This window comes from Rattus norvegicus, chromosome 5 (assembly GCF_036323735.1).
Source record: "Rattus norvegicus strain BN/NHsdMcwi chromosome 5, GRCr8, whole genome shotgun sequence".
NCBI classification, from domain to species: Eukaryota; Metazoa; Chordata; class Mammalia; order Rodentia; family Muridae; genus Rattus; species Rattus norvegicus.
Window position 1 is genome coordinate 157,110,179 of NC_086023.1, and position 52,397 is coordinate 157,162,575.

A 52,397-nucleotide genomic window follows, 5' to 3' on the forward strand; every position below is an offset into this window, starting at 1 on the left:
GCCGTGAGCAGAGAGCTGAAGCCGTGTTGTAGCCTGGAGGTCCCAGGAAAGGTGAGGTTCATGCAACGTGCCACTGAGCCCAGATGAACTCAGCTCACCTTTTCTGCCAAGATTTTTTTTTTTTTTTTTGGTTGCTGTTGTTGGTATTGTTTCTTGGGGGGAGGGGAAGCCATGGGGGACATCTCAAGGACAGAGTCAGTGCAAGTTAGGGATACATTTTCATCTGGCACTGTGAGGACTCATGGCCACTCCCTCCCCAAGGGGACTTGGTACCATGATAGTTTGCTACACTCTTCCATTCCACCGGAGAAGAAACCTGATTAGAATGTTCTAGAAACTGAAGCCTGGAGGGATGAGAGGTAGTAGACTGAACTTAGTCAGCAGAGGGGGTGCTGGGCAGAGCTGAAGGAGATGCTTCTCAGTGCTTGGTGGGCTTTCCCTGTTTGCTTAAGCAAAGCGACCCCAAACCGGTGTGGAGTGACTAGAATACCAGTAGCCATTGCTTGTCAGGGTGGCCAGGAACTGTGGCTTCAGAAGCATCCTGCTCTTACGTGGGCTGCAGCGTGTGGCAGTTGATCTTGGGTCTGGGCACCGAACGTCTGCATCTAGGCAAACTAGAAGGCTGTTGGTCCCCTGCCTGGTGGGCACAAAGAGCAGGATACACATGGCTCATCGCTCGGTATCTATCACTCTGTGGAGAATGAGCGGCGTCCCAGCTCTGTGGTTTGTATGCATTCCGTCTGTATGTATGGCTCTGTTGGAGCCTGCCAACCTCGACTACTATTTCTGTGGTCTTCTTCAGATCTGGCCTCTACTCAGCAATCTCCTTCACACTCAGAAGCACCCCCTCCAACACCCTCCTCAGCTTCCACTCCGGCCCCTCCAACACCCTCCTCAGCTTCCACTCCGGGACTGTGCCCAAGCAGGAGTCCATCCAGGGTCGTGGGATGTCTAAGCTCCTCTGGGCTCAGGACAGAGCTGTCCCTTCCCAAGAGGGTTTTATACCCACAAGGGCAACTTGGTAAGATAGAGCTTTTCCCAGAAAAGCCGGTAGGAAGCCACTTTAGAGGTGTGGCTCCTTCCCTTCCAAGCCATGGGCTTCTCGGACGTCTCGTAAACACTATAGTGCACGCTCAACAAGACTTATGGGAATGCATCGTGAGGGCTGCAAATGGTGGTGCATGTCTTTAATTCCTGCATCCCAGATGCAGAACAGAGAAATCTCTGGGAATTCAAGGACAGCCTGGTCTATGTCTAGAGTTCCAAGACAGTCAGGTCTACATAGAGAGACGCTGCTGTGTCAACGAACACACAAAGGAATGTATTTTGAATGCCGCTGGAAGAGTGCTCACCTAACTTGCACAAGCGTTGATGCATAAACAATCCCAGATGTCCTGTGCGTGTAATCTCAGCACTTGGGAGGTGGAGGCTGGAAAACCACAAGTTCAAGGCCAGCCTAGGCTACGTAATGCCGTCCTGAAAAACGAACAAACAAAATGTACATCTTTTTGTTTTTTGTACTCGGACAAAGTTCATGCAGCGAAAACAGTTTAAAATGCAAGTCACCGAAGAACTGAAAAAGCAAATTTGTAGCATCGTGAGATTTCGTGATATCATTTCTTCATTGGCACATTAAATAACGGGCTTGGGAGATGGCTCAGTGGGTAAAGCCCTGATGCTCTGAGGTCCTGAGTTCAGATCCCCAGGACCCATGAAAGACTGAGTTCAGTGGCAAGCATCTGTAGTATTCCTCTAAGATAGGAGGAGACAGGAGAATCACCAGAACCTCCAGGGCCAGCTAGCCTGACATGCAGAGTATCTAACAAGAGGTCCTGTCTCAAGTAAGGCGGGAGGTGAGGACTGAGGTTGTGTGAGCATGTGTGCGCACACGTGTGCTTAAGTAGTCAAGGGCTTGCCGGACAATTGGGATGTCCTGCGTCCCATCCCAAACACTAAAACCAAGCAAACAGACAAAGCAGTAAGCCCAAGTCAACGTTCAGAATGTTGGGATCTTAGGTCTCAGGATATCTACAGCAACGATCATGACATGGGAATATCTGATTTCCGGGGGAGTGACAGGATCACAATGACTTCTTCATTCAGAATCAAAGGAGATGTTGACTAGCGTTCAAAGACCAGCAACCATAAGGGTGGAGAGTGGGTCCACCCCAGTGTCACAGCCCTCCCAAAATTCCATTCTCAGTCCATGTGGGAGCCCAAGAGCCACCACTTCAAGGCAAAGTGTTCTTGACTCTTGGGGGTGGGTAATGGCGGCATCAAAGACCGTGTGATCGAAAAGTTAAGAGCAGTGACCAGGTAGGCTTGGATTCAGAGGAGAAAGATCATCAGAAGGGAATGCCAGAGCACAGAGCTAAGTCCATTTGGCAGGGAGTGAGGGACAGCAACATGACCAAACCTGAAACACAGCAGTAACATCAGAAGACAGCACCACCCCAGGGCACCACACTCTTTCTCCTCTGTCACAAAGAACACCAAGGCATTGTCCTATGAGACAGGCAACCTTACATACAATCAGGCAAGACAGATACATAAGTTAGTGACAAGACAGAATGGCAGTGAGAAAAACAAAAGACGTGGTTGGAAGAATCTAGAACACACCACATATCTCGTTAAGAGCTGACAGTGTGAGCCACAGACATTCAAGGTGGGGCCTTCCTTTAGAAAGTCTGTGGCGAGGACCAAAGGCCAGCAGCTCGGAAGACTGGGTACAGTATGCTTTGAGATGGTGGTACTGCTCAGGTCTCACTGACCTGCTCTGTAAAATGAGGATAATACTAAAGTGGGTGCCTACTGTGTGCTAGTGCTTGTAGTGGGTGCAGGAGGCACTTGGAGATTGCAGGAAACACTTGCTTTAGGGTGGTAGGTGCGAAGACCACGTGATGGATGGATGGAGCATGGATGGAGAGGTGCATCCTCCAGATAGGTGGTGCTCCACACTGCAGCCAGGCGTTTGAGAGAAATAAGGAATAGGCCCTCTGCTCTGGGCTCAGCTACAGCGACACAGACTGTGACAGTGTTGATAGGAGAGGTGGTTAGTCAGAGTTGAGGACAGGAATGTTGGGAGGTTCATTGCTTGCTCTTCCCCAACCTCTCTCACATCCCTGCTTCCGTGGTCTGCCACGGACTAGCGGACTTAAAGGCTTCGAGAAGCCCTGGACCTGGCTGGTAGGGGACAGGAAGGCGACCAAGGCCTCTAGAGGCTGGAGTAAGGGAATGGTTTGCATGCATCTTCGCACACTGTGGTTGCCATACCTTTACAGGCCACAGTCACCCGCAGGCCTGAGAATCTGGGGCAGGGAAATTTGGGGCGCAGAGGGAGGGGAGGCAGGTAGTTAAGCCCGCCTGGCAGACTTGGTGGTGGAAGGCTCCCCAGGAAGGGAAGTGAACAGACCCAGGCCATCTGCCTTTTCAAGAGGCTGCAGCGCCCGGCTCTGCCGCGTTCTCGGGTGCAGTTTCGCATGCAGACTGCGTTAGATCATCTGAACCCCGCTAGGCCTGCAGCGCCGCACGCAGGCGAGGGTTTTCTGGGCCGTTGCTGGGCGGAGCCTGAACTGTGGACCAAAGGCGCCTCGCAGACGAGTGGCGCAGCTAGTGGGTGGGCGGAGTCCAAGGACCGATGGGCGTGGCCGTGGCTGGAGGCTTAGGAGCAGAGTCTCAGCGGGGGAAATCGCTGCAATGGGCGGGGGGCGTGGCCTATGTCCGCAGAGGGCGGTCCAGGCGAGGGGGCTAGGCCTTCGCCTATAGAAGGCGGGCTGGGCAGGGGCGTGGCCTTGGCCTACGGAGAATGGCTAGGCAGGGGGTGTGGTCTGCGTCTGCAGAGGGCGGGCCCTGGAGGCGTGGTCTTTGCCTGCAGAGGGCGGGGCTCGCCGCAGAGGGGGCAGCGCCGGCTGAGAGTCCTCTGCGAGCCGCTTCTGCGGCCGGTCCACAGCAGCTCTGACAGTCGCGGCGCAGGCACGGGACCCCTACCAGCCCCACGCAGCCACCGCAACGTCCGGCTCGTCCCACCATCTCTCCCGACCCTGCGGAACCACATCTGGACACTACCCCGGCCGCTCTGGAGCCCGCGCCCGCCCTGGCCCGGCCGCGCCGGGAGCCCGGCCCCGAGCTGGAGCCGCATCTGGAGCCGCGGGCCCGGGGCCCTGAGCCACGCAGCCGGCGCATGGTCAACTCGCTGCTGTTCGGGGAGATGGCCTTGGCCTTCGGCTGCCCGCCGGGGGGCGGCGGCTGCGCAAGCGGCGGCGGTGGTGGCGGGGCCGGGCCCGGGCCCTCGCCCGTAACGGCGGCACTGCGGGACGATCTGGGCTCTAACATCCACCTCCTCAAGGGGCTCAACGTGCGTTTCCGCTGCTTCTTGGCCAAGGTGCACGAGCTGGAGCGGCGCAATCGGCTCCTAGAGAAACAGCTGGAGCAGCAGCAGAGCGAGCGCGATCGGCGGCTGCGCTACAAGACCTTCTCCCGCGAGCAGGCCGTGCAGACCGGGCCGGAGCTGCTGCGGCCGCCGGCTGCGGGCGGCGGGCAGGCCCTCGGCGCGGCCACCGGCGTCAACGCCAACGCCGTGGCCCTGGGCGGCCTGCCTCCCGGTGGCGGCTCGCACCCGCAGCACTACGGTCGCCTGCCCGGGACCATCTGGAGCTACACTCAGGTGCGGCGCACGGGAGGCGGCGGCGTGGAAACGGTGCAGGGCCCCGGCGTGTCCTGGGTGCACCCGGACGGCGTAGGCGTGCAGATTGACACCATCACGCCAGAGATCCGCGCTCTCTACAACGTGCTGGCCAAGGTGAAGCGCGAGCGTGACGAGTACAAACGGAGGTGAGTGGACGCGCCCCTCCTCCGCCGCTCTCAGGACCGGCATCAGGGCCTGGAGTGTGGGCTGCGAACTGCGGGAGGACTAGGTTATCTAAATCCACAAGCTCAGGGCGCGCGGGATACCTGGACGCTGACCCCTGGGGCCAGGCACATTGTTTCCCAGGGACGTAATAACCAGCGGACTTGTGGTGATCTCATTTTGTCCACATGACAATGCGGTGTGAGGCAGCCTTGTCCCCATATTGCAGATGAGGAAACTGAGGCGAAGAGGTACCAACCAAGTGACTTGCCCAAGGCGTCTTGGCTAATCCGCGGTGAAAGTCAAGACTTGATCCCTTGATGGGAGTCATGGCTGGTGTCTCCTAGCTTAGGTATTCCCCGAGATGTAGGTGGTAGATTCCATTTCCCAAAGCAGGTATAGAAAGAGGGAAAAAAAAAACTCAACTAGCTCATTGTCTTTGTTTGTCCTTGAATTTAATAAGCTCACATTTGAAGATGAATGGATCTGTCTCTAGAGCCCCCAGGGTCGCCTAACTTGTTCCAGGTCTCTAAGGCCCAGATCTCTGGGCTGCAAAATCAAAATCAGACATCGGCCTTTTAGAAATTCATCCTCTTCTTCATACTTTACCAAGTCTCATGGTTTATTGAGTAGGTCCCATGAGTTCAGCCTAAGGGATCCCCTCAACCCCCCAGGGAAGAGGTACTCATGGGTATAATACTGGGTGAACCCAGATCATGGGGTCCGGCTGGAGGTCAGGAGCAGACTGCCTACAAGATTGCCAGTGTGTTCCTTGCAGTCCAGATTTCCTGGCTGCAAATACATGTTTTCTGCCCTCAGCCTCCTTGAAAGTATTGTCTGCTCAGCTTTCTGACACAAGGGGGGAAGGGGTCTGCGTAGAGGTCTCAGGTCTGTGTGGGGGAGGGGCCCTCTTGGTCTCAGGTTCCAATCTCAGACAGCGAGTGTAATTCTGGTTTTCTTGTCTTCACTCATGAGGGAGTGGGGTCATTCCTCTCTGAGAGCTGGGCCTGGGTCTTCATTCTTACCCTCTTCTGATGGGGAAGAAGTCAGATGTGGTTCTCATCGCCTGCCGGGGAGATTGTTAGCCACTTGGAAACCTATTTGCTCCTCAGGGAAATCTGGACTGCAAGGAGCAGCCAGTGTTCCAGGGAGGGGAGTGGGATGAAGCCCGTGTCCCAGGACGGTGTAAAGTCATCAAGCCGATGTTCTTACCTGTGGAAAGCAGGGAATAGAAATGGCTGGAGCCCCCAGTGCTGGTGCAGGGCCTGGATTGTTGGGGGAATACTTTTTCTTTCTGGCTTTGGGAATGTCCCCTGCCATTTCTAAAGAGGCCACTCTCTGCCCTTGGTGGTCATCCCCATCAGGGCAGTCTAGGGAAAGAGACACTTGCTTTAGATGGTGAAACTCCAGGAGGGTTGGGCTGGCCCTCCTGTCTGCCACCCTTGACTGTATAGTCATGACATAGGCTTGCGCCGCGTTTGTTTAATCATGTGTGTGCTTTTTGGTCCTGGCTACTAAGGTGACAGAAAGCTTGTGCCCAGGCTTCAAGGGGGATGGATTGCCATTGAGCAACGAGCCGTTCAGGTTGCACCCAGGGTGTGGGCTGTGATGTCAGCTTCTGGCACCATCCTGGAATGAGGCAGCCCTGCTGAGACAGGTGGAGTTCGGGCATCTCTCTTCCCGCCTTTCTGGGAGGTTCCTGGACACCCTCCTACCTTCTCTGAAGTTGATTCAAAGCTTTGGATTTTTCCAAAGTCAGTATTCTGTCTTGCCGAGGACTCAGTTTCCCTACCTGTAAAGCAAGGTGGTTGGACAACAGCTGTGTTCCTTGAAGCCCTGGGCTTTCTTGGTGATAGTTTAGGAAAAGCTCTTGGGTAATTAATAAAAATTATGAGGGCCTGTGAGACAACCCAGCGGGTAAAGGTGCTTGCCGCTAAGTCTAAAGACCATAGTTCTATCCCCGGGACCCACACTGTAGACAGGGAGACAGGGAGAGCCTCTCTTACAAGTCTCTGACCTCCACACATTTGCAGTGGCACAAACGCACACACAATATCCATGCACACACACACACACACACACAGACACACACACACACACACACGTGTAATTTTTCAAAAACACCCCAATACACCAAAATGTTAGTCCAGTCATGAAGGCGCTCCTGCTTTTACATTGATGCCAATGCACCTGGTCCCACCAGCATGCTAACTCTTAAATAGTTGGCTTGCAGTTAAAGCCTCTTTCTTTGGACACGATTGCCTGCTGATCAAGCAGGCCGCCGACACAGCTGTCCGCCCACCCGAATGTGACAAGGTACTCTTGACTTTTCTGCTGATGGCCTCATCGATTGCCTTCACTGAACCTAGAACAAGTTAACTTACATATTTGAGTCTGTAATATAAACACATACAGAAGAACCTTCTGTTCTCACTTGCTGCTGTATGGAGTTTCCCCTATGAGTATTCTTTCTGGAAGAAAGTAGGAAGGCAGTTAGCTTTTTTTTTTTTAAAAAAGAGTTAAAAAGAAAATCTCTGGGCTGCCAAGGCTTGTCAATATATGGCACTCCATGACAGAGCACTTGCCTAGTGTGCGGGGAGATTGGGTTGCAGTAAGTAACTATATCTGAGCTGCCAGTCTACCTCCGGCCCTTTGACTACTCAGAGGTCACAGTTCAAAAGATGAGACTAAGGCCTTTGACTGCCTGGTCTCTAGACTACCAAAGGCAACATAGCTTCCTGGGGTGTCTACTGTGGAACCCCGTGTTTAGCACTGGAGGGAAGGGCTCCAGGGTTCTCCACATTGATCCAGAGGACCTCAGAGGCTCCTGCTTGCTTCACTAAGTGGTAAACTAGTTGTATAGACGGGTCTAGAAGCTGCAGGTGTCTGTGGTTCTGTCTCATGACTCGTTCCTAGCCATGTGCACCTGAGTTTCCTGGTTTCGCCGAGGTAGAATCGGTCCATCTTAAAGCCACCCAATTTAAGTGTAGCAATGATTTTTAGAAAATATAGAGCAGTGTACCCTTCTCCGGGGTCTCGTTTTAGAACACTCACATCCCCCCCCAAATTCCTTCCTGTCCATTTGCAAACAGCTCCCCTCTGGAGCAGTCGCCAACCTGCCCGTGTCTCTGCCCATCTGATTTTTCTGGATGACTTAGAACTGAATCCCATGATATGTGGTCCTCCGTACCTGACTTCGTTCACAGAGGCTGTGTTTTAGGGGGTGGGTGGTTGTACTTGTGTATATCTGTAGAGTATCCCTCCTTATTTCTAAATCACGCATATGGATAGGTATGGGTCTGTCTGTTCCTTCACCTTACATAGTCTTGGGTTCCGAGTTTTAAGTCACCCGAGTGCTGTCTGACGTGGTCTTATCATCAGCAACACCCGGCTGGTTCTTTGTGTACACCACCCAGAGCAGAGCTTCTGGCCCCAGAGTGCCCCCGCCCTGGCTCTGCTCACCGCTTCTTTGGTTTCTCTTTGGCCCAACCTGCTCTTTACCTCGTGGGAAGTGTGGTCACCGAGATTGTATGGAGGGCAGAGTTGTGAAGCGTTGATCTGGAAACCAAAACAAACATTGCTTTCTGTCACCACCCAGTCCACCAAGATCTCTTGTTCTGAGTTTGCAAGTCGGGGGCTTTCCCTGGGGGAGAATCCTGTCGAAATATCTGAACTTTAAATACATGGGTTTTCTGAATTAGCCTCCGAGGGACCTGGACTCTCTGGGTGATCCCTGGGTCTGTGTCATGGCTGATCTTTCTGCTTTTTCTGATGACTTTGTGTTTATTGTGCCTTCTATAGGTTCTGGGCATCCTGTCTCTGCTTCCGATGACCAGAGTCTATTACCATGATCTGTTCCCATGACAGCCTCTTTCATTTATTGGAGAAGGAGGGTGGGTCACTTTATGGTTGTCAAGCAAAAGTTTTATGTAGGTCCCACTGGCTGTTGTGGGGAAGTTGTCACGGCTGTTCCAGGAAGTAACAATTACTGGTAGAGGCAGCCCAGCTGTGTACAGCGCATGGTGACTTTCTAGTGTCCCAGGTTCTAAGCCCCTAGCCCTGTAGGCCCTCTGTGATTATGGGCTGGCCGACTTTCTACCCTTCTGCAGATAGACAAGCAGACTGTATGTGCTTTTGGCTGGCTTTGTCCTTGGTGTTCGGGGGTATATGGAGGGCTGTCAGAGCATCTGAGGGACCTTGTGGTCTTTTATCTTGGTGGATTTCAAGTGGGCCCTTTAGATCCGCAGAATCCATAGTAAGGAGCCTCATGGGTGAGTCTGGGGACAGTGGGAGGCTGAGCCCTGGGCATTTAATCTGTGCCAACCGCAGGCTCTTTTTCCCATGATTCTAAAGGATAGCCTGTATGGAAACAGGTTTGCTATTGATAAAAGAAATTACAGAATTCAGCTGTGTACTTTCACATCAGAGGTGGGGAAACTGAGGCCTGGGGTGGGGTGGGGAGCTGCCATCCACTGCTGGCTTCTGGAAGCCCTTTTAACCGACACTGTTCTCATCCTAACTCTGATGTGATGCCTACATCTACCTCCAGCAGGGCCTCCTCAAAGGCTTTCTACCTTTTCCTTCTTCTGCTGCTGCTGTTCTCAGAATCTTTTTAAAAAGCTCGTTCCTAGGATGGGAGGGACTTCTGTCACAGCTATTTCTGACTGTGAGACGGAAGGGGCTGGGCTCTTAGCTAAAACGGAGGGCTCCAAAAAGGGATGTTAAGTGGGCAGCTGGAGTGTCCCTGCATTTCCCAGCATGCCCCAGGGAGGCCCTCCAGCAGGTGGGTACTGGCCACTTAGTGCCCCCAAGCCCCAAAGACTGTCTCAGAAGATTGTCTCCAGGTCTCGGAAGCTCCCAATAATAGGGTCCTTTAATAACAGGGGTCTTAATTTCCCAGTGAGGTGGCCTAGGGTGGTAAGAGAGTGTTTGAATCCTGACTCTGCCATTCTGTGTGACTATGGGCATATCTCTTGGCCTCTCTGAATGCATTAGTTCTTTGGTGAAGGCCTCCAGTCTGTGAAGGCCTAGGAATGTTCTTTATTGTAGCCCACAAAGTCTGTTCCCTTAATTTATAGGGCTCTCTGGGCACAGCCCTGGGCTGCCCAACAAATCCATTTCAGGACACGTTGCCTCTGTCTGTGTCCCCTGGAAGGCGCCAGAGATGGTGCTGGGGGTGGAGAGAAGCCTGGCCTCCTCTTTGTCCCGCCGAAGGGCAGTTTGGCCATCCTGGGAGTGATTTGTGCCTCCGGAACTCTCGATACCCAACCCCAGCCCTTTGTCTTAAAGGAACCCAACCCATGCTCCCTCCTTCTAGGACCTCGGTTCACTGGAGAACGGGGTTACTGAGTCTCTTGGCTGGCGAGGCATCTCCCTGGGGACAGATTTGGGAAGGACTCTCAGAGCCAGAGGGAGGGGAGGGGGGAAGGTCCCAGAAAAGAAGGGAAACCAGGGGACAGCTGACTCTGAAGATTCCTTCCCAGAGGAATGCAGGCGAGGCATTCGGCCGGCCCCACCGGATGCATGCCTACACATCCCCACCCCCACCCCCAGCCCCTGTACACAGTCACACGCACACGTGCACAAAAGGAACTCATACATGGTTGCAAGCACCCAGTCTCTGGCTTTGGGTCTGCAGCTTGTATCTCCACACGTGTCCTGTCATGTCGCTGTTGAAGGACGCAGGAGGGTAGAGCGGAATCTAGAAGACTCTCTTGCACGAATCCTTTGCTGCAACTGGACTCCGAGGCTCCCAGCAGAACTGATCGCAACCCTCCCTGCTGGGTATCAGATCCCGGAGGGTGGGACTTTTCGGTCCTGTCTTTTGTTGGCATTGGGGACATGAAGCCAGACTGGCATTCTGTGTAGTTTTGTGTCACAGATGGCTGGAGTCCCGAGACAGGACTACCCTTGGTCTTCCCTGCGCTCAGTAGTAAATGTGTGGACCCATAGTGTTCCTAAGGCTGCACCTCCTCCCACCCTGTAGCCCCCACACTCTGAACCCTAATAGGCCAGGATGTGTCTGCTCCCAGCTTTCTTGTGTTCACAATGCTCAGTCAGACCGACCAGAGTCCTCACTGAATAAATATTTGTGCAGCCTGGGAGGACTGCAATCTGGCTGCTGTGTGCTACTAGGCACCCGGGAGACAGGGAGGTCAGGTGACACAGACTGGGCATCTAGGGGCCTGGCATGCTGAGAGGTAGGGTCAGCATCTGGAGTCAGAAGGGCTGGCTTCAGTCCCAACACAGCAGCTCTGAGTTGGCGTGGTGCACAGGCATAGCACAGTAGTGAAAAGCTGTGTGAGTCTGGGCAAGGTGCTGAGCCTCTCCCAGTCTCAGTTTCCCCATCAATAGAGTGAGAAGGCTGCCCATTGTGGTGCCACACATCCGTCATCCCAGTGCTAGAGGAGCTGAGGCAGGAGGATCTACATGCGTTTGAGAACAGCGTGGGCTATATAGTGGGTTCCAGGACAGCCAGGACTCCAAGGTAAGCTTGCTTTAAAAAGCCAGAATCAATCAGTTGGATCAACAGGGGGGAGGGGGACAGAGCTAAGCTTGTGCCAGCATGTAGGAGGAGCCAATGGGATCACATGACTACAGAAGGGTACATACCTGAGGTAAAGAGCTATGTGGGAAGTTTGCAGGGTGGTGTGGGGGCTGGACTGGCCATGTGTAGGCTGAGTACTGAGTGCCTGCTTGGGAACTGGGCAGTAGTTTAGGGGGTCATGCGTACTTCTGGGTACACCATCCTAGGATGTTTTAGGGAAGGTCTGGGGCTATGCGGGAGCCTCGGCTGGTGAGCATTTGGTTAGCTATGTCAGAGACCGATGCTCGCAGGGTGTGGTTTCTTTCTTTTTTTTTTTTTTTGGTTCTTTTTTTCGGAGTTGGGGACCGAACCCAGGGCCTTGTGCTTCCTAGGCAAGCGCTCTACCATTGAGCTAAATCCCCAACCCCCAGGGTGTGGTTTCTTATCCAGTCCCTGGTACAAGAGAGGAACTGTCACCCAGCATAAAGTCAGCACAAGTACCTGGATGAGCCCCCTCCGTGGTGGTGTGGACCACTTGAGCCTGGTGAAGTCCAGGCCTTGCTCAGACCTGCCTGAGGGTGATAGGCCAACTTAGTCACTGGCAGCATCTGGCAGCTGAGACTCTGAGCTGTCCTACAGCGCATCCAGACCCCTTGCTCTTCAGAGAGGACCCTCATTTGGGGGAGGGGACCAGCTCCACATGAGGGGCTCATGGCTGAGTGAGCAGGGCTGTCTCTGGGTTACCTGTAAGATACTTGGTCGGTGCTCTTACTGCCTGGGCACACAGAAGGGCGTACCTGCTCAGGGCTCCCCGAATAGTCTTAGCCCCATGCAACAGTTTAGTGGGAAGGCACAGGGCTTCTCTGTGCAGGTTAAAGGCAGGCGGACGGTGTATCCCAGGCACTCAGTAAATACTCTTGTTCAAGGCCCTGGGTTCGGTCCCCAGCTCCTAAAAATAGAAAAAAGAAAAAAAAAAATTCCTGTTGTCTCTAAGCAACCAGGGGACCTGATAATGGCTTGAAAACTTCTTATGCATTCACATCAAGCAGGAAGGACATTTGAGGGCAACATGGGGCTGGGGACCCTCCCAACTTTTTGCTTCTGCTCACACTGTGAACTTTGCCGGGGCATCAAGAACTAGTCATCGGCTTCTCTTGTCTCTTTCTGGGGACCAAGAGCCTGGTAAGTGTGCTTGTCTGAGAAATTATTCTGTCATTCCACATGGCAGCTGCCGAGCATGTACCACACACTACATACCTGAGAACCAGGGAGCAGACAGCCTCTGCTCCTGGAGCTCGGTGTCTGGGGCTGACAGACGTGTCATATGATACTGCCATGTGCCTAGGGCCTGTCAAACAATGCCCATGCATAGGAACATGAGAAGCATTTCTTAGTTCACTTCATAAACAAATATTTATATGACATTCACCTGTGAGCTGACTGCCTTCAGAGAGGGTCACACGCATCTTATCACGAACCTCATTCCAACCGTGGGCGGGGGTGGGCGGATTGTGTGAGCGAAGTCTTCAGCCCGTTTTCGAGATGCCAAAACTGAGCCATTGAGGGAACCGGGCTAGGAGAGAGTTAACTCAGTGAGTCAGCCCTGAGGAGATCAGAGAAGGGAGCCCGCAGCAAACAGCTCTCCTGTTCCAAACCTCAGCTTTCGCTTCTGTGCAAGGGGTGAGCAATCTGACCTCAGGAGGCATGTGCAGATAGCCACAGTGATGCCTGGGGGTATGCCTGTGTGAATCACTCAGTGTTCGATCCTACATGGGGCCTCCTGACTTCAGTGCCCCCAGGATACTCCAACCTCACCCTTGACCTTGCCTTTGCCCCCACGCCTCCCCTGGACCTGACTCGAGTGCTGGATAGAAGCTGCAGAAGGAGCATGGAGCAGGGTGTTAGCAGAGCCCATCTGGGGAAGGAGAGCTGTGCATGTTTGCAGAGTCTTTGCCTCTCAGTCTCTGTTCCTTTACCTGTGACTGGTCATGCACACAGGGTAGACTGCGTGAGGCACTCAGGGCCTGAGTGCCATCATCCCCTGGAAGCTGCTCTGGAAAGTGGGGCCCAGAGTGACAGTTATGTCTTGTTCTCTGCACACTCACCCCATGGGCTCTAACTTTATGTTTGCCCAGCCTTTGCGCTGCCCACCTGTCGATTGGCGGGAAGAGGTTCCTGCAGTGGACGCACTGTCTTCTGCCTCTCTCAACGGGTTTTTACTTTTTCGGCTTATTTGAGGCAGTTCTTGGCTCCCTGCCACCTCTTGCCTGTCTTGGGGGAGAAGAAAGATCTGCTGGTCTTAGCAGACCTTGTGAAATCCCCTGGCAATCAGGCTTCTCTCTGAGCAGGGACAACATAGCTTTCCAGAGCCCATGGGAACCCCCTTTCTGCTCTGGCTCACTGCAGTACTGGGCTGAAGGCCATCTTGCCAGAGTTGGGGCAAAGTGGAAGTTTTGCAAAGTTGGGAGCAGAAGGCCCTGAAACTCTGCCTTGGGCACCGGCGGTGGGGTGGAGTGTCCCCAGGCCGGGGATCCCAGGAATTGCCCCAGAGGCAGCACTCCGGTTACATTTTGAAGGGGCAGTGGGAGAAACCGCAGAGAAAAGGGCTCTAGCTGAGGAGAGTAGCACTGCTGAGGCCTGGAAGGGAGGCTACTGCCAGGGCTGCAGGCTGGGACCAATCCTTGGTCTTTTATTTTTCCAAGCTCTTCTGGGTTTCGGTCCCCCTTGTGGTCTTCTGTTCACCTTTTCCCAAGTCTCCTCCAATCTTTTCATCTACTCTTTCTGGTTCTGGGTTCCTGTCTCCGTTCTTCATGGCTTGTGGTCCTGCTACTCATCCATCTGAGGTGAGGACGGGGCTTTGGTTCTGTACCCTTTAACCGGATGCCAGGCCTGATGGGCAGCTCTTGCTGCTAAGGAGTGTGTGTGTGTGTGTGTGTGTGTGTGTGTGTGTGTGTGTGTCTGTGTGTGTGTATCTGTATGTGTATCTGTGTGTCTCTGTGTCTGTGTGTGTGTGTGTCCGTGTGTGTGTCTGTGTGTGTCTGTGTGTGTGTGTATCTGTATGTGTATCTGTGTGTGTCTGTGTCTGTGTGTGTGTGTCTGTGTGTATGTGTGTGTGTGTCTGTGTGTCTGTGTGTATGTGTGTGTGTATGTGTCTGTGCACGTGTGCACATGCTTGTGAACGCAGGTGTGTAATGTGCCTGCTCCAGCTTGTGGTCAGAGCCTTTGTGTATGTCCTGAGCCCATGAGTTGTGGTGTTTACAGAGAGGTGGGATTGGGATGGAGGGGATTGGGATAGAGGATGTTGGCTGCTAGGTCTTAGAGGCCGTTGCTGGCCTTTGGGGGCCTAAGCTCAAATGCAGTGGGAGGGGGACCTAACTTTACCTCTCATGGTGCCCGTGTCTATCCCCACAGTCTGCGAGGCTCAGGCGCTCTTCATGACCTGTTATTCACCCCATTCCTCCCTCACCATCCCCATTATGGAGGGGCGATGCCTGCTGTCTTTTAAGTTAGGGTCTTTTGTAGCCCGTGGTGGCGACAACCAATGACCTTGAACTATTGGTCCTCCTGCGATCACCTCTCTGGCGCTGAGATTGCAGTCATGCACCACTGTACCTGGTTTATGGGCTGCTGGGGATGGAACTCTGGACCTTATGCATATTGGGCCACTGAGCCGTGTCCCTAGTGGGCCTTGGTACCCGCTGTCTTGTGAGAAAGACCAGGGAGCTATTTCTCAGGTTTCCTCTTTGCCCCGCTCATGTCCCTATGGAAGAACAGCTTCCTTGAGGTCACACAGGGAGGGGCTGGACCTGGGGCTCCCATGAAGTCCATGAGTTAAGGCGCTAATGAAAGGCTTGAAGTTGGGAGTTTGAAAAATACCCAGCAGATGGAGGCCTTCATGGGGTATGTGTGGATGAGGGTTGGGAATCGAGGCTGGGAATAAGAGGGGTAATGTGGCCTCCCTGGACCCCTGAGCCGATGTCCAGGTTGATAGCACTGCTGGTGGAACTTCATGGTTCCACAGAGAGACATTGAAGCTCACCTACAGGGCTCATCTGCTTATACCTAAGGGCACCAAACCGGACTCGGCCTCACTTTGGGGTCTTGGGTTATTGGCTGATCCCCCATCTTGATCTGCCAATCACATGCACGTGGCGTTGTTTTTTTCTGTGCCTCAGTTTCCTCTCGAATAAGTCAGGTAGAGAGACCAACAGGGTCCCGGGCCAGCATAGGCACCAGAGTTGTAGCTTGAGATGTTGGTTTGAACTTTGGACTCTACATTTTCCTGGAGCCCCCTCTTTCTGCCTGGGGTGCCCGATGGGGATGCTTTTGCATTCGTAATACCTCCTTCTCTCTGAATATCCTACTTTGCTTGGCAATTGGGCTACAGGTGTCTTTAAAGACAATGTACTGAAAGTGCCAGGACTTACCTGCCCAGGGACAGTGGAGGTCTGAGCTCTGCAGGCTGTGACTGGCAGAGTCCACATTCACCCGGTGCCAGGTTCAAGGCCCTCCAACTAGCAGATGGTTCCTTCCCTAGCCTTAAGGTACAATTAAACTGTGAGGACTTAGAGATACTATTTCATCTGTCTTCTTTGGTGGTCACATTATCCCGTGAGTTGGCCTTTCACACAGAGTGGGAGCCCCCACTTAGACTCTGGCCACTTGGGTTCACCTCACAGCCCCCTCACCCTGGCAGCCTCAGTCTTTCTGTCTGGGAAGTGGGCATATCCCCTTAGACATAGGTTGTCACAGGGTTCTGTGACAGAATGTGTTGTGACAGATGCTAAGGGGTGCTGGCCCTTAGCAGTACTCTGTCCTTGGCCCTCCCCAACCCCCACACAGTGGGAACTGGCCTACTTCCTCCTGCTCCCAAGGCAGAGCTGCCTTTTGTGTTCTGACATTTCCTCTCCTTAGCATGGCCAGTGAATAGGAAGTCATGTCCTTTCTCCTCTCCAGAACTCTGTCCTCAGGCTGACCAGGAGAGAGGGCATGGTGTGGCATTCGGGGCATAGGCTGTGGCTGCCAGGTGGCAGAAATTGGGGAGTGTCTCTGTCCCTGCCTCCCCTGGGATCTTGGAATGTCTCAGTCCCCTCTCTGTGTGTTGTGGAAGTGGCCCTGTTGGCTGCCGGAGGTCTGGCTCTGGGAGTGGGGGTGGGGGCGAGCTATTTACCCAGAGGACTTAGCTCATTCTACCAGACTGAGAAATGGGCTCATATTCCATGCCCTCTCCTTGGGATTGAGAGTCAGGAGTCAAATTACAGGGTTCTGTCTGGGCCCCAGGGGACAGGCGGGTGGCCTCCTGGGACCTCACAGAAGGCCTGTCCCAGGCCTTGGCAAAGGGGGTGACATTGAAGGTTGGCTCAGTGTTGTTTTCCAGTGCTGACGTCAGGGCTGGGGTTTAGAGTTTCCTCCTAGACAAAAGCTGCTTTGTAGCTTTGGGTGAGCTGAGCCCAGGAATCTCATTCCAGGTGGGAGGCTAGGTGGAGAAGAAGCAGGGCTGGCCACAGGAACCCTCAGAGGCCTGGCCACCCTCAGACCCAACACCACTTTGCTTCCGGGAGGCACCATGTGCCCCTTCAGATGAAGCCTCTTCATGCTACTAGGAGGGAGCTGGTCTCTCAACCCATTATACAGGTGGAAAAACTGAATCTTGGAAATGTAGCAACTGAGTATTTGTCTTAGCCAGAGAGTAGCAGAGCTGGCAGTGGGCCCGTGGGCCTGGGTGTCTTTAGCTTCCAGGATTCATCTCCCATCAAGCCACACCTCACCTCCAGCTTTGGCAGCATGTTTAAAAAAGTCAGGGCCCCCAGGAGAAGAACAGTGCAGGCAGAACTCAGCTTTCATCAGGGACAGGTCTGACTTCCCTCTCTGAGACTTTGGATCAGAGCGTGTGTGACATGTGTTTGTCTGTGTGTGCAGGTGTACCCACACGTGTGCACATGTTAGAGAGGGTCCCTCGACAGTCTGTCGTCACAGGAAATGATCCCAGGGAGGCCTGTGGATAGGTGTAAAGTAGCCATTCCAGGGGACACCTAGCACCTTTTTCTTCTCCTTTTCAGGATCCAGCCATCCACCCATTTTCCATCTATCTAACCATTCACTTTTCCACCCAACCTCCCACCTGTCCATCCACCCATCTATCATCCATCCATCCATCCATCCATTCACCCACCCACCCATCCATCTATCCACTCACCCATCCACCCATCCATCCACCCATCCATCCATCCATCCATCTACCCACCTACCCATCCATCCATCTATCCTCCCATCATCCATTTGTCTATCCATCCATCCACCCACCCATCCATCCATCCATCCACCCATCCATCCCCCTATTCATCCATCCACCCGTCCATCCGTCCATCCATCCATCCACTCTCTATCCATCCATCTGCTTATCATCCAACTGTCTGTCCATCCATCTGTCCATCTGTCTGTCCATCCATCCTTCCTTCTTCTGGACGCCAGTGCTTGTTCTTCAACTTGAGCTTTGGAAACGACTCTGTGTTTGGGGGTTTTCCCAGTCAAAGCAGAGCAAGAAGAAGCCTTACAAGTTCTCGGATCCCCACCCCCACCCCCTTCTCCCAGAGAGGGGCCAGTGACTGTCCAAGTTACACAGTAAGTTCCAGGCAGAGCCAGTATTCAAGCCAGTCCTGTGTCTCCCCTTTCTACCGGGGTGACAGACAGCTGTCACCCTTAGCTGGCAGCTGCCTTAACTTATCCCCTTCCCCCTCCACTCCTTTGGTGTTTGGTCTGTTATGAGACACATCTAGGGATAGTAGAATACAGCCTTGGGCTGGATCCCAGATTAGTTTACCAGCTCTGAGCTGCCGTCCTCAACCTGAGTATCAATTAGTAGAACTCCTGGGAGCCATCTTTTCCTTGCTGGACCAGTTTGAGTCCCCCAAGCTAGAAACATTGAAAATCCTGCTCTCAGTTCATACTGCTCCTCTGGGCCTGCCCCTACGGGTGCCTTCCAGCAGCCTTTTCCATTGGGACAAGCCTCCTGGCCTCTAGACATAGTCCTGAATGTGTCGTTCCGCTTTGTGGTTCTCTATAGAACAAGGAGAGAGGTCATTTGAGCATCACTGCCTGGGGTATGAGGCAGCTCCATGCCCTGTCCTGAGGGTTTACCTTGACCCAGACACAAGCTAGGGTATGCTCTGTAGGAGCGTCTGCCTGGGCTTCAGGATCCGGCTGGAGTCCTGGAAGGGAGACGTACACCCTTCTCTGGACTCATGAACCCCTCAAAAATAGAACTGGCATGTCTCTCTGGCCCAGGCCTACCCTTCTTGGTGGGGAAACTGAGGTCTGGAGAGGTTGAACCCTCTGTGTGGCTATGGCTACTCAGTCAACACAGCAGAGTTGAATGCCAGCATTCACCAGTGGCCATGTTTCTGTTCGGACAGAGCCTGGACCTCGGTAGGAAGGGGCTGTTCTGGACTGGTATTCCAAGAAGGAAGAAACCAGTGCCTTGTACCTCCATAGATCACCTTCTGTGTGTGTCAGGAGGCCCGAGATTCCACTCCAGACCCTCACTGGGCCCCGGGGAGGCCCCTTAGTTTTTCACCCCAGGTGGGTGGCCAGAAGGCCTGAAAGTGCACTAGTAAGTAGTCAGAAGATGTGCTCTGGTGGCAGGGCAGGAAGGGGTTAAGCAGTTCTGCCTGGGTTCCCAGCTGGTATCTTGGCCCCTCAGGTCAGCCAGGCCATCTGGCTGACAGATGCCTTCCTGTGTCCCATCTGTCCCAAGGCAAAGTCACCAGGAGGAGACCCGTCTGCTGCCTTTGTGAACCTGTGGGCAAGTCGACTTGCCTACTCTCTGTCCCTGTGAGTCTAGGCCACTTGGGAAGGGCCCACGGCCAGCAGGCTGGCCTCCAGCCACTCTCCCTGATGCCTGGGGTCTCTGCTTTATGGTGAGAGAATCTGATCTTTCAGTAAAGATAGGCTGAGAGAGGTGCAGGACCAGGCCCAGGGTCACACAGTGGGTCAGTGTGGACAAGGCAGGACATGCACGGCTCTTGATCATAAGCTTATTCACCTAGCAAACATCACTTGAGGGCCTACTGTGTGCCTGATAATTGGAACTCAGGGAGTAGGAACTATGAGAACAAAAGTTCCAAGGGAGGAAGGGCACACTGTACCCTAGCACACACTCAGGGCCTGGATGCTGTGACAGCTCTTTCAGAAGCCAGCAGCCGGCCCTGGGCACATCATCACAAGCCAGTGTTGTTACTCCATTTTACAGATAAAGCAACTGAGACTCAAAGAAATGAATTTAGGTTTGCTAGATTCACTGGCTGGGGGGTGGGGAGTGGTGGTGTCTGAGTTGGGTCACCCTTGCTGGTTTGTAATGTGCTTGCCATATGAATACAGTGACCAGAGTTCAAGTCCCAGAACCCACATAAAAAAGTGGAACACAGAGGTATGTGCATGTGATCCCAGAGCTAGAAAGCAGCAGATGAGGGGTCCTTAGAACTTGCTGTCTGGCCAGCTTACCCTAGATGGCCAGCTCCAGGTTCAGGGAGAGATGCTATCTCCAAAGAAAGACAATAGAGAAGAAAGAGGTGGGCAGGAAAGAATGACCTCAGGCTTCCACACACAGATGCACACATGTGCATGTGTTCCCTACAGATGGACATACACATACATACATACTCATACACACACACACACACACACACACACACACACACACACACACACACACGTGAATTGGGTGGTAAAGGGTCCTCTATCGTGCTGCACAGTGGGTTGGTACTCTTGTAGGCTTGCCATGGACAGCACATGGGGACTCTTTGGGCTGTGGAAGGAGCTACACAGCGCCACCCAGGCCTGGCAGTCCAGAGCGGGGCCCTTAGCACTCTGTATTTGGAACGTTAGTGAACCACCTGACGTCATTTCTGATCTTAGGGAAACTGAGGCACCCCCTCCTCATCCTTCTCCCTTCTAGTAAATCACCTGGCTTAAGAAAACTAGTCTGGGCCTTGGGGTCAGAGAGACCCAGGTTCAGATCCGGCCTCAGCCCTGTCACAGGACACAGAAGTAGAGGAATCTGCTGGCTGAGGACACGTGCCCGAGACCCAGTCACTTCCACTTCCAGTGCTGTGACCCCGGCAGTTGCTTTACTTCTTGGCCTTCGTGTTCTTGTCTTTAGAGCAAGCATAGTCGTAATTCCTGCCACATAAAGTACCTGTGAGCTCAGTTTCCCCAACAGCCCAAGGCGATAAAGACACAGGAGACTCCAAAAGGATACTGTGCCAGGGACCATGACATCACAGAAGTCTCTGCGACTCCTTGCTCCAGTTCATCCTCTCCATCCTGAGGGAAATGACTGCGTAAAGGAGACCTGGGTCTCAGACAGAGGTGGCAGTGACCCTGTGTGTTGAAGTGGGGTGCCTGTTACCCACCTCTGTCCTCCCCTCTGGTTCACCCCAAGTGCCGAGGTTACCATAGCAACCCAAGTTTGCTAATAAGAAACAAGTCTCCCTCCCCACTGAGCAGTGTTCAGTCTCTCAGCTCCTCCCCCTGCTTGGGCTAGCCCAGTCTAATTGCCAGTCCCAACACAGCCGGGAGCCTGCCTCTTCCCAGCCAATTAGACTGATGACGGGAGGGCGTGTGCAGGCACTCCCTGCTGCAAGCCTTCTGTGGTTGCGTCAACCCTCGGGTAATTGGTAGGTCCTCTCAGTCTTCGGCCTGCCTCCTGGAGAAGCCTCTGAAGTGTCTTCTTCCCCTTGTCAGTGGCATGGCCTGAAGCACAGCTAGCATGACATGTCCTGCCAACTTCTGCGCTTCCCCTTGAAGAACAACCTGGACACAGCGTCCATTCTGACATGATGGCATCCTGTGTTCCCGGCTTTTTTTCTGACCTGTCTGGAGAGCCACTATGTACTTGGCCATTGTAATTTAATCCAGGCAGGGTCTCTCCCACTTTATAGATCAGGAGACTGAGGCCTGGGCAAGGGACTGGCCCCGTGTGAACCTGTCCTTGCCTGGCTATGGACCTGTCATTTGTCCGGGCCTTAGATGATGATAAACTCAGGGTCTGAGGCAGTGGCATGACTCTGATGGGACATCACCGAGCTTCTGCCTCACACTCAACCTGCTGCCACTCAGCCACTGGCAATAAACAGTGAGACCTAAGGTGCATATTAACTTTCCAGACTAGCTTTAGGGCTTGCTTTTCTGAAGGCTATAAACATACCCTGGGTGGGGCCCACACCCTGCTGGGCACAGGCCCTTGGAGTCTCCTGCTTCTGGGCTCGGGGATCCAGAGACCGTGGTGCCCAGACCCACTGCTGGCTTCTGACACTGGGGACAGGGAAGTGGACAGTCACTGAGCGCTTGACCAGCATAGGCACTGAGGCATTGTCCCGCTGAAACCCTGCTGTAGCCCCAGCATTTCCAGAGCTGGTAGGCCCGGGTTTCAAGGTGGACAGGAGAGAGTGGCAGAGCTGTCCTGAATTGTGGAGCTGAGAGCTTATTTTTGATCTGAGACAGGCTGGATAGTTTAAACTCTGAGCTAAGGTGATCGGCAGGTAACAGAAATCCTATGAACCCAGTGACTCGGAACCATGTACGTAAGAAGGAATCTGGCCCTGACCTAGGGGGCAGAAGGGATTTCCAGAGAAGGCGGTGTATTAGATGAGTCCTGAGCTGGTATTAGATAAAACACAAAAATAACAAAGGTGTGTGTGTCTCTGTGTGTGTGTGTGTGTGTGTGTGTGTGTGTGTGAACTTCTAGACCTGAGCTGACATTAGATAAAAAACAGAAATAACAAAGGTGTCTCTGTGTGTGTGTGTGTGTGTGTGTGAACTTCTAGACCTGAGCTGACATTAGATAAAAAACAGAAATAACAAAGGTGTGTGTGTCTCTGTGTGTGTGTGTGTGTGTGTGTGTGTGTGTGAACTTCTAGACCTGAGCTGACATTAGATAAAAAACAGAAATAACAAAGGTGTGTGTGTGTGTGTGTGTGTGTGTGTGTGGTGTGTTTAAATTCTCCTAGACCAGTGGTTCTCAATTTGTGGCTCCTTTGGGGCTTGAATGACCCTTTCACGAATGTGGGTGGGTGGTAGGGTGGGGTGTGGGTTGCAATTAGATATTCTACATATTAGATACTTATGTTATGATTCATAACAGTAGCAAAATTACAAATACAAAGTAGCGACGAAATAATTTGTGGCTGGGGATCGCCACAGCTTGAGAAACTGTTATTAAAGGATTGCAGCCTTAGGAAGGTTGAGAACCACTGTTCTGGACAGAGACAAACTCACATGCAAAGGCCAGAGGTGAGTGGGGTCAGGGGTCAGCTGGAGCTGGAGACAGGAATGGGGATCCTGCTTTTTCCTAGCTTCCTGGGCATCCAGAAATCATGGGCGCCACACCCACCAGCCCACAGGTGTTTTTTTTTTTTTTTTTTTTCCTTCGGAGCTGGGGACTGAACCCAGGGCCTTGCGCTTGCTAGGCAAGTGCTCTACCACTGAGCTAAATCCCCAACCCCCAACCCACAGGTGTTAATAGACCCCATGACTTTAGGAAGGAGGATTTGGGTGGGGTTGTTGAATTAATATTTTCTGTTTGGCTCCGCTGATTTTTTGTTTTGTTTTGTTTTCCTCCCGTCCACTCTAAGTCACTGTAAAATACTCCTGCAGTTTCAAACAGTGAGTGTGTATGGGGTGGGGGGGGATGAGCAGGTGTTTTGTTTTGTTCTTTTCTTTACGGTTGAAGTGGTTCTGACTGAATATATGTGACATGGTTCTAAAGTAAAACCAGTCAGGCAGAGGGAGAGTGTGTCAGTCTGTTTTCCATTGCTAGAACAAAACACCCAAGACTGGGCAACTTAAAAAGTTTGGTTTGGCCTGCAGTTTTGGAGACTGAAAAGCCAAGTGGCACGGCTCTAGGCTGTTACACCGGGGTGGATGACATCGTGGTGGATGACATCTTGACGGGTGAGAGCGAACCATTGCCTGGTGAGCCAGGAAGCAGGAAGCAGGGAGCAGGGAGCAGGGAGGGGCCAGGTTTAACCTTCTGTAACAACCTCTTGAGAGAACCAACCCAGGCCCCTGAGAACCTTAATCCCTTTCAAGGTAGGCCTGGGAATAGGAAGGAAGTCATTAGCTTGGGAACCAGGTGACCTGGATTATTGAAGTTTGAATCCTGGTCTGTCCACTGAAGGCTAGTGTGTTTTGTCCCCTCACTGTTCCCTGCTGGTCCCTTTAGATAGACAGAAGAAATAGCAGTTGACTGGGGCATTGCTTGAGAAGGTTCTGGGCCCTGAGAAGTGAGTTCATGGGCAAAGAACATTCCCTGACTGAAGAGCTCTTCTTTAAGTCAGTGACCTTGACTTAGTGACCTTGACTCTGTGTGCACACCTCAGTCTCTGCCCCTCCCCCACCCCCCACCCTGGCTCTGCAACCCTAAACGTTTTCTGAGCAGTGTGCTAGAGCACAGGGGCAGGGGTTTGAGGAGCCTGGAGCAGTACTATCACTGAGGCTAAGGAGTTGCACGGCCCTGGGCACAATGTTAGCTAGTGCTTTGGCCCGAGCCTCAGTGTTCTCATCTGTAAAGTGGGGTGATGGTGTCTGGCTCAGTGGTGCGAGGAGAACATGAGTTGGTCAAAGACTCAATGAATGTTAAGGATTGTGTGGACAAAGCAAGTCTCTCCTGCCTCGTAGGAGCACAGTGTCTGACCACAGGGGTAGCCGATGGACATTTTGGATATAGCAGCAGCGTACGCAGGAGAAGGCAAGGAGACAGTGGGAAGATCCTAGCCCTGGAAGAGGCTCGAAGTGGTGCCCCAGAAGCCTCACAGTGGCCTGCTACTTGGGACCCAGATTTCTTGCCAGAGAACACCCTAGAGTCCTTCTCCTTTGTGGACTGGGGCAGCGTGCACTCACTCGTGGGCTCTGGTCAGAGGTGTTGGCAGCGGCATCGTTGGTCAGCATTGCTGTTTGGCGCTGTTTGCCCAGCACGTCGCTCAGGACTGTGGGACAGTGAGCATCCTGTAGCGGTCCCTACACTGGGAAGCAAGACAGACAAGGACACTGGACAACAGGACAGTGGCTTGTAAAACAGTCAGGTGACCCATGATCCTCTGGGGCCCACTTTGCCTGCAGATCCACCAGCTGGCCCAAAGGACACTCTCTCTTTGTTTGTTTGTGTTTTTTTTTTTTTCTTTCTTCTTCTTCTTCGAGACAAAGTCCTTTATGTAGCACTGGCTGACCTGGAGCTTTCTCTGTAGACCAGGCTGTCCTTAAACTCATAGAGATCCTCTTGCTTCTGCCTTGAGAGCTCTGGAAGTGAAGGTGAGTGCCACTATGTCCAGCCGTGATGACACCGTTAACGCCTTGTGCCCGACACCAGCAGGCACCTCCTCCTTGCATTTCACATGGCCATGGTGGCCCTGGTTGGGAGTGACCTCAAAGGACCAGGCAGAGCCCACTAATGCTTGGGGTGCGTTGTGGGTGTGGCAGGCCCATACAGATGTTTGTCCGCAGAACGCTGGGTGGCATTAGCACCTGGCTTCTGTCCCCCTGCTGCCCATCCTGTGTGCTTCTGGTCCCCCACCCAGGTGGGTGGCACTTCGCTCACTGTCATGGCAATCACCAGTGATTATAAGGTTGGGAGCTTGGGGGCCACATAGCCTGACGCCATCTGGCCTGTCACAGAGTTTGTGAGGTATGCTCTCCGACTGGCTGTCATGAGAGGGTCCTGAGGCAGAGGTGAGGAGTGGTCTGCATGCCATGGCACGCCTGTTCTGGGCTCCCTCCATACAGTATGTTCTGGCATGGTTGCCAGCAACCTGGACATCCAGCGAGGGTAGGTAGCTTGCTCACGCCCGCGTAGCTTCCTTAGGTTAGATCCATCCGGGACCTTCACACTCTAGAGCCCCTCCTCCTCTCTCCATTATTGATTTAACCTTCGGGGCTCACGTCCCAGCTGACTCAGACTTTGGTGCTCAGTATGGAACCATGCGGTTGCCCTAGCTGTTTGTCTAGGGACCGCAGGAATTGGTTGCTGCCTGCTCTGGTGGTTGGTGAGAATCAACCTAAGTTAGCCTCCTGCTGTGGCCGAGCGCTAAGATATTTTCCCCGTGATCACACAGCTGGATGGAGGCAGACCCAGGGCTTCCTGAACACTGCTGGCCACCTCGGGGCTCAAAGGAGTGGGAGCAGCTAGGGTTGTCATGCTCTGTCTCTGCCCCTCACACAGAGACCCGGTGGCTCCTCACACAGCCTGGAGCTGCCACTGGAGGCTGTTCTTGGTCGCTGGCAGACAGGCGCTGGCTGGACACAGTCTGTAGCAGCATGTGGCTAGGGGCGTTGGAACTGTTTGAGGGAGAAGGAGACAGGACTGAGCCTCCGCATGCTCCCATTCCTGCCCTCGCTTGCAACTAGGCAGAGGAAGTTCCGGGGCACTCTTCGATGAGGGTTGGCAGCTGAGCCGGGCACTATCCAGGACAGTACCGCTCATCATGTAGGGGCATAGCCAGAGTATGCAAAAAACACTGTGGTTGCAATTCCAGAGAGATCCCCACCCCCCTGCACCTGGTACTGGGTCCCATGTCGCATAGATTAGCTTTGCATTCCTTACAAATCCGAAGCTGCTTTTATTATTATTATTATTATTTATTTATTTATTTATTTATTTATATGAGTACATTGTCACTGTCTTCAGACACACCAGAAGAGGGCATCGGATCCCATTACAGATGGTCGTGAGCCACCATGTGGTGCTGGGAATTGAACTCAGGACCTCTTAACCACTGAGCCATCTCTCCAACCCCCCTGAGGCTGCTTTGAACTTCTGATCCCCCTGCCTCCACCCTGGAGTGCTGGAATTACAGGTGTGCACCACCATGCCTGGTTTACATGGGGTTCTAAGCAAGCATGCCGCCAATGGAGCTGTATCCCCAGACCCGGGAAGGATTCTCGTTGATGCTATCACAGGCGAGTGGGCTGAGGCCCAGGGTCGAGAAGAGACTTGCCCAGATTACGCAGTGAATTCGCTACAGCCAGTACTCAAGATCTCCTGACTCCTCACTCTCTACCCCCCTCCCCGCCCCTGTGGCTTGCAACCTAGCCTACCCTCTGCCCAGGAGCCTTGCAAGAGGGGTCAGATTGTGAATAGGCTTCTGTGTGTGTGGTGGCCCAGCAGTGTGCCGGTGCAGGACTGGAGGGTTCCTTAAAATCCAGCCCCATTACCAGCCTGCTGTCTGGGCTCTGGCCTGCTCCAGCTATTACCGCCTGTAATGGGATCGGCTGCCTGGGTTAAGTGTTCACATTAAATTAATACCTCCTCCGTGGAGACAATCAGCTGGCATTTAATTTGTGTTTCCTTCCGAGCTGCGGAGTGCAGCTGGGCAGCCCTAATGGGCATGTCTGTGTGGCAGCGTCCCAATGTGGTAAGGTGGGGTGGTGCCCGGAAGGCCAAGGCAGGTACAGGTGAGTGGGAGCATGGGAGCGAGGTCCCTGGCTGTCGCCTTCACAGCTGTATGTATGAGCTGTATGCTCATAGTCCAGGGAGGAAGAAACCAGGAGAAGAGGGAAGTGCTTCATGGGTTTGTGGCTCAGCCTTTAGCTTCCTGAGGCACGGGCTGGTGGTTGGTAGGGTGCCCCACCCACCTCTACCCTGCTTCATTTCTGTATTCTGTTGCAAACCCAGAGGGGCTGGAGTACAGAAGGGAGGTGGGGTACAGTGAAGATCTAGACGCAGTCAAGGTTACTGAGCCTGTTTGGAGGGTGCAGGGAAGCTGGTGAGGATCTGGGTCCTCCCAGAGGAACCAGCCCTGGGTTGTGTGGTCCAAGGTTGGTCTCTGCTGAAGCTCCTCACTCTGCTGGAAACCCCTTGTCCACCCATACCTGGCCCTGCCACAGGGCATAGGTAGTCCTGCCACAGGGTAGCGGGGCGATTTCCCCTTCATGAGTGGGGTGGAGCAGAGAAGGCCTAGGCAGACCATGGGGAAGGAAGCTGCTGCCCACCCCCACCCAGGGCCAGGCCCACGCTTGGCGTAGAATGAAGTTTTCCACTGAGGGCTCCAGCCCAGCCTCACCTGCGTCAGTTTCCTAGCACCTGAGTTGGCCTGGGTGTGCCTGCTGCCAGGCGGGACCATTCTTGTTGTCCCCCCTCCCCCTGCACCCCGAGGCTCCCACCCAGCAAGCACCCTTGCCTGCCTGGCCTGCTCCTGGAGCCAGACTGAGCTGAAATGCCGGATGTGATGCTCTGCCAAGTCCCGGGGCCTGGGGCTGGGAGTCTTGACCCCTCCTCGTCCTCTTCTTGCAGAGTGGTTCCCACAGCTCCCCTCAGAAATGGGGACATGTTTTCCACTTCGTTGGTAGGGAACCAACACTCACAAAGGGAGATGAACTTGCCCGGGATCTCACAGCTGGGCGATGTGGGAACAGGCGTTGGAATGTTACCAAATGTGGAATCTCGGTCTATAACCCAGAAGAAGCCAAGTTCATCCACCCATCCTTGAGAAGCTAATTAAAACAGCCAAATTAATACTGTGAAGAAGGAAGATGGATTCAGTGTGGACAGAGAGTGATCCCCGCCGCCCCCCACTCCAACCTATCACTGTCTGACTTCACTCTCATTGGTTAAAACTGTGTGGAATCCTTTTGCCAGGAGACGAGGTTCCCTTCTGGCTGTGGCCTTTCTCCTTGCGCCATTATGAGATTTCTGGGGTAAATTCCATTTCTTGAGGTCCATTGTTTCCGTGGTCTGATAGTCAAATCGAGGAAGCCTAAGCGCCTCCTTTTTAGAATGTCTTCATTTCTACCAGTGTCGCTTCCGTCGGTACAGTGTGGGGCCTCCAGGACGGACTCTCCCTTGGCCCTGGGTTGTCTACCATGCTTTAACTATTGCAAGGGCTGCACCCACTTTCTTCTTGGGCCTCTGAGCCTTTCTCTGACTGCACAGGATATGAGAGACCCATGAGTCAGCCCCTCTTTCAGCCGCCTCAGATTGGGTTTCCGTTTCTCCATAGCTAGGCTTCGTGGGCTTCTTCCTGCCTCTGTGTGTCATTTTGAGCTCATGCAGGAGGCAGAGCCACTGGCCTGGTTCAGGCAGCTAGGACTGGGCTGGCTTTCAAGCTGCCCCCTCCCCCCAGTGGTCAGCCGAGATTTCTCATATGTCACGTGGTCCCAGCACAGGCTCCTCAGGAATGCTGAGAGGCCACATCTGGCTGCGACGCGGCTGCCACCTCCCCCTCCAGCTGCCAGTCGCCCACATGTGTCTCTTCCGCTGAGGTGGTGGAGGGGCCTGGCTCTCGAGGCTGGCGGGGGCTCCTTTGTGCAGTCATTTCCTCTCACTGCATTGATTGTCTAACGTCTCTGCCTCTTCTCCTGGCCTTGAAGGGCTGTAAGTAGTGGGAGGGGAAGGCTTCTCTTCTCCTGCCAGCTTCCTGTCCTGGATGTGCTTTTGCCCCTCCCCCAGGAGGGACGCCTGAGCCTAGTAGAGAGAGCTTGGCTGTGCTGGGAATGTGGTTGTGATTCCCCAGACTGGGAAATTAGAAAAGACGTTGGGGCAAAGCTTAGACCGAAGGAAGGGGCCTGAGTGTGAATCATTTCATTCACCCATCCCCCCATTCATCCCCTCTCTCATTCATCCACTCTCCCATTCACCCATCCCCCATTCATCCACTCCCCCTATTCATCCCCTCTCCCATTCATTCACCCCCCCCATTCACCTTCCTACCCACCCACCCATCCAACCCATCCCCTTCCATCCAGTAAGGGTGAGCAAGATGGCTCAGCAGGGAGCCTGAGTTCAATCCCAGCACCCCACATGGTGGAAGGAGAGACCCATTCCCATTCTGTTCATTGAATAGCTCACTCCTACCAAGAAGGGATAGGGAGGTCGGCCTCCATCATGGACTCAGCTCTCCCTTTGAAAGGTCTCTCTCTCTCTCTTTTTTTTTTTTTCTAATCCCTCCTTGCTTCATTTAGCCAGGGCCCAGGCTGCTCAGAGCAAGGTGAGGCTGCCCTCAGACCCTGGCATGGTGATGAGGGTAGAGGTGACCTCACTTAGAGGCCCATCACTGTCCCAGGCTTCATGGAGACCCTTAGGTGTGAGCTCTGAGCCGCCTGGGAAGACACAGCCTAGTCCCTCAGGCTGCCTTAAATCTGTGGCATTCTGAGAAAGAGAAAAACCATTGTGGAGAGTGAAGCAGGTGCAGTAGAGCAAAGACCACCCCTCCGGTCGGCCTGGGAGAAGGGAGAAGGTTCCAGAAGGTGGAGGAGGAGGAGGAAGAAGGAGAGGAGGAAGAGGAGGAGGGAACAGGCTAACCCTTGCCAGGAGGCTAAGCAAAGCTTCCTCATCTTCAACATGGGAGCAGTCCTTGGGGGATTAAACACACCTGACAGGAATACACCCTCCTCTCTAGTTCTTGCACCTGTCACACCACACTTAGGAGAAGTTGGATGGATGGACGGAGTGTCGAGACAATGTAGAACCAACCACACTTCTGCTCCACAGATGGTCTCTTGAAGGAGACCACAGCCACCTGGCTTAGCTCAGAGCCACACCCTGGGAACAAAGGTTTTCAGGAAAGCGTGGCCCCAAAACTTTCAAGTGAGTGTCCCCTCCTGGTGGCGGGTGGTCCTGTGCCTTCCTGCTGCTCTGTTCCTCGAGTTTGCAGGCCCCCCTCCCCAGCTAAGCTTCCCTCTATGGGCAGCCCTGGACAAGGTCTGGATTGTTTCTGGGGAACTGGTGGTGAACCTCAGTCAGCCACTCTGTTGACAAGCTTTCGGTGGAGCAGGGTCCTGGAGAAGATATTCCACTTGCCTGTCCCCTGATAACCCAGGCAGCCAGTGTCTGAAGGGCAGAGATTTTCTGCACCGTCAACGCAGCAGCCAATTGTGCCAGGCTTTCCTGCTGCCACCCCTGGGAGGGACATCTCTTCGCGGCACCGGGCTCAACCTGTGCGGCCAGCTGCTGCCCACATTCAGGGTCCGTCTTTTGTCTCCTGAGGGGCAGAGAACCAGCTGCCCACCTACTTCAGCTTCGGAAATAAAAGGCCCATGAAATCATTCGTGCAAACTCATCCTTGGGGTGCAGCCTGGGAAACATGATGGAAGTGGGTGCAGGGTCTAGGGTGAGAGGGAGGGGAGCCGGGAGGTCGAAACACTGGAGTGTCTGTGGGCTGGCACCACCTGGGAGCTGTCTGCCTCGTGCAGACCTGCTGAGTTGGGTTTTATGTAGGGGCAAGATGGCCAGGTGCGGCCAGGCTGAGGGAGGTTCGAGTCCCAGCCCCCTATTATCAGCTGTGTGGCTTTAGGAAAGTTACATCATCTCTCTGAACCCCAGCTCCGTCATTGGCAAAGTAGTTCTGGATAAAAACCTGAAAGGCTTAATAATTCATGTGAAAGCCAGCGTGTGTCTGAGGGAATGCGTCTTGTATGTGAGACCCAGACAGAGACATGCCTAGGTGGATGGTAGGCTTGACCTCTGGCTAGATGGATAATCGGAGGAAAGGGGTGTCTGGAGTGGTGTACTGTTCTCTCTTCCTTAAGTTTTGCTTGGTTGCTTCTGTGGTTGGCATGAAAGGGCCTGGCTCCAGAAGCTGGGGTGCAGCCAGTACCACACACTTACTCTCATTTTTGGCTGCCCCTCCCTCCTCCACCAGAGCAGTGTGGCCAGGAGTGATGATTCAGCCTGGACGTGTGTCCTGGGCCTTCTCCCCTGAGGAAGCCCCAAATGTCCTAGGCTGCTACTAGGGGTGAGTGTAACCTGGCACCTCTTCCCTGCACAATGCTCCTACACTCCTGGATGAAAGATGGCCCAGGGTTCAGCCTCAACCCTGATGTACTGTGTAACCTTGAGCAAATGTAGCCTCTCAGTTTGCCTCTGTTTGGGGCTGGAGGGGGGGGTCATCTAGGGAGACAGCCCCATTCACTTGAAGCCCTGAGGTTCCCTCTGTGTCCTTTGTAGTTCCAGACTGGAGCTCAGGGCAGACATGGGCCCCGCTATGCCGTCAGTTAAGACAGAAGTGGACACATGTCCTCTGGGAGCCTGGCAGGGAAGGCTTGTGTGGGGAGAGGAGGAATTTTCCTCCTTGTGTGCAAACAGTATCCATTTTCTCTTGTTTCCAAAAGCTGATGATGTAACCAGCCCTTCATCCAGTCCTCCCCTCTGGCCTATTTTTAGCCTGGCCCACAGCATCTTAGACTTCAGACTTCCTTGCTCAGCGACCATGTAGGGAGGGTAGCATAGACTGAGGAAAGACAGAAGCCTGTCTGTTTGTCCCAAGGTGGAGGAGGGCAGGCTTAGGGAGGTGCTCTGGGCAGGGAGCAGACCTTAGCGAGGTGCTCAACCTCGGAGGCTGTATCCTGGCTCCCCCTGTCCGGGCTGCACATTGGTAAGGGTCTCTCAGCCATGCTTTGTTTGACTGGAGGAGGCATGGGGAAAATGGTGCTATGCGTCTCCACACTGCTAGAGGCCTGAGTTGCCTATGTAAACCTCTCTAGGGAGAAGCTGGGGCCTTGTCTTTGTTAGTATCCCAGATTGACCCAGCTTCCTGGAGCAGCCCCTCCCAATTGCACGGCTAATGTTGGGTGCCCAGATCCTGTGTGCTTAGTTCCTGTCTTTTCTTCTTTAGCTTCAACCGATGTCGGGGGTAACGTTCTCTACTTAGGGTCTGGTGTACGAGTAACACTGCAGTAGCGTTTCTTGCCTACGGGTTAGGTGTGTGTGCCTTTGTGCGGGGATATTTAACTGCTGAGCTCAGGCCCCACGTGTGTAAAAACTGTAATACCTGCACAGGCCTGTAGGGTGTGCTACAGAACACACAGCCGTCGTTATACAGTGTTTAGCATGGAGAGCTTGCTTCTTGGGGTGCAGAGGAGAGTCCTAAAGCCCAGCTTTGATATTCTTCTACCTTGCAGTAAACAGCTGAACCAGTAGTTGCATGGAGGAGGCATGTGTCCCCTACAGTACCGTGCTTGTGCCTCAAAGGTGTCCCTGTGACTAGCGACGGTCCACTGTCACATCACTCCTCCAATCTCTAGGCTGGGAGCTCCTTGAGGACAGACAAGGTTTTCCGAGGCATCTTTCTGCCCTGTGGGAATGATGGGGGGCTGGCTGGCAGCAGGAGGCTCTCTGACCATTTGTTCTTCTTGGCTGTTGCAGGTGGGAGGAAGAGCTGGCCAAATGTATGAACCTTCAGACCATGGTGGACACGCTGCAGGAGGTAAGGTTCTGGCGGGTTCCCAGCCAGAGCTAAGCTCACAGGCTAGCTGTGGGACCCTGATGGGGGCGCTGGAGAGATGGCTCAGTGGTTAAGAGCACTGGCTGCTCTTCCAGAGGTCCTGAGTTCAAATCCCAGCAACCACATGGTGGCTCACAACCATTTGTAATGGGATCTGATGCCCTCTTCTGGTGCGTCTGAAGACAGCTACAGTGTACTCACATACATTAAATAAATAAATCTTAAAAAAAAAAAATGAACCCTGATGGGAAAAGCTGGGCAGAGAGGCCCAGCTTAGCCTCTGCCCTGATCATAGGCACTGCAGGGCAGAAGAGCTAGGGGCTTGGCGAGGCTGGGTCTTACTAGGTGCCCAGGGCCACCTACTTCCCTCCTCAGCTTCTCAACTCCGCACATGCTGCTTGCGATAGGTGGTCCTCAGGTCCCTCTACCTTCCAACTGCAACTTCCTCAAGTTAGGACTGATGTCTTGGCGAGAGCGGGGGACACAGGGATCCCCCAACCCAAGATCAAAGGGCTCCCCTGTTGTTGCTCACTCTGGCTTCTCTGCATTCAGGGCTGCCCAACTCCTGCTCTTACATGGGGAACCGGAGCAGCACAACTTATTCTCAACCTGTTTTCCTTTCTTCTGTTTTCTGACACGTTGTCAAAACCAGCGACACCAAGACAAGGCAAAGCAGACACCATTTTTTTTTCAACTGGGTGTGGCAACTCTACCTGTAATTACTTGAGAGGTGGAGGCAGGAGGATGAGGGGTTCAAGGCCAGACCGGGATGCATAGTATGCTCCAGGCAGCTTGGGTTTATGAGACCCTAATGCAATAAAACAAAATCCTTTTTGAAGTTGGGCTGGAGGTGTGTCTTGGTGGCTAAGCACTTTTCCTATCTTGTGTGTGGCTCCAAGTTTAATCTCTAGCTCTGAGAAAAATTAAAAATTAGAATTAATTATAATTAAAAAAATTAAAATTACTAGCTAGGCCACGGTGGCACATACCTTTAGTCCTAGCTCTCGGGAGGCAGAAGCAGCTGTATGTCTGTGAGTTTGAAACCAGCCTGGTCTACAGAGCAAGTTCCAGGACAGCCTCTCGAAAACCAAACAACAACAGCAAAAGGAGTTTAAAGCCCTGCTCAGCTACCTAAGGAGTTTGGTCCCCCTGTCCCCAATTATTAGAAAGAGGCAAATGTCCTCTTTTCTTTTATAGTAAAGTTTTTTTTTTTTTAACATATTCACAGTCAGATGTTGGAAAAGTTCACGAAATCACAAAGGATCAAAATTGTCTGCAGTTCTGCTTTCTGGTGTATCCGTTTGACGTGTGACCTCCCCCACCCCCACCCCCTCCTGATCACACCTCACATCCTAACTCACACCTTGGGATGCAGGTGTTACACTGACAGACACAAAGTTTCAAGGCCAAGGCTGGCCAGACATTGGCACCTGGTGGGTTGGGGGTTGACCTTGTATTTTTTTTTTAAAGTCTGGTCTTAAGCTAATTCTCCTGCCCATTTTCCTTTGCCACAAGTGACCCCCTGAAGTGTCACCGGGGCTCAGCAGCCAGAAGGGCTGAGGCACACAGTTGCTTAGCTTCCAGGTAGACATCTAGTGTCCGTGGCTCTGGGCCCAGGTATCCATCCTCTCGTCCCTTTAAAGCCTGCCTATCTCCATCCACCCGCAGGCAGCACAAGAAGCCGAGGCCATCCAGGAGGAGATGAACGAGAAGATCGAACGGCTCAAGGCCGAGCTGGTGGTGTTCAAAGGTCTCATGAGTGACGTAAGTGGTGTGGCGGTCACCCTAGGGGTCATGACCTCCCTTTCCCCATCATGCTTCATCACTCCGAGGCTCGAGCTCGGCTTCTACTTACAGTCGTGGCTGGCTGGTTTGTTCTGATGAGGGGTGCATCGGGGACCAGGAGCCTCCCCGCCTTCCCGACATTGCTTCCCTGTGTCTGAATAGAGTCGCTTTAACCCGCTGCTTAACCCATTGCCGCCCTCGGGGCCTGACATCTGTACGTGTTGCTCGACTCTCCCCAACTCGCCACGTGGCGGCGACCTTGGTGTCTGCAGAACGTAGGTGACTGAATGGTCTTGGCTGTGCCAACCCAAGAGACTTCGGGCTCAGGGAACCCGTCCTCCTGTTCGGTGTCCTTGTTAAGTTGGGAAGGACTCGTACGTTTGTCTTCTTGGCCATCTGGGGGCCCCTCTGAGCGATCAACCATGGGTGGAAATGTATGTTGGCAGCGTAGGCTTCCTTGACTCTGGGGCCTGAGTTTCTTGCCATCTTCAGGAAGCGGGGTTTGCCAGGAGAGCCCACCGAAAGGAGAAGGAGCCTGAATTTGGTGACTCAGCCTGGCTTAGCACCTGGCTTTCTGGGATATGCAGTTGAGTGTGGTTGGAAGAAGCTATGAGGCCTAGGTGGAGGCCACCTGGCTTCCCTACACTTGGGTGCAGGGGGAACCCTTGCTTTTTCTGTGTGACCCCTGCTGTCTGTCTGTCACCTGTGGCAGGATGAGAGAGAGAGAGAGAGAGAGAGAGAGAGAGAGAGAGAGAGAGAGAGCGGCCGAGGCAGGTACTCTAAGGGGAAGAGTGGGGCATGAGGATGGGAAGACAAGGGGAATCTTTGTGTGTGTGTGTGCGTGTGTGCTCACGTGGGCACATGTGTGTGCTAGGGAACTAAACCCAAGGCCTTGGCCTACCAAGCAGCACCGCAGCCTTGAAAGGATGTTTTCCAACAGTCACAGGCTTTGCTTGTCCTTCACTCAAACTAAACCAACATTGTTGGGCCCTGCAGCTCTAAGCGGGACCAGCACACATGGCCTCACATCTTCCCTCCTGAAGTCCCCATGTCCTGTCCCACCCTGAGTTGTGCCCACCAACCTCCCACCCTCAGGAAAGGCTCAACACCCTCCTCAACCAACTCCAGCGCCTGCCTGACCTCTAGGGTTCTCGCCACTCCTCTGAAGGCCCCTCACGCTTGCTCTGTCCCTTGCTCATGTAACCCTGCTGTCCTACAGGGCCTGCCTGACCCCTAGGGTTCTCCCCACTCCTCTGAAGGCCCCTCACGCTTGCTCCGTCCCTCGCTCATGTAACCCTGCTGTCCTCCCTGCAGCCCATGACAGACCTGGACACAAAGATCCAAGAAAAGGCTATGAAGGTGGACATGGACATCTGCCGCCGGATCGATATCACGGCTAAGCTGTGCGATGTCGCACAGCAGCGGAACTCGGAAGACGTGTCCAAGATCTTCCAGGTGACCAGGGCTGGCCCCGCTCACCTGTCTCTACCCCAAACCTCTTAGAGCAGCCCTGAGCTCCACCACACCCTGTCAGCTCCTTTTCCCCTCCATATCTCACTCACCTGGATCCTGAGAGTCACCTGACCTCACCTAGGGAAACAGGACTTGGGGATTTGTAATTAGAGCCGAGGAGACTGAGGACAGGCTGAGAAGGCACATGGCAGATCTCCTGGTCTCCAGGACGTGTTCTCAGGTCTACCCTGTGCCCATTGCTTCTCATGCAGCCTCTTTGTCTGAGATTCCACATTGGCCCATGGTGGGGAAGCCCTGACAAGATTGGGTACCAATGGGCAGTTCTGGAGAGGGACGGGTGTGGTCCTGTTAACAGAGGGTGTGTGCCATTCTCAGAAGTCTTGGGTCATAGTTTGGCTTGTGCTTTAGCCCAGGGCAGTGCAGTGTGTTGTTGCTTTCTGTGTGTGACTCTGGACATAGTCGTGGGAGGCCCCCCAGGGCTTTCTCCATCTCCTGCTTTCTTGCTGGGGACTGATCCATCCGGGGAGCTACGCAGCCCTCATTTGCACTAGTGTTTTCTGCTTGGAGCAGAACTTGGTGAACCCTCCATGCCTCTGCACGTGAGAGGAAGGTTCTGGAAGCATGCAGCTCTTTTGGCCTTTGTCAGGGTTTCTTGGTCCTTCGGGCTGGCTTTGAGACATCTCAGGTGATGGTGCCCTCATCTGGCCTATCCTTGTTCCAAATCATGGGGCTGCTTTTCTGGTGATGGGTGAGCCGAGCTGGCCCAGTCACTAGGCAGGACTTGGTCCCTGTGTCTGCGTTCTCCACCCTGCATGCCTCACACCTCATGCTTTCTGCTAATGCTGCCTGCTTTGTAGAGGACCCATGCAACTCCCTGCAGTGGTGGCTGGTCCCAGCCATATCCCATCCACTCCTCGGGACAGTGGTTCCCTCCCAGACTTACCCCTATGCTTCACCCCAGCCAAGCACCCTTGTTACCATGGTCTCTTCCTTCCCTGACCAGGTGGTCCCCAAGAAGAAAGATCGTAAGGTGGCTTCAGATGATGACATCTCCGAGCAGGATGGGGAGGTGAATCGGTTCTCAGATGAGGAGGTCGGTTCCATGAATATCACGGATGAGATGAAACGCATGTTTAACCAGCTGTGAGTACCCAAGATGCCCAGCCAGGGTCACGTGTTCTGAAAGAGTTTGGATTCTGTGTGTGTGTGTGTGTATGCACACACATGCACAAAAGCCAGCAGCGGTCAGCTATGCATGTCATTTCTCGGGCACTACTCACCTTGTTTCTTGGAGTGTCTCATTGGCTTGGGGTTTCCTGGTTACGTAGGTGGCTGGCCAATCGCCCCAGAGGTCTCCCTGTATTCCTTCCCAGTGCTGGAGTTACAAGTGCACGTCACCAGACCAGGCTGTCCTTGAACCCACAGGTCCACCTGTGCCTCTGCCTCCTGAGTGCTGGAATTAAAGGCATGTGCCACCACCACCTGACTCCATGCCTGGCTAGTTAGCGTGTGTGCTGGGGATTGAACTCAGGTCCTCAGGCTTGCAAGGCAAGCATTTTGCTCACCAAGCCATACTTCCAGCCTCTGGATTCATTTTTTTTTTCTTTTCCTTAATGTATTTATTTATTTTAAAATTTCATATCTATTTTCATTGTATGAATGTTTTGCCTGCATGTATGTCTGTTTGCCACGTGTGAGAGCCTGCTTTCTGTGGAAGTCAAGTAAGACATCAGATCCCCTGGAACAGGAGTTACAGAAGGTTGTGAGCCACTGTGTGGGTGCTGGGAACCAAACCCAGGTCTTCTGCAAGGGCAGCCAGTGCTCTTAACTGCTGACTCATCTCTCCAGCCCCCATTTTATTATTCTTTTAATTTTATGTGTATGGGTGTTTTGCCTGCATGTATGTCTGTGGACCATGTGTGTTCCTTGTGCCTATGGAAGGCAGAAGAGGGCATTCGATCCCCAAGGACTGGAGTTAGAGTTATGAGCCACCATGTAGGGTCCCAGTTGAACTTGGATCCTCTAAAAAAGCAACCGATTCTCTTAAGCATTGAGCCATTTTTCCAACCATTGGATTTTTTTTTCCCTGAGCAGGGTTTCTCTGTGTAGTCCTGGCTGTCCTGGAACTCACTGTGTAGACCAGGCTGATCTCGAACTCAGAGAAACGCCTACCTCTGCCTCCTGAGTGCTGGGATTAAAGGTGTGCACTGCCAGCTGCCATCCTCCCCACAGGGCTGGATTCCGTGTAAACAGTTTGGGGTGCTTTCCTGTTTTAAACCTCTCTTTGGAGGCTCGAGACCAGATATATTTCATGGCACCATCCATAGCTGGGTATCCAGTGCCTGCTGTATGGAAATGTACCCATGATGTCACCTGCTATCCCCTTGGTCCTATGGAACACCCCCACCCAGACAGGTGTAGGGGGTGATCATTTCAACCAGGATTGTCCTTCCTTGCCCAAGAGATGAAAAGGTCAGGCTTCTCCTCCCTCTTTGTATGTAGAGTCTGCCTGATGAGTTCATGAATCCTGGAAGGGCCAGTGGCATGGTGTCACCTTGGTAGGCTTTCCCAGCCAAGGAGTACACACACCCATCTTCCAGTCTCAGTGGGCTGTTGAACTGACCCTCACATGGCTCATGGGAAGAGCCTTTTTTTTTTTAAGATTATTTATTATATATGAATACACTGTAGCTGTCTTCAGACACACCAGAAGAGGGTGCCAAGATCACATCACAGATGGTTGTGAGCCACCATGTGGTTGCTGGGATTTGAACTCAGGGATCTCTGGAAGAGCAGTCAGTGCTCTTAACCACTGAGCCATCTCTCCAGTCCCCATGAAGAATCTTCATAGTCACCAAGTGTCCTCACTTTTGCCAAGCAGTCAAGGTCATTGTTAACCTTCGAAGGCTCTGAAGAGGCTCAACAGTGTATGACAGAGTTGGGACTTGGACCACAAGCTGTCACTCACTAGCACTCCCACACCAAGAGCTTCTAGCTGAGCAGCAGAGTCTGGCCTGGGTCAATAGGTGATGGCCAGGCAGCTGGTTCCAGTCCTTGGAAGCGCTGTGTGTGTGTGTGTGTGTGTGTGTGTGTGTGTGTGTGTGTGTGCGCGCGCGCGCGCTGTCTGTATGTGTCTGTGTGTATGTGTGTGTGTGCTGTGTGTGTGTGCATGCTGTCTGTATGTGTGTGTGCATGTTGTCTGTATGTGTGTGTGCATGTTGTCTGTATTTGTGCTGTGTGTGTGTTGTCTGTGTGCCTGTGTATGTGTGCTGTGTGTGTGTGTGTGTGCACGCGCACATGCTGTCTGTATGTGTGTGTGCATGCTGTCTGTGTGGGCTGTGTTTGTGTGGGCGTGTGTGGGTGTGAGCGTGGCACGCGCATGCACACCCCTGAGTGCTGTCTGTGTGCAGGCTCAGTGACATCATACTGGTAGCTTAGACTTTGTCATTGCCAGAAATCCACACGTGCCACCCTTCAGGACAACTTACCAAATCATAGAGAGAACTGGTGTGCCAAAACCTATTGACTATATTGTCTTGGTGGCGCTGTGGCCGTGGCCTACTTGGTGCTTTGTTCTGAGCTCTGATCCATTTTTAACTTGAATACATATGGTACCCCAAGGTGGGATGGGGTGAGGACACTGGGTGAGCCAAGGCTGGGTGCCCCCTGCTCTCAGGCACCTAGACTCTGAAATCTCAGTTCTGTCACTGCTGGTGGCATCTAACTGTCACACCACCGGAAGCACTTTAGGGCACACAGTAGGGCAGAGCCAGGCCCACATCCATGGTTCAGCACTATTGTCCTGCTTGGAAGAGGTGTCCGTCTTCTGTCTGCTGCCCCACTGTTCCTGTCTGCTGGATCTTTGGCTTTAGTTGGGTGCTCAGGACGAGCAGGATGGAGTTGGGAGTTTCTCCCTCAGACCTCCCTTCAGACAGACCCAAGACAAGGCTTGACATTTGCTATCGATCATGCCAACGACACCTTGCCTATTGGTTCTTCTTTCAGCCTGAGTATCCCTCCAGATCTCACGTCCTCATTTCTGCTGACAAGAGGGCATTCTCCTACCCCCACCTCTTTTGGTTTTGTTTTTGAGAGAGGGGTTCGTGTAGCCCAGGCTAGCCTCAAGCTTGCTATATAGTCTAGGGTGACCTTGAACTTCTGATCTTCCTGCCTCCACCCCTTGAGTACTAGGACCCATGCCTCATTTATGCGGTGCTGGGGAATCAAACCCAGCCTCCCACACCACCCCCATTCATGATAGGCAAGTGCTCTCAACTGAGATGCATCGTAGGCTTTCAAAAATAAGTGTGGCTTGGGTCCAGGACTTGCCAATGTTGTGCTGGGAATTCCTGAGCTCGAATCATTCTTTGATGTGCAGACACCCCAAATCTCCTTCATTTTGTTGAATAAAAGAGCTCCTCAGAAGAAATCAATTATCCGTGTTTTCATGAAGTCCCCAGGGAATTGCTAATCTGGTCAGAAAGGAGGTGCAGAGCAAAGGTACCCATCCAGAGAGCTGAGTTGGGGCGCCTTTGGCGAGGGCTCCCTCTCGGGTGTGAAAAAGCGTTCAGTTATGAGTAATGGAGAAGTTGACCCCTCATGTGGTGGGCACCAGAGCAGTGACGGGGTTCAGTGTCTAATTAGATTTGTCTGGCTTTAAAGTTGCCTAAGTGAAAAAAAAATTCTTTGATCATCCTAGTTGGTGTTAGCAACTGATTCAGTGGTTTTTTTTTTTGTTTTTTTTTTTTTAAGAGTTTCCACCTGATATTTCCTTGAGCCCTAGGCCCAGCTTGGTGGTTACTCCTACCCCCACCTCCCCACCCCCACCCCACCCCACCCCCCAGCCAGTTTTAGCGAGGCCTTTGAATGGCACACCCGTGTCAGAACTCTGCTTTGTTTTGATCCAAATCAGTAGCTTGGGCTTCAGACCAAGGCGGAGAGGATTTTCAACATCCTTCCCAAGTCTCCGGGTGAGGGTGGGGGCTCTTTCCGTTTCTGCTCTCATCCATCTTCCTGTCTGTTCTGGCTAGCCATCCCTCAGTGGGGCTTTCCTTCAGAGCTCAGATGCTGGAAAGGAAGTGCAGTCAGTAGTGGACTATGCGATGGACCCCAGAGGCTCAGAATCGCCTCCTTCTCCAGTAAACCCTCCAAGCTTATTTCCTGACTTACGGGCGCCGCCTAGAGGTTAATACAAGAATTCAAGACTTGCTACTGGGCAAGGGAACAAACCTGGACTACCTCTAGGGGGCGCTCTAGGAAGCCAGCCGCGCCCCGCCCCACCCCCCACCCCCTTTTTTTAAAAATCGGAAATCCCTATTTCTCTGTCTTTTGGCCCCTAATGCATACCTTTGTTGAATGAGGCAGAGTGGAGCACCAAAAAGAGCCAGGAAAGAATGGAGGATGGGGAGGCATAGTCAATGGGGGAATTCTGGAATGGAAGTCTGCAGTCCTGTGACACTGACGTGATGTAAACTTAGAGGCCTAGGGCTGGAGAGATGGCGCAGCAGTTAAGAGTGCCGGCTGGGAGCTGGGGATTTAGCTCAGTGGTAGAGCGCTTACCTAGGAAGCGCAAGGCCCTGGGTTCGGTCCCCAGCTCCGAAAAAAAGAAACAAAACAAAACAAAAAAAAAAAAAAAAAAAAAAAAGAGTGCCGGCTGTTCTTCCAAAGGACCTGGGTTCAATTCCCAGCAGGTCACAACTATCTATAACTCCAGTTCCAAGGGATCTGATACCCTCACATACAGGATACAAGCAGGCAGAACACTAATATGCATGAAATAAAAATAAAAAACATTTAAGAAAGAAAGAAACCCATAGTTAAAAAAAAAACAACAAAACCCTCAGAGCCTGGCATGGTGGCACAAACCTGTAATCCCAGGATTTTTTTTTTTTTTTTTTTTTTTTTTGGTTCTTTTTTTCGGAGCTGGGGACCGAACCCAGGGCCTTGCGCTTCCTAGGTAAGCGCTCTACCACTGAGCTAAATCCCCAGCCCCAATCCCAGGATTTTTTTTTGTGTGAAATTTTTTTTGTTGTTTTTGTTTCTTTTGAGACATGGTTCCTCTGTAGCTCTGGCTGGCTTAGAACTTGCCATGTAGTCCACGCTGGCCTGGAACTATCAGAGATCCACCTGCCTCTGCCTCCTGAGTGCTGGGATTGAAGGTCTGCACCACCATATCCAGCAGATGGAGACGTTTTTAAGGGGCCCTCAGTTGGAGTAATCTGTGCATCTTGGGAACCAGACCTGGGCAGAACCACATATAACTACTTTCTAGCTAACAGGAAAGACTCTGGTTACTTGGATTTTTCACTTAAGTCCAGTGTTAGCACATATCCATTCAGAAGGACACCCAGTCTTCCCCGAGTCTCAGTCTGCTGACCGGTAACATGAAACTAATAAACACACTACCCTCCAGGTTTGTGGCTGTTTTTAATTGGCTTCCAAAGCTGTAGGGAAGCAGCAGAGCTGGGTAGCAGCCCTGCCTCTGTCTGGCTTTGGGCAAGCATGCTTCTTCCTGGGCTATGCTTTCCTCATCCGCAAGATGTCAGGAACATGGCTGCATTTGCCTTGCTCTCAACATGGGGGCGGGGCAACTACTCTTCTTTTGAGAGAGAGAGAGAGAGAGAGAGAGAGAGAGAGAGAGAGAGATTGAGATTTATTTTTCTTATTTTTTTTTATTCTTGAGATTTATTTATTTTATGTATGCAAGTACACAGTAGCTGTCTTTGGGCAGTAGAACCCATTACAGATGGTTGTGAGCCATCCCGATGTTGCTGAGACTTGAACTCAGGACCTCCGTAAGAGCAGCCAGTGCTCTTAACCACTGAGCCATCTCTCCAGCCCCTTTGAGGGAGATGAGAAAAAAAGATGTTGTTATTGATGTGCTTGAATGTTTTGCCTGCATCTGTCTGTGCCCCATGTGCATGAGTGCCTGTGGAGTCCAGGAGAGGGTGTTGGGGCCCCTGGAACCAGGGTTCATAGACAGTGTGAAGCTGCCATATGGGTGCTGGGAATGGATCTCCAGTCCTCTGCAAGAGCAGCAAGTGCTCTTCATGGCCTAGCCTTCTCTCCAGCCCTCTGAAGATTTTTTTGGGCAAGGTTTTATACCATAGCTCAAGCAGATTGGAACTCACTATATAGCCTGGGCTGGCCTTGAATTTGACCCTCCTGTCTCATCCCCCTCAATTCTGGAGTTGCACACAAGCACACACTCTTAATCTAAAACTACTAATTGCACAGATGCACTCTGCATTCCGAAAGACTAAAGTTCTTTTGAGTAAGACAATTTGACCCTTTGCCTATCACCCATCTTTATGAGATCTCCTATGGCTGCACAGTCACTGGGGAAGGTGCCCCTTTCTCTCCTCTGTATGCACCCTAGGGGCCTGGCTTCTGTTCAGTCATGCCCTCTGATGTCACCCATAGGCGGGAGACCTTTGATTTTGACGACGACTGTGACAGCCTGACGTGGGAGGAGAATGAAGACACGTTGCTGCTATGGGAGGATTTCACCAACTGTAACCCAACCATTGACCTGCAGGGCGAGGTGAACACAAGACCTGCTTTCTCTGGGGGAGCCTCTTTCACAGGATCCCTCACCCTTGCCTTTCCATGCAGCCTCTTATCCCCAGCTAAACTATCCCTTCTATCTCCCCAGCAAGAAGAAAACTTGGGCAACTTGATCCATGAGACCGAGTCCTTCTTCAAGACCAGAGACAAGGAGTACCAGGAGACGATTGGCCAGATTGAGGTAAGCACTCAAGCCACGGGGTCTGCTACGGAGTCTCCCAGGGGCCTCATAGATGAGATCCTGGGTGATCAAATGCTCAGGGAAACGCAAGCTTGTAAAATGGGCCAAGTTAGGGCCTGGAGTTAGAAGCCTGGCACTGCAAACCTGTTCTTTTTTTTTTTTTTTTTTTTTTTTAAAGATTTATTTATTTATTATATATAAGTACACTGTAGCTGCCTTCAGATACACCAGAAGAGGGCATCGGATCTCTTTACAGATGGTTGAAAGCCACCATGTGGTTGCTGGGAATTGAACTCAAGACCTCTGGAAGAGTAATCGGGTGCTCTTAACCGCTGAGCCATCTCTCCAGCCCTGCAAACCTGTTCTTATTAGGGTGTTAGTTTCCTAATCTGTAAAGTCAGGCAGCGGTTCCTGCCTCCCCTAAAGAGGCTGAGGCAGGAGAGAGCCAGTAACAGGCTTACCCATTGCCTAGCATCATTTGGCGTCCCTCAGAAGCCAGCCAACCTGTGGTCATCCTTACTTCCTCCTTGTTACAGGGACCAGGTACCCATACAGAGGAGGAAATCATGTCCAAAGAGGCCAGGTCACTTGCCTACAGTTTCCCAGGCAGGAGGCAACATTCATGCCAGTGTGCTTGGCCACTGCCATACAAGAGTTAGTGCTCTTCCTGTGCTGGAGAAGTCCAGAGCCCTCCCTCCTCCCTCCTCCCTCCTCCTTCCAGGCGTCACAGTACAGGCCCAGAGACATGAACAGTTTCCTTTTCCAGTCCATAGCAAGTTCCCCAGAGATGCTGAGTACACGGAAGTCCCCGGAATCAGATGGGGCTGAGATGGACAGACGACCTCTCTGGGGTTGCTAAGCAACCATTTTCCCTTTCGTCCAGAAGCACATCTAAAGAATATTGACTGGTGTACAGAGCATAAGGAAGGTTGATAAGACAAGGCAGGGCCTGGATGGCGCGGCCACCAAGGGATAGAGGAAGGCAGTTACTTGGCGGTTGCTGCGGGTAGTAACCTGAGGTGAAAGGTGCCCTCATCACCTTTATTCGTCACTGATTCCTTCTAGCTGGAGCTGGCCACAGCCAAGAGCGACATGAACCGGCACCTGCATGAGTATATGGAGATGTGCAGCATGAAGCGAGGCTTGGACGTGCAGATGGAGACCTGCCGGCGGCTCATCAAAGGTTCTGCCGACAGGTGCGGATGTGCGCATGCGCCCCAGGGCTTCCGCAGTGGGTGGGGGCTTTACCGAAACTGCCTCGTGCAGCTTCTCTACACTTTCATTTTTCCATCCTCTGTCTGTGCTCCCATCCATCCATCCATTCACTTCAACAAGCATACCTACTATGTGCTAGGTGACCTACTTTCACAAAGCTTCTGAGAAAAAAACCAAAAACAAACAAAAAACCCCCATACCAACACTAAAAAGCAAACCGACCCGCTGAACAGATAGTTGTCAAAGGCCCGCTGTGTGCAAGAGTGAGTTAGTGTTCTATTGCTGTGATGAACACTATGACTGAAGGCAAGTTGGGGAGGAAAGGGTTTTCTTGGCTTACACTTCCACATTATAGACCATTCATTACTGAGGTAAATCAGGGAAGGAATTTTGGACCAGGAAATTGTGCAGGCCGTGGAGGACTGTTGTTTACTAGTTTGCTTTCCGCGGCTTGCTCAGCCTGCATTGTATACCACCCAGGACCACCTGTCCGGAGTGGCATCCCCCGCAGTGGGCTGAGATCTCTCTGACGTCAATCATTAATTAAGACTGAAGGCCAGTCTGATGGCGGCGTTTTTCTTAACTGACGTTCCTTCTTCCCAGTGACCTGGAGGTTTTTTTTTTGTTTTTTTTTTGGTTCTTTTTTTTCGGAGCTGGGGACCGAACCCAGGGTTCCTAGGCAAGCGCTCTACCACTGAGCTAAATCCCCAGCCCCAGACCTGGAGTTTTTAATGGGCACCACTATGTGCTTAGACCAGGAATGATGGTTACAGAAGGGGGACCCACGACCCCCCACCACCACACAAACACACTCCCAAAGAGAAGCCACATGCTACAGTAAGCATTTGGCTAGGGCAGAGGTCCCAAGGACCGCCAAGAGCCAGAGGCAGCTCACAGAACCTACAGGCACTCGGGCAAAGTGTACCTTTGCTGGGATCTCCGGGCAGGAGCCCCTCAGGGCAGATTCCACTTGGTTCTTGCTTTGTTGTTGCTGAGTGGAACCCAGAGCTTTGTGCATTCTAGACAAATGTTTTGCTCACCCCAGACCCTTAGGGTAGGTTTTTAACAGGTGTGACTGCTCAGAGCTCCTGGCCCCGGGCCGTTATGGCTGCTCTCTGAAGGTCTCCCGTTTCTTCCACTCTATGCAGGAATTCACCGTCTCCCAGCTCTGTGGCCAGCAGTGACTCAGGAAGTACAGATGAGATCCAGGATGACCTGGAGCGGGAGGCGGATGTGGAGCCCATGGTCAGCTGATGACGGAGGCCGGACGCTCCTGGTGGTCTTGGTGATGGGGCCCAGCCTCCTCTCCCCACTGAGCCATGAGGGCTCCTCGACTTGGGCTCCAGTCCTCGACACACAGACTTCTGTCCTCCCTTCTCCGGAGGCCCAGCGGGACCGCTGCTTCCTTCCTTCCTCCACCACCCACCCATGGAATGGTGCTGTCGATTTTTCTATTGTCCCCCCCACACCACAAATGCAGACTTCTGTGCGTCGATGCAGTGCAATTGTGCCTTCTCCCTTAAGCTGAGCCACTTTGAGCTCCAAAGAATTCTTCCTAGCAGGTGTTTTTTTATACAAAACTAAGGTGAGGGTGGGGCCTGGGGGCGTGGTATCTTTTGGTTTTCTCCCTCCCACCTGCTCCTCTGATTGGACATGAGCTTTGCTCCCTCCCTCTGTCCCAAGATGACTTGCGGGAATCTGCCTTCCCGAGGAAGGAGACTATTTACCTCCAGGTCTGGGTGAGGAAGAGTCCACAATCCTTTCTCACCCACCGAGACAGCGATGGGTGGAAGTGGAGGGAGGGAAGACCAATTTTTTTTTTCTTCTTTTGGATCTAGTGGCGATGTGTGGGGAAAGGCACTGTGGGGGAAGGAAGAGCCTCACTGTGTTTAAACTATGCAAAAAAAAAAAAAAAAAACCACACAAAAAAACAAAAACTAAAAGCAGCTTGCCTTATATCACTGGGGAAGGCAGGTCCTCTCTCAGACTTCTGGGAACTGGGAGGGAGGCCAAGGTTAGCATGAGACCCTCATAGCCTCTGAGGGTGAGCGGTGGATTTGGGGGTGATACCAGTCAGTTTGCTGGTGAGGCCTGCATGCAATTCTGCAAGCCGGCCCACTGGATGGCTGGCTTTCTTGGGGACCTCTGTGGGGTGGGGTGGGTGGGCTGGTGGTCTTTTATTCTCCTGATGACTTGATGTTCTTTCCCGCTTCTCCAGTCACCTGCCAGGTCCCACGGTTGTAATTTCTCTGTGAGAAAGTATGAACAGGTCAGGCCTGGTATCTACTCTGACCCCCACGGCACCGTCTTGGTCCTCCGTTGTCCCTCTGGCTGGGGAAAAAAAGTTTTGTGAGGGAAGAGGGGGTCAGGTGGCGAGGCTGCTGGCGGTGGCTGGAGAGAAGCCTCAAGTGAGGACCATCCTCATTCATACCTGCTTTCCATACCCACTTGGCTGGACGCTGAGCCAGTGATTCCCCAAGGCTCCACCGGGCCTGAGTTAAGGGGCCATAAAGTAGAGCATCCGTCTAGTCTCAGCTGGGGACTCGCCTAGCAATGATCAGATTTTGTTTTTATTTCTTTCCTTATTTTTGTGTCCACTCTAGTGGTTTTGATGGCCTATGTTGTTTTTATTGACCCAGAGGCTCCCCCTGGAGGTCAAAGGAACAAAATGTCCCCAGGGATCAGAACCCATGGCCCTCTGAGGCATGTGTGTGAAAGGGCAGAGGACTCCGGAGCCATACCGACCCTCCTCTGCATCCTTCCGTTTCTCTCTACGTGGTCCCATCACCTGTTTTGCATTTAGAACCAGTGTACATAGTAGGCTTATGTATGGACAGAGAGGTGAGAGAATGTGTTTGTTGGTGACTAATGTAATTTATCAGAATTTGGTGGCCTTTCTTTTGTGTGTTTTCCATGGTGTGGGGAGGGGTTTCCCACTGGTCCCCGTGCAGCCTGTCTGCAGGGGTTCACGTATCATCTCTTGATGTCCAAACAGTCCCTTCTGGCAGGTACTTGGAGGGACAATAGTTTGGGATGAGACATAGCCCCTCTTCTCACCCCCCCATCCTTTCTTGCCAACCCCTCCCCTCCTTTTTTTAAAGGTTACAGGGTTCACTCGCTTCTGGTTATTATTATTGTGTGTTATTGATATTATTGTTTTGTTTTTATTTTAACCAAAGGGTATCAGAGCCAGATGGGTCTGAACCTTAGCTGCTGTAAAGATTTCCGTTTCTATGAGGGCAGGAAGATGGCTGCCCTCGTGGGTCTCCTTGGCTGAGGCTGGGGAAGGCGCCCATCCAGCGATAAAGAGATAGAGGCTGGGAGTCCGGCAGGCAGAGTAGAAGCCGGCCCCCGAGTCTCGTTCTTCAAGGTGGTGGTGGGCTGACACATAGCTCTAGAGTTAAGACAGTAAGCAACAGTATAAACATTTGTGGTGATGGGGAAGTTGGTGTTCTGTGGTATTATTTTATTTCCCAACTGTATAGATAGGTCATTTGTCCAGGGTGTATGAGAAAGGCAGGCTCCTGTGGCTTCCTTCTTCCTGACTTTCGAAGTCTGCTTTCCCCTGGGGGTTGAGGCTTTGAGGCAGGAGGATGAGGGGAGGGGAGCAAAGATGTGGTAGGCCTGCGTCCTGGCTGGGTCTGGGCTCCGGGCCTGGCCTCCTCTTTGTGTTTGTTTTGATTTGTTCGTTTCTTAGTTCGTTGCCAGTGGGTCCTGCTTGTGCCCCCACAGCCTGCTGCTCACTGGGGCAGCGCCTGCCCAGTCTGGACGAACTCGTCCATCCTTGTGAACATGTGCATACTTCCTCTTGACTTTTCTATTTCTGAGCCCAGTGTCATATTGACACTGGTGGTTCAGGGCTTCTCAGATGGGCTCCCCGTGTTGCCCCTGCTCATGCTCCTAGTTTGGGGGTCACATACACAGGCCCAGCAGGGAGACAGCATCCTTTTAGGTCCCTGGTTGGTCATGAAATATACACATGCGTGTACACACACACACACACACACACACACACACACACACACACACACACTCCGCTCTGACTCCAAAGGAGAAAGGTGGGGAGGAGGTTCCACCTCCTCACCGTGGCAGTGTGTCTGGAAGGCATGTCCACTTAGGACTCTGTTCTGTGGGTAGAACTCAGACGTCCTACGGAGTGTCAAACCACTTTGACTTTAGGGTGGGGATGGGTTAAGGGATAAGATAAGGTGTAACTTAAGCTAAATGTATTCTATTTATAAAGCAAGAGACTGTATTTTTATGAAAGGAAAAGGTTTTTAATCTAGGGTAGGCCGTCATGGTGGCACAGCATTTTGCTGTGGCTAAGATACCGTCCTGCTCATTGACTCCCGTGTGTGCTCATCAGTCACCCCTCTCCTCGGCTCGCCTTCCATCGTCAGCAACATCTGCACACAGCTGGGGCAGGAATATGTTGTCCTTTCCCAGCCCACGGCTCCTCAGAAGTCTTGGGAGGAAACTGGGGTGGGGAGGGCGGGTGGACTGCAGAAAACTGAGGTGAGGGAGAGGTGCTTCAGAAGTAGGTTCTGATTAGTCACCCCAAGTCCCCTCTGGCCAGACCTGCTTCCATTCAGCTGTGTGGAGAGAGTAGGAGGGAAGTTCTGTGGGGCTGGGGAACACAGGACTCCTTTGGGGCTTAGGGGCTTACTATGTGTGAAGTTGTCAGGCAGCTGGAGCAGGCACAGAAGGGACCCCGATGCTCAGAGCTCAGCCCTGTCTGTGTCTACTCCAGGTCAAGGTCAAGCTTGGTTTTAGATGAAGGACCAGGAAACTGGAGGCTCTCCTCAGACATACAGTCTCTCTGGGAAGGGATTTCCAGGCTCAGCGTGGGCTGTGTGTGAGTCTCAGGCAAATGCCTCACCTTTCCAGTTCCTTCCCAAGCCCGGAAGAGATGTGAATTCCCCACCATGACATGACCCCTTTCCGCACATTGTAGCATCTACCTGGTTTTTAGTCCCACCCTACCCACCGTTGCTGTGTCTGTCAGCTGGGTCTGAAAATCACCGGGAGGGGTTTGTACTCATAAAAAGACTACTGACCCTACCAGAAAACCAACCTGTTTACTGTACTGTTGTAAATACTGTGCCCTTTATATCCTGTATATTGGCTTCTTTGGAATAAAGTAAAATGTCTTAGAACACACGGTGTATGCTTCTTTGTGTCCTGATGGTTGTGGGAGGGGTAAGAAGACTAAAGCAAACTTATTAACCAATCAGTGATAAGATAGGGAACTACCTATTTGCATGGTACAGTAAGATCTCCCTGAATGTCAGGCAGGGGTGGCTCACATCTTTAATCCCAGCACTCAGGAGGTAGATCTCTATAAGTTCAAGGACAGCCAGGTCTACAAAGCCAGTTCCAGGATAGTCACAAATCCTGTCTTGAGAAACCAGATAACAACAAACAAAAACAAAAAACCTCCCAGAAGGAAACAAGGCAGGAAGAATTAGACAGAAGAGACCCAGAGGGACCCCAGGCTAATTGGCATTGCCTGGTCTGAAGTTGAGGTCCCACCAACTACAAAGCTCCCATTTCACAGACATCTCCAGAATGTTTACAAGCAGCACCTGCTGGATTCTGGTTTGATACTGTCTACTGTTAACAGTCACTTTATTTATTTATTTATTTTGGCTTGGGCTGTTCATTCTGTGTTGGCCCTGGGGGTGAGGGGCAGCGGGGCAGCACAGTCCCTAGAGAGTCAGCTGAGCTTGACAGCCTCAGAGGTATCTTTGAGGTCAACAATGGGAGGGCAGGAAGTAAAGTGCTTGCAGGGCCCTCTGTCCCAGCTACCCTCCTTGCTCCAGACACTCCTAGATGTGCAAACAGGACTCTCCGAGGTGACCAGCCAGGCTGGGGTGAGATGCTGTCCCGACGCCCCTAGGGCCGGGAGCCCAGACAGGGTGAGCCCAGAACCAACTGTCCACTGATTGTCTGCTTGTCTCTTCGGTGGCCCTGGAGCTCTGCCTGGCATTGGGCTGTGGTCCAGGATGGGCCTCACCTGCAGAGTCGCTGCAGCTGCTCTCCACAAGGTTCTGCCTGTACAATGCCTCCTTCGCAGCCTCCTTGCTTCCACCATAGCCGAGGTGCTGGGCAGCTGTGGCCTCACTCCACTGTGAACTGCCGCTTCCAAGGATGGAGAGAAACTTGGTCATATCTAGGAAGCACCCCTTTCCTAGTCAGATCTCCCAGAGTGTTTTAAATGGTGTAATTGGCAGGAAAGGGAGAAGACCAGGGTGATGGGTGTTCAAGGCGGATATTGTTATCCCATTTTACAGAAGAGGAAACTAAGGCCCATAGAGTCCATATGGGATAGTTTTTATGTCAGCTTGACATGAGCTGGTGGCATCTGAAGGAGGGAACCAAAATTGAGAAGACTCCTCTAAAAGACCAGGCTGTGGGCAAGCCTGGGGGGCTTTTCCTTTTTTCCCCTATTTTATTTATTATTGTTGTTATTATTACCATCATTATTGTAGTCCGTTTGAGACAAGGGTTCTCCGTATATACTGGAACTCACACTGTAGACTAGGCTAGACTCGAACTCAGAGATCTGCCTGCATCTACCCCCCAAGTGCTGGACATAAAGACACTGTACTACCACTGCTCAGTTCCTTGGGCATTTCCTTAATTAGTGATTGATGTGGGAGGACCCAGCCCATTCTAGGTGGTCCAACATCTGGACTGGTGATCCACCCAGCAAGGCTGAGCAAGCCAGTAAGCAGCGCCCCTCCATGGCTTCTGCATCAGCTCCTGCCTTCAGGTTCCTATCTCAGTGATGACCTGAGAATTTGCAAATGTAAACCCTTAACTCCCCTCTTGCTTTTTGGTCATGGTGTTATTTTTTAGGTGAATTTGCCTGCTGTGGTATCAAACTAGAATTGGACAGAAGGGACCCCAAAGTAAATACGCTGGTTACATTGTCAGAGACATAGAAATACAGTATTAGAATAAGGTAGGGGGTTGGGGATTTAGCTCAGTGGTAGAGCGCTTGCCTAGCAAGCACAAGGCTCTGGGTTCGGTACCCAGCTCCAAAAAAAAGAAAAGAAAAAAAAAAAAAAAAGAATAAGGTAGGAAGGGGGGCTGAGGTGGCAAAGCCCTTTAATCCCAGCATTCTGGAGGCAGACAGACAGCTTGAATCTCTATAAATTCAAGGCCAGCGTGGTCTATAGAGTGAATTCCAGGACAGCCAAGGATGCACAGAGAAAACCCGTCTGGAAAAGTAAAACCAAACCAAACCAAAATAAATAAATAAATTAAAAAAATAAATAAACTAAAAAGACAAAAAGAATAAAGTAAGAAAACCCATAACAGTATCTCAGGAATACAGTGGTTCCCTCAGGCATCATCCTAAGAGCAGGCTTCAGAAGCCGTTGTAATACGTTTGAGTATTTATCAAACAATCTCTCAAGCAGAAAACTTTATCCGGGGGCAGAGGGACAGAGGCAGGAACAACTGGTTTTTGTGGCCAGAGGCTTTTAAGAAAAGGAAGAAAGAAGAAAAATAAATAAATAAAACGAAGAATGCTAAGTACAGGCCGGCTAGGGATTTATCGCGTACTGATACCAATCTGGAAGGAAGCAG

The 52,397-nt window shown here is 52.4% G+C and overlaps 1 protein-coding gene, 1 long non-coding RNA gene and 1 other non-coding gene across 3 annotated transcripts; 1 reads left to right on the top strand and 2 right to left on the bottom strand.

Moving 5' to 3' along the window:
- Positions 1–3,910: 3,910 nt before the first annotated feature.
- Positions 3,911–49,957, top strand: Iffo2 (intermediate filament family orphan 2). Its single transcript, NM_001134703.2, has 9 exons — positions 3,911–4,830; positions 32,503–32,563; positions 34,250–34,345; positions 35,681–35,821; positions 36,843–36,982; positions 43,262–43,382; positions 43,494–43,586; positions 44,652–44,782; positions 45,950–49,957. The coding sequence occupies exons 1-9, from the start codon at positions 4,181–4,183 to the stop codon at positions 46,053–46,055; spliced, it is 1,539 nt and encodes a 512-aa protein (NP_001128175.2). The 5' UTR covers positions 3,911–4,180; the 3' UTR covers positions 46,056–49,957.
- Positions 23,767–23,833, bottom strand: Mir6215 (microRNA 6215). Its single transcript, NR_106677.1, has one exon. It is a non-coding gene; the product is annotated as a microRNA 6215 (primary transcript).
- On the bottom strand, positions 42,491–44,780 carry LOC134479043 (uncharacterized). Its single transcript, XR_010052004.1, has 2 exons — positions 44,626–44,780; positions 42,491–42,679 (listed from the first exon to the last, which is right to left on the bottom strand). It is a non-coding gene; the product is annotated as an uncharacterized LOC134479043 (long non-coding RNA).
- Positions 49,958–52,397: the final 2,440 nt, after the last annotated feature.

Excerpts from the sequence above, each read along its gene's own strand:
- Iffo2 (NM_001134703.2), top strand. The coding sequence starts at position 4,181 with ATGGTCAACTCGCTGCTGTTCGGGGAGATGGCCTTGGCCTTCGGCTGC. Across the intron at positions 32,564-34,249 it reads TGGTGGACACGCTGCAGGAG|GCAGCACAAGAAGCCGAGGC; the intron begins GTAAGGTTCTGG and ends ATCCACCCGCAG. Across the intron at positions 35,822-36,842 it reads ACGTGTCCAAGATCTTCCAG|GTGGTCCCCAAGAAGAAAGA; the intron begins GTGACCAGGGCT and ends TTCCCTGACCAG.